Source organism: Salvelinus alpinus, chromosome 39, assembly GCF_045679555.1.
Source record: "Salvelinus alpinus chromosome 39, SLU_Salpinus.1, whole genome shotgun sequence".
Classification (NCBI taxonomy): domain Eukaryota; kingdom Metazoa; phylum Chordata; class Actinopteri; order Salmoniformes; family Salmonidae; genus Salvelinus; species Salvelinus alpinus.
Window position 1 is genome coordinate 3,259,942 of NC_092124.1, and position 66,155 is coordinate 3,326,096.

Below are 66,155 nucleotides of genomic sequence, written 5' to 3' on the forward strand. Positions count from 1 at the left end.
CGACAGAAGGCCCCTCCAGGCTGATCCTCATCAGGTCTTCGGTGGTGGAGACCCCAAGGCAGCTTCTTGTCGAATTATTAATCCGGTTCTGCGCAGAGAAGCCTCGCTCACACTGGGCTAAAGTGCTTTGTCCACTCATCTCTGCTCTCCTGCGCCTGACTTCCACACACCAGCTACACTCACCCCTTGACATCTACCTTGTAATCGTGCCAGTAGGGGTCCTTAGTCAACATGGTCTCCCACAGGCCACTGTAGGACTTGTCCTTGAAATTGTGTCTGACCAGGATGTTCAGCCCCTGCCACTCATCCTGGATTGCAGCCATGTTGCACCCTGATCTGCAGGATTAAACAGAGCAAGTGAGTTTGCAAATATGCAAACATAACATTGTCTCATATGGCAATGCAGGGTCAAATAAATTGTTACCTCTCTAGAGGCTCCTTGAAATGGCTCATCAGGTATGCCACACCATCATCACCAAAGGTGAGAAGGCTGGCCTGGTCTTCTGGCCATATGTCGCACATGGAGGCGGCCATCCTTCAGGAAACCACCAAACCTGGCTTTGAGATCATCCACGCCGATGTTGATGGCCGCCTCCATGTGCGACTTCAGCTGGGGATTGGTGAGGTCCGTGAAGCCTTTCAGATTCCCCTTCAGTGTTATTCCCTTCAACAGAAATAACGCACACACAAACAGAGACACATACTTCCGGCGCCGAACAGGATGGCTGCCTCGCTTCGCGTTCCTTGGAAAATATGCAGTATTTTGTTTTTCTATGTGTTATTTCTTACATTGGTACCCCGGGTGATCTTAAGTTTCATTACATACAGCCGGGAGGAACTACTGAATATACGATTAACGTCAACTAACCACCCTTCCTACCAGGAATATGACTTTCCCGAAACGGATCCAGTGTCTTGCCTTCCACCCAATACAATGGACCTGATCCCAGCCGGCGAAGCTACACTACGCCGAAAAAGGGGAAAACGTAGCGGTCTCCTGGTCAGGCTTCGGAGACGAGCACATCGCGCTCCACTCCCTAGCATACTACTCGCCAATGTCCAGTCTCTTGAGAATAAGGTCGATGAAATCCGAGCACGGGTAACATTCGAGAGAGACATCAGGGATTGCAACGTGCTCTGCTTCACGGAAACATGGCTAACTGAAAAGACGCTAACGGAGTCGGTGCAGCCAGCTGGTTTCTTCACGCATCGCGCAGACAGAAACATACATCTTTCTGGTAAGAAGAGGGGCGGGGGGGTATGCCTCATGATTAACAAGACGTGGTGTGACCATCATAACAACACTCAGGAACTAAAGTCATTCTGTTCACCTGATCTAGAACTCCTCACAATCAAATGTAGACCGCATTATCTACCAAGGGAATTCACTTCGGTCATAATCACAGCCGTATATATTCCCCCCCAAGCAGACACATCGATGGCCCTGAACGAACTCTATCTGACTCTCTGTAAACTGGAAACCACACACCCTGAGGCTGCATTCATCGTAGCTGGGGATTTTAACAAGGCTAATCTAAAAACAAAACTCCCTAAATTCTATCAGCACATCGATTGTCCGACCAGGGCTGGCAGAACTCTGGACCATTGTTATACTAACTTCCGCGACGCATATAAGGCCCTCCCCCGCCCTCCTTTCGGAAAAGCTGACCACGACTCCATTTTGTTGATTCCAGCCTACAAACAGAAATTAAAACTACAAGCTCCCGCGCTCAGGTCTGTTCAACGCTGGTCCGACCAATCTGAATCCACGCTTCAAGACTGCTTTGATCACGCGGATTGGAATATGTTCCGCACGGCGTCCAACAACAACAATGATGAATATGCAGATTCGGTGAGCGAGTTCATTAGGAAGTGCATTGACGATGTCGTACCCAGAGCAACGATTAAAACATTCCCAAACCAGAAACCGTGGATTAACGGCAGCATTCGCGTGAAACTGAAAGCGCGAACCACTGCTTTTAACCAGGGCAAGGTGACCGGAAACATGACCGAATACACACAGTGTAGCTATTCTCTCCGCAAGGCTATCAAACAGGCTAAGTCCCAGTACAGAGACAAAATTGAATCGCAATTCAACAGCTCAGACACAAGGGGTATGTGGCAGGGTCTACAGTCTATCACGGATTACAAAAAGAAAAGCAGCCCCGTCGCGGATCAGGATGTCTTGCTCCCAGACAGGCTAAATACCTTTTTTGCCCGCTTTGAGGATAATACAGTGCCACTGACACGGCCCACTACCAAAACCTGCGGGCTCTCCTTCACTGCAGCCGAGGTGAGTAAAACATTTAAACGTGTTAACCCTCGCAAGGCTGCAGGCCCAGACGGCATTCCCAGCCGCGTCCTCAGAGCATGCGCAGACCAGCTGGCTGGTGTGTTTACGGACATATTCAATCAATCCTTAGCCCAGTCTGCTGTTCCCACATGCTTCAAGAGGGCCACCATTGTTCCTGTTCCCAAGAAAGCTAAGGTAACTGAGCTAAACGACTACCGCCCCGTAGCACTCACTTCCGTCATCATGAAGTGCTTTGAGAGACTAGTCAAGGACCATATCACCTCCACCCTACCGGACACCCTAGACCCACTCCAATTTGCTTACCGACCCAATAGGTCCACAGACGACGCAATCGCAACCACACTGCACACTGCCCTAACCCATCTGGACAAGAGGAATACCTATGTGAGAATGCTGTTCATCGACTACAGCTCAGCATTCAACACCATAGTACCCTCCAAACTCGTCATCAAGCTCGAGACCCTGGGCCTCGACCCCGCCCTGTGCAACTGGGTCCTGGACTTCCTGACGGGCCGCCCCCAGGTGGTGAGGGTAGGTAACAACATCTCCACCCCGCTGATCCTCAACACTGGGGCCCCACAAGGGTGCGTTCTGAGCCCTCTCCTGTACTCCCTGTTCACCCACGACTGCGTGGCCATGCACGCCTCCAACTCAATCATCAAGTTTGCGGACGACACTACAGTGGTAGGCTTGATTACCAACAACGACGAGACGGCCTACAGGGAGGAGGTGAGGGCCCTCGGAGTGTGGTGTCAGGAAAATAACCTCACACTCAACGTCAACAAAACAAAGGAGATGATTGTGGACTTCAGGAAACAGCAGAGGGAGCTCCCCCCTATCCACATCGACGGGTCAGTAGTGGAGAAGGTGGAAAGTTTTAAGTTCCTCGGTGTACACATCACGGACAAACTGAATTGGTCCACCCACACAGACAGCGTTGTGAAGAAGGCGCAGCAGCGCCTCTTCAACCTCAGGAGGCTGAAGAAATTCGGCTTGTCACCAAAAGCACTCACAAACTTCTACAGATGCACAATCGAGAGCATCCTGTCGGGCTGTATCACCGCCTGGTACGGCAACTGCTCCGCACACAACCGTAAGGCTCTCCAGAGGGTAGTGAGGTCGGCAGAACGCATCACCCGGGGCAAACTACCTGCCCTCCAGGACACCTACACCACCCGATGTCACAGGAAGGCCATAAAGATCATCAAGGACAACAACCACCCAAGCCACTACCTGTTCACCCCGCTATCATCCAGAAGGCGAGGTCAGTACAGGTGCATCCAAGCAGGGACCGAGAGACTGAAAAACAGCTTCTATCTCAAGGCCATCAGACTGTTAAACAGCCACCACTAACATTTAGCGGCCGCTGCCAACAAACTGACTCAGCTCCAGCCACCTTAAAAATGGGAATTGATGGAAATTATGTAAAAATGTACCACCAGCCACTTTAAACAATGCCACCTAATATAATGTTTACATACCCTACATTACACATCTCTTATGTATATGTATATACTGTACTCTATATCATCTACTGCATCTTGCCATCTTATGTAATACATGGACCACTAGCCACTTTAAACTATGCCACTTTATGTTTACATACCCTACAGTACTCATCTCATAGGTATATACCGTACTCTATACCATCTACTGCACCTTGCCTATGCCGTCTGTACCATCACTCATTCATATATCTTTATGTACATATTCTTTATCCCTTTACACTTGCGTGTATAAGGTAGTAGTTGCGGAATTGTTAGGTTAGATTACTTGTTGTTATTACTGCATTGTCGGAACTAGAAGCACAAGCATTTCGCTACACTCGCATTAACATCTGCTAACCATGTGTATGTGACTAATAAATTTGATTTGATTTGACATACACCAACACACAATGAAATGTCTGGCAATTTGCCTGTCTCCCATAAAACAAAATTAAAAACTTCTCCACTGCATTTCCCTCCTTATCCTCAAATTGTTCTATTGGGCAACGGATACATTGATTCTCACACTGAGAATCTGTCTTAATCATCGATTTTAATAATCGATTTCTCTTAGATCCTAACAAGCTCTCATCCTAACACACCTGGAATCTCCTCTCATCACCCTGCTGCTGAGCAAGCATGGTCTGGATCTTGTCCAGCATGCCTCCTGCCTTTGCCCTAAGCTTTAGTGCTTCCAGTCTGGTCACTGTCTTCCTCAACTCTGATGTGGCTTGGGGGAGGATCAGGTCATTCCTTTGCAGGGTGAGGCTAAGTGAGGATAGCTCCTCAAACATGTCTGAAAGAAAATGGCAGAATACACAAGAGTGCATTCTCCATTTCCCGCTTTTTCTGTTAAGTAGTAAGTAAATAAACTGTCACCTGTCAATTACTTGATTCTGAAAGTTAATTTGAGTCTTGAGCCTATTTTTTAAAACGAGTGTGGTATTACATTTCCTGTGTAAAACTGACCTTCTTTGCCCGCCCTTGAACTTCCGCTGGTGTTGATGCTATGGCCAGGTGCTCCATGTGCTAGAGAACAACGGAGTACTGGCCTTCGTCAGTGGCACGGTCCTTGTCTTGTCCATGCCGTAGGAACACTTTGAGGGCTCTGTGGACATGGGGGATCCAGCGAGTTCCCTTGACGCTAGACGGTGTGCAAATATCCACACCGAGCTCTTGCCTGAGTACATAGGGCTCTCGTTTGGATATTCCCGCTGAAGTGATACGTCTTCCATATCAGATTCAGAAGATCGTACACGACAGACACCTTTGGCTCCTTCTTCTGAATGGTCAGTATTGCCAGCTCTAGTCTGTGGAAGTCAGAACAGAATCTTCCTAACAATTCACCGTCTCCTTCCTCCCGTCTCTTGTGCAAACAGAAAACAATAATTCTGTGGTATTTACCATTCCAGCACTTAGCGTACGCACGCACACAGACACACACACAGTATTGTTCGACATTCTCTGCTAGCAAATAAAACAAAATCATAGGTTTGTAACTAATACATTCTCTATGTGGCATACAGTGGATTGGGATTATATGCCTCCCTGCCTCTCTCTGCAGGTGGTCAATCACTCCCCCACGGTGGCCCATGTTCACGGAGGCACCATCTGCCCCGAAGGAGATGCTCCTCTTCATCCATGACCCTCCATCCTCCTCTGGGCCAACAGCACGAAATGTGGCCTTGGTGGCATCCAAAACACCTCGAATGACAACACAAAAAAAACTATTATACAAAAGTACTTCTGACAAACTGAATAATGATTCAACTTTACACAAGAATAAAGCCTATAAAGAGGAACAACTTACCAATGGCATGAGAGTGCTCAAGGGTCTGTTGTCCGACCAGGAGATTGACTGGCTTCCCATCCTCCAGCAAGCGCACGTAGACAATCTCGCATTCGGTGTTGGATATATCAGTGTCTCCGTCTATTAGAACGGCAAGATACAGCTTCGCTGACAGGCTCTCTCTCATTATGTCAGCAATTTGACCGATCCATCTCCTCACATCTTACATCATTGTCGTATGTGGGATTAATTTCAACTACGTTTTTGTGGTGGAGTCTGATTTTTGACGAAAGGTTCTTCTTCTTTCGCAATGAAGTATGTGATGTTTATCTTTATTTTCAGCTGCCTCCTCTTCTCCTCCTCCTCAGACAGCAGCACTTGCCTCCTCAAGGATGCTGACACCGTGCCTGATGGTTTCTCCTGTCTCAACAGGTACAGATCTCTGCACTGGATATGCTGCCGCGAGATGTTATGGTTCGCTACCCTATCTCTTTTCAGATGCGGGTTTCCTGACACGAAGAACGAGTTGCCCGCCTGTTTCTGCCCTCTACAATATTTGCAGAACATGACGTTGTTTTCGAACTCTAGCCAGGGAACATTTTGAGCCAATTCGCATTGAATCTATATATTCTCCCTCCACCGGCTACAGTGGACGTTGAAGTGACAGCAGGGGTCATGGTAGCTTCGCTAACGTTGTTCTCAGCATTTCTAACGTTAACCGCCAAGTCAACATTATCGAGTACCTAGAGACAACAGATGGAAAAACTGCTGGGACTACCATACACTTGAGTCCCATATACAGTACATAATATTATGCAGTAGATGGCAGTCATATCCTTTGTAAACTCTAGGCAAATAGAATCAAACTCTGGGCCTGTATTCATAAAGTGTCTCACAGTAGGAGTGCTGATCTGGGATCAGGTCGCTCTGTCTGTGTAATATTGTTTGTGATCTTAAAGGCAAAACTAATCCTAAATCAGCAGCCCTATCCTCGTCACCAAGCTTAGGACTCTGGGTCTGAACATCTCCCTCTGCAACTGGAACCTGGAGTTCCTGACAAGCCGACCCCAGGTGGTGAGGGTAGGCAACATCACCTTCACCACACTGATCCTTAACACAGGGGCCCCACAGAGGTGTGTGCTTAGTCCCCTCATGTATTTCCTGTTCACCCACAACTGTGTAGCAACACTCGACTACAAGACCATTATCTATTTCTTTAACGACACGACGGTGGTAAGCCTGATCTCAACTGCATCGCAGTTGCTAGCTGTGCCACTAGAGATCCTGGTTGGAGTACAGGATCTGTCGCAGCCGGCCGGGGCCCGGGAGACCAGTGGGAAGGCGCACAATTGGTCCAGCATCGTCCGGGTTAGGGGAGGGTTTGGCCGGCAGGGATGTCCTTGTCACATCGCGCTCTAGCGACTCCTGTGGCGGGCCGGTCGCATGCACGCTGACACGGTCGCCAGGTGTACGGTGCTTCCTCCGACACATTGGTGTGGCTGGCTTCTGGGTTAAGCGGGCATTGTGTCAAGAAGCAGTGCAGCTTGGTTGGGTCGTGTTTCGGAGGACGCATGGCTCTCAACCTTCGCCTCTCCCGAGTCCGTATGGGAGTTGCAGTGATGAGACAAGATTGGATACCACAAAATGAGGAGAAAAGGGGGTAAAAGAAAATAAAAACTCTCCCTCAAAGTCAGCAAGGCCAAGGAGCTGATCGTAGACTACAGGAAACAGAGGGCGAGCACCCCCCCATCCACATCGACCGGGCGTCAGTGGGGCAGGAAGACAGCTTCAAGTTCGTCGGTGTCTAAATAACTAAAGACTTAAAATTGTCCAAACACACACGCACAGTCATGAAAAAGGCAAGACACCCCTCAGGAGGTTGAGAAAGTTTGGTATGGGCCCTCAAATCCCGAAAAGGTTATACAGCTGTACCACTGAGAGCATATTGACTAGCTGCATCACTACTTGGTATGGCAATAGCACGGCCCTCAATCACATGGCGCAACAGAGGGATGTGCGGACAGCCCAGTACATCACTGCCATCCAGGACCTCTATATCAGGAGGTGTGAAAAGAAGGCCCAGAAAATCGTCAAAGACCCCAACCACCCAAGCCATAGACTATTTTCTCTGTTGCCCCACGGCAAGAAGTGCAGTGCATCAAGTCTGACACCAACAGGCTCTTGAACAGCTTCTATCCCCAAACAATACGACTCACAGGGCCCTACACACACTGTCACTCCAACACACACACACACACACAAAGACTCACTCCATCATTTGCTCACTCACACATAATATGCACATACATTTATACTGGCTCCACACACCAACTCACATGTAAGCTGCTGCTACTCTGTTTATCTAATATCCTGTTGCCTAGTCACCTTACCCCTATACATCAGGGATGCAAACAGCTGAGGGCCCAAAAAGGTGACACTTTTTTATTTTTATTTTGCACTGAAACATGCAAAAAAATCCCTGCTAGGGGGAAATGCAGGTTTTAACTAATTAACCAACAAATAATATTATCTACAGTAACTTGCAAAAGTATTCATCCCCCTTGGTGTTTTACCTATTTTGTTGCATTACAACCTGTAATTTAAATGGATTTATATTTGGATTTCATGTAATGGACATACACAAAATAGTCCAAATTGGTGAAGTGAAATGGAAAAAATAACTTATTTCAAAAAATCTAAAAAATTCAAAACGGAAAAGTGGTGCGTACATATGTATTCACCGCCTTTGCTATGAAGCCCCTAAATAAGATCTGGTGTAACCAATTGCCTTCAGAAGTCACATAATTAGTTAAATAAAGTCCTCCTGTGTGCAATCTAAGTGTCACATGATCTGTCACATGATCTCAGTATATATACACCTGTTCTGAAAGGCCCCAGAGTCTGTAACACCACTAAGCAAGGGGCACCACCAAGCAAGCGGCACCATGAAGACCAAGGAGCTCTCCAAACAGGTCAGGGACAAAGTTGTGGAAAAGTACAGATCAGGGTTGAGTTATAAAAATTAAAAAAACTTTGAACATCCCACAGAGCACCATTAAATCCATTATTAAAAAATTGAACGAATATGGCACCACAACAAACCAAAATAGAGGGCGCTATTTTCACCTTGGGAAAAAATCGTGCCCAATTTAAACGGCCTCGTACTCTATTCTTGCTCGTACAATATGCATATTATTATTACTATTGGATAGAAAACACTCTCAAGTTTCTAAAACCGTTTGAATTATATCTGTGAGTAAAACAGAACTCATTTTGCAGCAAACTTCCTGTCAGAAAGAGAAAAATCTGAAATCGAGGCTCTGTTCCAAGGCCTCCCTATAAATTTGCTTGAAATCTATTAGTATACATGCACTTCATACGCCTTCCACTAGATGTCAATAGGCTGTGAGAGGTGAAATGGGGTTTCTAGGTATATCTATGGTCAAAAGAGAGAGCTTGGAATGACATGACCCCAAATTCCTTTGTTCAGGAAGGCGCAGAAAGGTCATCAGTATTGCTTCTGAAAAGCATTCGTTATAGACATCTAATATCTCCGGCTTTTTATTTGATAAATGTGATAATATCATCGTAAAGTATGTTTTTTCAATATAGTTTTATCAGATTATTGAATTTTTTTCGGGAGTTTTGGCGTGTTCCGTTCTCTGCGTTTGTTCACGATGGACAGCTTCGCGCCACTTGGCTAGTTTTGCTTGCTAATTCGAGAGGGAAAAAGGACATTCTAAAACCAAACAACGATTGTTCTGGACAAAGGACCCATTGTGCAAGATTCTGATGGAAGCTCAACAAAAGTAGGACCCATTTATGATGTTATTTCATATTTCTGTCGAAAATGTTTACTATTAGTTTCCGCCCAGATTTTGGGCGCTCTCTCGCTATAACGTAAGCTGCATGTCGTACTAAAGTTATTTTTAGAATTCTAACACGGCGATTGCATTAAAAACTTGTGTATCTATCATTTGCTGTACAACAAGTATTTTTTAGTAACGTTTATGATTAGTTATTTGGTCAGAATAGGTGAGTGTCAGAAATATATCCGGAGATTCTGGAAAATAGTTGCTACATTTTCACAATGTATAACCACGGATTTCAGCTCTAAATATGCACATTTTCGAACAAACCATATATGTATTGTGTAATATGATGTTATAGGACTGTCATCTGATGAAGTTTATGAAGGTTAGTGAAATAATTAATATCTTTTGCTGGTTTTGTCGCTATCGCAACTGTTGCCTTGAATCAATGCTGTTGTGTGGTTGGCTATTATAGTAAGCTAATATAATGCTATATTGTGTTTCGCTGTAAAACGCTTAAAAAATCTGAAATATTGGCTGGATTCACAAGATGTTTGTCTTTCATTTGCTGTACACCATGTATTTTTCATAAATGTTTTATGATGAGTATTTAGGTATTTCACGTTGGTCTCTATAATTACTCTGGAATTTCGCGCTCTGCCTTTTCAGTGGAATGTGGGAGGAGTTCCGCTAGCGGAACCCTGGGGCTAGACAGGTTAATCAGAGAGGCAACAATGAGAACAAAGTTAACCCTGAAGCAGCTGCAAAGCTCCACAGCGGAGATTGGAGTATCTGTCCATAGGACCACTTTAAGCCGTACACTCCACAGAGCTGGGCTTTACGGAAGAGAGGCCAGAAAAAAAGCCATTGTTTAAAGAAAAAAATAAGCAAACACGTTTTGTGTTCGCCAAAAGGCATGTGGGAGACTCCCCAAACATATGGAAGAAGGTACTCTGGTCAGATGAGACAAAAAAATTGCTTTTTGTCCATCAAGGAAAATGCTATGTCTGGCGCAAACCCAAAATCTCTCATCACCCAGAGAACACCATCCCCACAGTGAAGCATGGTTGTGGCAGCATCATGCTGTGGGGATGTTTTTCATCGGCAGGGACCGGGAAACTGGTCAGAATTGAAGGAATGATGGATTGCACTAAATACAGGGATATTCTTGAGGGAAACCTGTTTCAGTCTTCCAGAGATTTGAGACTGCGACAGAGGTTCACCTTCCAGCAGGACAATGACCCTAAGCATACTGCTAAAGCAACACTCGAGTGGTTTAAGGGAAAACATTTAAATGTCTTGGAATGGCCTAGTCAAAGCCCAGACCTCAATCCAATTGAGAATCTGTGGTATGACTTAAAGATTGCTGTACACCAGCAGAACCCATCCTACTTGAAGGAGCTGGAGCAGTTTTGCCTTGAAGAATGGGCAACAATCCCAGTGGCTAGATGTGCCAAGCTTATAGAGACATACCCCAAGAGACTTGCAGCTGTAATTGCTGCAAAATATGGCTCTACAATGTAATTGACTTATTGGGGTGAATAGTCTTGTTTGTTTCACAATAAAAAAGATTTTGCATCTTCAAAGTGGTAGGCATGTTGTGTAAATCAAATGATTACAACCCCCCCCCCCAAAAAAAACATTTTAATTCCAGGTTGTAAGAAAACAAAATAGGAAAAATGGCAAGGGGAGTGAATATTTTCGCAAGGAACTGTACATGACCAGTCTCTGTGTGTAAAATGAAAAGTGGTTCATGTGAACCAAAATCACAGCTAAAAAAATGTAAAGAAAGCACTCCAATGTTATTTGTTGCCTAGACTATACTTCAAATGAGAAAGAACAATACAGTACACTAATATTGCAGTTAGCCATGACAGCCTTTATAATAGAACGCTTGTGACCACACACATCTAAATATTACACTTGGGGGGAAAAACATCTTAAAGTAGAAATAGAATGAAACAAACATGCATTCTATTTTTGATCTATTATAGTGACCACTATAGACATCGATCAAGTGCACCAGGCTACATGTGTGCAAAAACAACGTTCACTGAGGAAAAAATGTAATAATCCCCCCCCACTCACACACAAGTGTTACTGTCAAGTTCACACAAATGCAGTATCTTTGTGCTACACTGCACATCATTACATTGTACACTTTCTGCCTGTGGACATCTACTCTACAATGTGCCAGCAGAGCATGATACCCTGGTCACATGAACATGGTTAGCAGATGTTAATGCGAGTGTAGCGAAATGCTTGTGCTTCTAGTTCCGACCGTGCAATAATATCTAACAAGTAATCTAACAATTTCACAACAACTACCTTATACACACAAGTGTAAAGGAATGAATAAGAATATGTACATATAAATATATGGAAGAGCGATGGCCGAACGGCTTAGGCAAGATGTAGTAGATGGTATAGAGTACAGTATATACATATGAGATGAGTAATGTAGGGTATGTAAACATTTATATAAAGTGGCAGTGTTTAAAGTGACTAGTGATACATTTATTACATCCAATTTTATATTATTAAAGTGGCTAGAGATTTGAGTCAGTATGTTGGCAGCAGCCACACAATGTTAGTGGTGGCTGTTTAACAGTCTGATGGCTTTGAGATAAAAGTTATTTTTCAGTCTCTCGGTCCCAGCTTTGATGCACCTGTACTGACCTCGCCTTCTGGATGATAGCGGGGTGAACAGGCAGTGGCTCGGGTGGATGTTGTCCTTGATGATCTTTTTGGCCTTCCTGTGACATCGGGTGGTGTAGGTGTCCTGGAGGGCAGGTAGTTTGCCCCCGGTGATGCGTTGTGCAGACCTCACTACCCTCTGGAGAGCCTTACGGTTGTGAGCGGAGCAGTTGCCGTACCAGGCGGTGATACAGCCCGACAGGATGCTCTCGATTGTGCATCTGTAAAAGTTTCTGAGTGTTTTTGGTGACAAGCCAAATTTCTTCAGCCTCCTGAGGTTGAGGAGGCGCTGTTGCACCTTCTTCACCACGCTGTCTGTGTGGGTGGACCATTTCAGTTTGTCCGTGATGTGTACGCCGAGGAACTTAAAACTTTCCACCTTCTCCACTACTATCCCGTCGATGTGGGTAGGGGGGTGCTCCCTCTGCTGTTTCCTGAAGTCCACGATCATATCCTTTGTTTTGTTGACGTTGAGTGTGAGGTTATTTTCCTGACACCACACTCCGAGGGCCCTCACCTCCTCCCTGTAGGACGTCTCGTTGTTGTTGGTAATCAAGCCTATCACTGTAGTGTCGTCTGCAAACTTGATGATTGAGTTGGAAGCGTGCATGAACACGCAGTCATGGGTGAACAGGGAGTACAGGAGAGGGCTGAGAACACACCCTTGTGGGGCCCCAGTGTTGTGGATCAGCGGGGTGGAGATGTTGTTTCCTACCCTCACCACCTGAGACCCAGGGCCTCGACCCCGCATTCTTACATGGGTATTCCTCTAGTCCAGGTGGGTTAGGGCAGTGTGCAGTGCGATTGCGCCGTCTGTGGACCTATTGGGGCGGTAAGCAAATTGGAGTGGGTCGAGGGTGTCAGGTAAGGTGGAGGTGATATGATCCTTGAAGTCTCTCAAAGCACTTCATGATGATGGAAGTGAGTGCTACGGGGCGCTAGTCGTTTAGCTCAGTTACCGTAGCTTTCTTGGGAACAGGAACAATGGTGGCCCTCTTGAAGCATGTGGGAACAGCAGACTGGGATAGGGATTGATTGAATATGTGCATAAACACACCAGCCAGCTGGTCTGCGCATGCTCTGAGGACTCGCTAGGGATGTCATCTGGGCCGGCAGCCTTGCGAGGGTTAACACGTTTAAATGTTTTACTCAAGTTGGCTGCTGTGAAGGAGAGCCTGCAGGTTTTGGTGGCGGGCTGTGTCAATGGCATTGTACTGCTCCAGCTACACTTGTTTAAGAACAAGCAACGCCTCATTTTCACCTAATTCTCTCATTTTGACAATTAACCACATCTAAAATACTGTAGAGGAAAAACATTAGTTCACAGATAGTAGTTCGTTCGCTAGCTAACTGTAACGGATGTGAAATGGCTAGCTAGTTAGCGGGTACGCGCTAATAGCATTTCAATCGGTTACGTCACTTGCTCTGAGACCTGAAGTTGGGTTTCCCCTTGCTCTGCAAGGGCCGCGGCTATTGTGGAGCGATGGGTAACGACGCTTCGTGGGTGTCAGTTGTTGATGTGTGCAGAGGGTCCCTGGTTCGCGCCCGTGTCGGGGCGAGGGGACGGTCTAAAGTTATACTGTTACATTGATGCTGTTGACCCGGATCACTGGTTGCTGCGGAAAAGGAGGAGGTTGAAAGGGGGGTGAGTGTAACGGATGTGAAATGGCTAGCTAGTTAGCGGGTACGCGCTAATAGCATTTCAATCGGTTACGTCACTTGCTCTGAGACCTGAAGTAGGGTTTCCCCTTGCTCTGCAAGGGCCGCGGCCTTTGTGGAGCGATGGGTAACGACGCTTCGTGGGTGATTGTTGTTGATGTGTGCAGAGGGTCCCTGGTTCGAGCCCGGGTATGGGCGAGGGGACGTACTAAAGTTATACTGTTACATAACCATAACTAGTAAACATTTCATTATGCCAGGGTACAGTAAGCAACTAACGCGTTATAACTTGAGGAACGGCAAGGAGTCGTCGCGAATTGGTTAGGTTACCTACGTTAGCACATCTGTTGTAACGTTAGCTGTCTGACTTTATTAGCCAGGCAGTTTTCACACCATAAACTCAATTATTTGATCAATTAAATTGGCCAACGCTCATCATTTCTCTGGCTAGCTAACAAATCATTCGAACCAGCTAGCAAGATACTTAACAACGCGAACATTACCGGGTACACCACACTTTCTCCCTCACCTCAAACTTTCCAATAGCCAGTTGTTTTTCGGTTAAAGCTAATGAAGTACGCTTCATCACCTTCTCACCTACCCCTTCGTTATCGTTCAGGGGACGGTCTGCTGTACATGAACCGACAAATTGCCTTTCCCCTCTCCCGCTGTATTTCCAGAGCTGATGCTGTAACTACTGTAGCAAATTGGTTGTCTTCTCCCTCGGCAGTAGCGTCCTCCATTCTGTTGTTATGTATGTGAACTGATTGGCTGAGCCGTGGATACAGCCAGTATTGCTCCAAACGTGCATCACTCGTTTGCATACAGCCAGTAGTCATCCAACGCCGAATAGGTAATAACGCCGAAAGGTAACTAGTTTACATCCCTACTACATATCTACCTCAACCTCCATCACTCCAGTATCCATGCACATGTAAATATGGTATTGGAACTGACTTTTTAAAAATATATCCTGTATATGGTATGCTTACTTACTTGTGTCTTTCATATTTCTCGTGTGCTTTTTTTCTTGTAAAACGTTGTCATTGATTATTGTAATGTTGAGTTTTGAGTTTGAAAGGCATTTCGCTGTACTTGTGCATGTGCCATTGAAACTTGAAACTATTCTGAGACGCTCGATACATATGGCCACAGATCAGTCCTGTTGGAAGGAACTGAACCAATTTTGTTGCATTGCATCCCTCAGATCTAGTTCTGCTAATTGAGACAATATGTCTTTGCAACTGTACATACCTGATGTAGCACGCACAACACGTTGTTTCAGTTCACCCACAAGGAAAGAACAAACACACATGATAACATATCTGAGAGGTGGGGAGACTTGACTGCGGCTCCATTGCCATCTGCTACCTTGGCACAGTTACACAGTGTGCTTCAGTGTCCTCGTCTATGATTGGTTGAGATAAGGAACATAGTGTAAACGTCTGCCAATGTCGGTCCTAGACTGGTATTACATTTACAATTTACAATTAAACATGACCATTTCTCACATTAATATACAAGTTTATTAATTCTTGCCATTATTTTTTGTTTGTTTTTCAATAACATGACATTAAATACAGAAGGCACTTACAAAAAACAGTTCAATTATAGACATGTTATTATATAACTATTAACTTATCAATGACTTTTTTTTTTTAAACGTACAGATTGATGAAGGACCAGAGATGACGGCACCCTTTGCCTTTTTACAGTACATCTCATATAAGTGGTAAAATCTACCGCGCAATACAGTAAAAACAGTATTCATCATAATCATCGTTATAATTGTTAATGCCCCTATTATGCTTTTACATGTATAACTTAATCTAAAAAACTTAAAATATAGAAAGCATAAAACAAGTTGTTTATTTTTTTATCACTAGTCAGTGGTTCATTTGTCATTTTTACATGTTAGGCTTTATGGTTTCTTTGTGCAAGTCCTGGTACATCTCTGTAAGACGAGTGGCCTCTCTCTGTCCCGACAGCAATGCACCATGGGTAGTGGAATAGTATTTCCGGTGGGTGGCTTCCCCAGCGAATAACACCTGTAGAGGCTGAAAGGGTAACGAGGAAAGGAAGGGTGAGGAGAGAGGTTGGAAAAAGGAGAGGATAGAGAAGAGATATGATATACAGAAGAATAGAATAGAGAAGGAGATAGGTGGATAGAGGAGAGGGCAGAGATATGATATACAGAAGAATAGAATAGAGAAGGAGATAGGTGGATAGAGGGCAGAGATAGAGAAGAGAGGCGAGAGAAAAAAAAGACAAGATCTAAACAAACCAGTGAATGTCGGCATGACCCAACATATGACATGTGTACTCTATTACTGCCTCCGAGCCATGGGCTGCATCCCAAATGGCCCTCTATACTCTACATAGCACACTACCTTTGACTAGAGCTCTATGGTCCCTGGGCAAAATTTGTGCACTATATAGGGAATAGTGAGCCATTTAGACACAGCCATGGGGAGCTATTTTAGGCTCTAGACAGAGTGTATCTGTCTATATGTAATAAGGCTGCGTGTGACGATCTGTCGCTCTTTTGACGGTAGGGGGATTTCTCAAAGGCCACACTGCTCATTTAGCAGTCTTTAAATGGCCACACACACACAGTAGACACGCGCACGCACACACAGAACCACACACACACACACACACACTAAGATAAGGACACATGCATCAAGTTTCAGGGGCTACGCTGCTGGCCAAGACCCATGATTCATAATCGATCCAACACTAACTGCCATGTCCCTTACTGCCTTATTAGGTGACAGTGATGACACAGGCACTTTGACAACATGCTACGAGTTCCTCCGGTGGCTGTAAACAAGCATCACGCCTCCAAAGACCAATGAAAGTAAAGACATTCTCAATACACTGTCATTAACATGCTGTTCCACAAACAACACTTAGTCATTGGGGAAGGCTTTTCACACTGTAACCCACCGTGGTTGACACATTGCTCCTTGTCACAGCACCTTGGCTAATCAGAGTCATGATCAGTACGGAGAAAATGTTTGGAAACTGAGTGAAACGAGGAGGCACTACCTGAACTTGTCCAATAAAGTTTCCATTCCATTGTACAATGTTTTAAAACGTCTTGCTACGGTGTGCCCTAATTAACACGACTCAGCTGATATACACTACATCCAGTCTGGGTTCAAATACATGCATATTTAACTATGTGTTATTTACAATACTTATTTTCTGTTCGAGTATTTTCAAATAATGTGGCCAAATCAACTTCTTCTATTTGAAGTATTTTTAAGTATTTTCAAATAACTTCCTATGAAATATACAAAACCATTTTCAAACAGCCCTAGGACCAAACAGACCTGGGTTAAAATGCATGGAGTATTTCAAATTTAAAGAAACGTCCTCTCACTGTCAACTGCGTTTATTTTCAGCAAACTTAACATGTGTAAATATTTGTATGAACATAACAAGATTCAACAACTGAGACATAAACTGAACAAGTTCCACAGACATGTGACTAACAGAAATTGAATAATGTGTCCCTGAACAAAGGGGGTGTCAAAATCAAAAGTTAGTCAGTATCTGGTGTGGCCACCAGCTGCATTAAGTACTGCAGTGCATCTCCTCCTCATAGACTGCACCAGATTTGCCAGTTCTTGCTGTGAGATGTTACCCCACTATTCCACCAAGGCACCTGCAAGTTCCCGGACATTTCTGGGGGGAATGGCCCCAGCCCTCACCTTCCGATCCAACAGGTGCCAGGCGTGCTCAATGGGATTGAGATCCGGGCTCTTCGCTGGCCATGGCAGAACACTGACATTCCTGTCTTGCAGGAAATCACGCACAGAACGAGCAGTATGGCTGGTGGCATTGTCATGCTGGAGGGTCATATCAGGATGAGCCTGAAGGAAGGGTACCACATGAGGGAGGAGGATGTCTTCCCTGGAACACACAGCGTTGAGATTGCTTGCAATGACAACAAGCTCAGTGCGATGATGCTGTGACACATCGTCCCAGACCATGATGGACCCTCCACCTCCAAATCAATGTACAGGCCTCGGTGTAACGCTCATTCCTTCGACGATAAACGCAAATCTGACCATCACCCCTGGTGAGACAAAACCCTGACTCATCAGTGAAGAGCACTTTTTGCTAGTCCTGTCTGGTCCAGCGACGGTGGGTTTGTGCCCATAGGCGACGTTGTTGCCGGTGATGTCTGGTGAGGACCTGCCTTACAACAGGCCTACAAGCCCTCAGTCCAGCCTCTCTCAGCCTATTGCGGACAGTTTGAGCACTGGAGGGAGGGATTGTGCATTCCTGATGTAACTCTGGCAGTTGTTGTGGCCATCCTGTACCTGTCCCGCAGGTGTGATGGTCGGATGTACCTATCCTGTGCAGGTGTTGTTAAATGTGGTCTGCCACTGCGAGGACGATCAACTGTCCCATCTTTATTCTGGTGTCAGTAGAAAGGCCTCTTTAGTGTCCTAAGTTTTCATAACTGTGACCTTAATTTCCTACCGTCTGTAAGCTGTTGGTGTCAGAACGACCGTTCCACAAGTGCATGTTCATGAATTGTTTATGGGTCATTGAACAAGCATGGGAAACACTGTTTAAACCCTTTACAATGAAGATCTGTGAAGTTATTCTGATTTTTACAAATTATCTTTGATAGACAGGGTCCTGAAAACGGGACGTTTCTTTTTTTTTGCCGAGTTTAGTATTTTCAAATACAAGCCAATACTTTCCAAGTGTACTTCCAAATGCATTCCAAAACACTTACTTTGAAATGTCTTGAGAAAGTAATTGAAATACCATAAATAGTATTTGAACCCAAGTCTGCATCCAGATCCAGATGTGGTTCTTACCGGAGCCTTGGTGCTCTTGGTGTAAGGCAGGGGCATGGCTAGCTTCTCCACGTCACCCCCACTGGAGCCCACCCGGGTGAAGGAGTAGGAGCCCCGGATGTAAGGGTTACTGCCCCACGACGAGCGCAGGATCCGCCTCGGCTTCGGAATGTTGGGGTTCCCTAAAGGAGGGAGAGAAAGGAACGGTGAGGTGGATGGTGAGGACGGTCAGTCCAATATAAACCCTTTGGATAGACACGGAAACATCAACATCCACGCACACCAACACACGCTCTCTCTCACGCAGTCATGCGCGCGCAAACACACACGCACAAACACAGGCACACCCTCTTTTACAACTCTTCCGCAGGTGGAAATTATCCATTGAAAGCTTCCTAAGGTAATGGCGATGCATGGTGAGTGATCCTCAACCAATCTCCCATAGGTGATCCTCCAACACATCCAATCCAATCTCCTGTATCGGTACTATTAAGCTACGGTCCCTCTGAGGCCATACACACTCACACACTCTAGTCTGTCTGTGATGAATCTGCTTCGTAGGGGATTAAACCGCACTGACCTACATCAGGGGAGTGTGTCAGTCACTTCCTATGGAAGTAAACAATGTGAGGGCAGGAAGCGAGTATTGCTCAGAGCGGAAGGCAGGGTTTGGGGTTTATTGTGTCCGTTGGCTTGGCTGTATAGGGAGGAGTAACTGCAGCGAGGTGTGTATGTGTTTGTGTGTGTGTCCAGGAAAGCCTCTGACGTCATCATTAAGTGATGGTAACCGGGTCGGAGACATACGCTAAGCTTAGACGTGACTCTACTATGACCTATTTGTCAGCTAACTGGCTTGACCAGAGGATAACTTAGTCCTTGAAGGAGGACAACAGTCACTTACTGTCTGCCATAATACCGAGCTTTGTCCACCCATGAGGTGGGACGCATCCCAAATGGCAACCTATTCCCTAGTGCAAGGCCCATCAGACTCTGGTCAAAAGTAGTGGACTCTGCCTGTTTCATTACATTGGTGTCAGAAGTGATCGGACCTTGCATCCACGACAGTGCGTGTGCTTGGCCGGTGAGCGCGTTCCTGTAAGACGTAGAGTCGCAAGCTAGCGCGAGGGCGCGCTCTTTGAAAGGAGGGAGTAGTGTAACAACCCTGGGTTTATAAGCACGGAAATCGACTCTTCTGTTCGAGCATGCTTTTGCGGCACAGTCGATAGCGCGCCGGACTTCGGGCTAGAAGGTCGAGGGTTCGAGACCTGCTCCTTGCTCTTTCATGACACTAATGTAACGGTGACCCTGTCAAAAGTATTTTATGTTCATTCCACAGACACACACCTTTATCTAAACTATTTAAACCAGGACAGCGTTCTTATATCTCTTTTAACCTATTTCCTTTGTCAATATGAAACAGACTGAAGCTATACAGGCTCATCTCTATCAATAGTCATTATTTTCTTCCCGGTGTAGGGCATCCCAAGAACGACTGTGTGGGTCTTGTCTACACTATCATTTACAGTGTTTTCAAGGGAGCAGAACCTTAATATGGCCTTAACGTAAGAGAGCAATATTTCCCGTCTCATGTAGAGACATGTCGAATCGAACAATTGATTTTCTGTCAGGTTTTCTTTTTAAAAAAGGCAGATGAGCCTCGACGAAAGTTACAGCCAATTTCAATTTGCTGCGTCTCTCTGTCATCGTTACTCTTAATAGGGGGCTGTTCGTGGGTGAAAGAGAGAAATGAACAACTTGATCAAGTCGAGCAGCTATGGCATTGACTCACTCATCTCTTCTGTGAGAATATTGGGTCATTCATAAAGTGTGTCTGGGACGCAGACACACAGGCAACTCCTCTACCAACTTCTGTAGGGATCAGCATTTCTTCATCCAATCCTTATTCCACCTATAACGAGCACAGTGACTAAAAATGACCCTGGACCAGTTATTAAGGGATGTACAAGTGTTCAACACCTCCACTCAGACATCTGACTGATTCAGCATCAGCCCCCCAAACCCCCTTCTGGGAAAGGCCATACCTCAAGGCGCGGAATGATGTCACATGATGATGTCATTTCCTGTATCTAATGTATACCTAGAGGCCCACTAGGGCTGAATACGTGGAATTACTCTTCAGTGCGTCACCATGACTCACTGGGAGCACAGTAGTGATGCACCCATTCAGCCCTCAAGGTTACAGTGTGCTCGTAACAGTGCGTGTGATGGGTGTAACAGTATTCCTGCCCTATACTGATGAGTTGAAGCACAGAGCTTGATTCATACTCAGGCCATCATCAGCATTCCCTCACTATCTCAGCGAGTTATTTAGGTCAGTGGTCCTCACTCCATCAAGAACATATGATTTGATTAATCAACCAAGACCTTGAGTAGCTGAAATCTAGTGTTAGTGCAAGACTTGTGCAAAAGCTGCGGTTCGATTCAGAAAACTCTGATTGTTACTGCATATCACACACACAATGTCAACTGACCTATGTCAATGTCACAATGACAAACACACAGACATGCACACTGACCTGTGAAGCGTCGCAGCAGCTTTGTGCAGGTCTCGGCCACCGTCTCGTCGTCGCAGCGCTCCATGAGCAGTGCCTCCTGGCCACAGATCCAGCCGCTCAGCATGTGGCCGTAGCGCTCGGGCGGGTACAGCACGTCAAACGAGCAGATCTTACGGTACCACAGCTCCTCGGGGTAGACCGGCTGCTCCAGCTGCGCCTCGTCCTCCCACACAAACTGGATGCTGTTGCACTCGGGGCTCCAGAAGGGATCGGCGAACTCCAGGAAAATCTTGTCAGTGGTGCTGATGCCGAGCTTCTCGATGGCGAGGACTTTGTCCTCGGGCAGCGAGGGTGAGAAGAGCGCCTCATGGCGGTTCTTGAGGACGCCGAGCGAGGCGGTTACGATCACGTGGTCGGCGGGGAGCGACTCGAGGTCCTCGCACTCTACGCTGACGGGGTACGCGTGACCCGGATTGGGGTTGGGCTCACCATGGCAACGCCGGTCGTCGTTATGGTCGCCGTCGTCGTGCCGATTGTTGTTGTCGCCATGGGCGATCTCCTCCTGTTGCTGGGCGGAGTAGTTCCAGTGGACGCAGCGGACGGGTTTCCCCAGGCGCATCATGCGGGACGGAATGTCCTGCGCCAAGAGGTCCACGATCTTCATGAAGCCTCCCGGGATGACGTGGTGGGCCCCGGGGATCTCCGTCCACTCGCCGAACTCACTCAGCGAGACCTCATCCATGCTGGGGGACGAGCTCTCACAACTCTCCACCTTGGGAACGACACACATTCAAACAAACAAAGTCAGTTTGACTCCAGATCAAATTGAGCTCCTTTATCAGCTGCTCTCACAACTCTCCGCCTCTTTCCATCACTCAATCAACTCAATCAGAGAATCAGTCAAATGTATTTGAGCTCTTTTTAATATCCCAGCCTAGAAGCCCAGAGAGCAAGCAGCAGAACAGTTGAAAAACTCCTTGGATGGAAGAAACCTAAAGAGGAAGCAGACACTGGCTTTACCCGTATAGAAACACAGGCAAATAAGTCAATGTTCAATTCTGGTCAAATGTATCTACTTTGTTTCAAGTAGATTTTCTTTCAGTTACTCTTTGATTGGCTAAAACTCCTTATTGAATTGAGGCCAAATGAACCTCCTCTATCAAAGTGCTACTTAGTCCAAGTTGAATGACCTATTTATTGGCCATTACGCCTTATTAAACTTTCGTTGGGATATCGTTTTATGGCTCAAGTCTATGAACCCAATCGTTTGTTTACCTAACTGGAGTGACATTAGGATGTCATCTGTAGCCTCAACAATAGAGCCTAACGTTTCCCTGAGGAAAAGTTTTAATCGTGGCCTTAGCTGCCACTAAAGGAAACTTTTGACATCAGGGGATACATCCTAAGTGTCACATTATTCCCTAGATAGTGCATAGGGTTTTGGTCAATGGTAATATGGTGCCATTTGGGATGTAGCCCAAATGTGCCGGCGGACCAGGAAATTAATTTAATAAATATACAAACATAATAAGGCTTGCAATAGCTACATTTCCTGAGGTAAATTGTTGGATGCCCTGCTGTACCACAGTTGGCTCAAGGTGTAATAAAAAGGGCGTCCATTTTGTTGTCCGCTGTGTTTCTATTTCATTAGCAAACTGACTTTTAAGTGATCAACACTAATTTGAATCCAATGAGTCATTGGGTATAATTACAAGGAGCAAGGATCACCGATGGAGCAATAACATTAACAAGCTAATTAAGCTATTGCTAACATAAACAAGATAATGTAGCTATAGCTAACAGCAATGCCAACATTAGCATTTGGCGATGTAAGTCAGAGTTTTACATTTGATTTCCTGATCTGCTTGTTCAGTTGAGTCAGAAAACATGCCGTAAACTCTTGTATTGTGTGAAACTAAACATAGCAGGAGCATCACACGTGCTACTTCAGTCATTTATCAGCGTATAAAGAACTGTTTAGAATCAGAACAGTGAGAGAGGCCATAGACGTGCACCAATTCTCTCCAGAGATGAGTGATTCAGAATACAGCACTGTAGAAAGATTCCGTGGCGATTTTTTAAAACGTTTTTTCTTGCAACACAGAGCAAACTTACATACCGAGAAGGAAACCATTATTTGCTCTAGCTTATTGGATTTGCATGTTTGTCTAGGCTTATCACTGCATTCCAACCATATAGCTCTAGCATCTTGTATAGTCTCTTAGAAGGACCCCCCACCCTCCACAAACACACACACACACACCTTGAGGTACTGCTGGAGCATGGACAGCTTGAGTCTCTTGGTGCTCTCCGAGTCGTCGGGGTCCAGCATGATCTTCTTGCGCACCACGTCCCTCGTGAACACTCCAACGCTGTTCTGGCTTTCAGCACACACAGGCTTCCCACTCTGGAAAAACTCCTGAGTCAGCTCGTACACCTAGGGAGGAGAGGGGTAGAGGGGAGAGAAATGTGAGTTTGATGGCCATGGTATAAGCAGTAATGAATGTGCAGAGGATCTGCATCCCAAATGGCACCCTATTCCCTTTATAGGGCACTACTTTTGACCGTGGCAAATAGGGCTCTGGTCGAAAAGGTTTGTTGCCAGGGTTTGTCTGGGTGCCAGTCTGTTTTCATTCTGGTTCTACACTGGACAACCCAGAGTTTCATAGACAGGCAGTATTTTGCTACCACCTTATCCAACAGCCAAGCAATCCAAAATAGCGTAGAGTGTTCCTTCTACTGTGGCTATAACGGAGTCTGAACATTCAGAATCTACTGGGGTGCTTCTAAAACTTTAAAGGGGCAATCTGTAAGGTGATCGCTTTGTGATGGCTTTGTTTGTAAGTCGCTCTGGATAAGAGCGTCTGCTAAATGACTTAAATGTAAATGTTTGAATGCCAAATTTGCCCTTGAAAGGGTGCAGCCAGGAGAGAATGTATAACATCATTTAACACCTTGGCATGGCTACATGGGAGGGTGGAACTTAGAACATTATTCAACAACGGATCGTTTTGAATTTTTCAACACTTTCTTCCGAGGTCCGTGACTTCTACAGTACAGGATATATAGCAACATGCATGACAGAGCTTCTTTATCCAAAGCACACACCTCTTTTAGAAGGAACTGCCCGCTCATTGCACAATAGGGGGAGCATCATTGTGTAGGAGAGGTCACACAGTGAAGGGGGTAGCACTATATCTATTGGTATTTACATGTCATTTACTAGGAAATTATGTTGTTTTAATGAATACTTTCTGGTACTTAGTTCCAACAATTCAACACAATTGGCAATGACCTGGTACCAATTGGTGCCCGTTTTAAAAACAAACAAGTCATTCATAGATTATTACTGTGCACCATTTCACATGTAATTTCTCAGTAAATACCTGGGATGACGCCAAATGGTAGCCTATTCCATATTTAGTGCACTACTTTTGACACATAGGGCTCTGGTCAAAAGTAGTGCAGTATAGGCAATATGGTGCCCTTTGGGATGCAGCCCTAGCCGTTTCTGTGCCGTGAAATAAAGTGCAACGGTGAAGGTGTCTTATTTAAATAAGTTAAACAGTGAGCTGAAAAAAAAAGAGGCAGGAGGGAACTGGAGCTGAGCCGTCAGTCAGTCACGAGACTGGTGATCGCCCGGGGGCCATTCCTAGGGAGTGCCGGGTTACAACAGTTAGACACCACTGGCACTGGGAAATAAGATCTATGGTAGGCTACCGCAAAGTAGCCGAAAGGCGCCCGTCTATTCAATAGCCTGTGGGTTTTCTGCCCAAGTATGAGGGTGATGGGGGTAGGCTAACACAGAATATCTTTGGTTGACACAGCACCAAACCTAAAAAAATTGTGTTTTTCAAGGACGCTATTCAAGGACCCAAAGTCACGGTTGATACAGTATTGTCACGGATCCCCCCCCCCCCCGGTACTGCTGCTCATTCCGTTCACCAGCTCCGGAGGTCTACGTTGCGGCCTTCTAGGCATCACCGAACTGGATCATTACCACCAACCCCGGACTGTCTTGTCTCATTAAGCACACCTGGTTCCCATTCCCCCTGATTAGTATGTGTATATATGTGCCCTCTGTTCCCCATTGTCCTTGTCAATCATTGTCCTAGGTCCGTTGGTCTTGTGAGTACCTATGCTCGGTTTTATTTCTGTTTTTTCATTATTATTTAGAGGTTTACACATCGCTCTTTTGTTTTGGGTAGAGAATTTAAAAACCCTATTACTTATTCCTGCGCATGTCTCCCATCCTTATGCAACGTGATAAGTATAAATACATGTGTCATGTAGGGGTGTGAACGTTTAAACGTTAAAAGTTTAAATAAAATTGGGATATTTAACTTTAACTATGAAACAGAAAGCATGTTTTGGAACGTGGCAACAGCTTTTTTTTATAACAACAACAAAACAAAAATTTAGCAGACACTCTTATCCAGAGCAATTAGGGTTAAGTTTCATGCTCGAGGGCACAGACAGATTTTTCACCTCAGGGATTCGAACTAGCAACCTCTCAGTTACTGGCCCAACCTCTTAACCGCTAGGCTCCCTGCCGCCCTTTACACTTAGATAGTGGCTATCTAGAACCTAAAAAGGGTTTTTCACCTGTCCCCATAGGATAACCCTTTGAAGAACCCTTTTTGGTTCCAGGTAGAACCCTTTTGGGTTCCATGTAGAACCGTTTCCACAGAGGAAAAGGGTTGCCCGTAGAACTAAAAGGGTGTTCTTATGGGGACAGCTGAAGAACTCTTTTGGAACCTTTTTTTCTAAGAGTGTAGCCTAAACATCCTTATAAGCGCCAAGTGTGCTTGATAAATAGTGAAAATCAGCACAAAAGCAATGAATGGCATTATAATGAATAAGCGCCGATATGACAATAGTAAAAAATAGTAAATTATTGTCAGGTCTTGCTTACATGGTGTGTGTCTTAACGCAATTGCATCAGTTGGAGCATGTCCATGTCACTTAAACAACGAAAGCTGGTGAGCGCGTTACTGATGTTGTTTTTTGCTTGAGGGCCTGCTCTCTCAGTGATTAAATTTTGTGCTGATAATTGTCCCGTAGCATTATCACTGGCTTGTTCTATCCAAACGGTGCAGTCCCTTCCTCTCTCCTGTCTCACCGTTTCATTTGGTGGTGGCTCGGGCACCTGCTCAGTGCGCACCGTTCAAGCTTTGTGCTTAGGCAACTCAGACAGTGGGAAGAAATGAATCATGACATCTCTGATGATTATTCTTCTGATTCTGAGCCTCAGCCTGAACGTACTGTACACCGCCGAGGACTAAGCACAAAAAAGCTAGAACGGTGAGCACTGAGCAGGTGTCCGAGCAACCACCAAATGAAACGGTGTGGATATATAGAAACAAAGTGGCGCCAACAGAGAGGGCTGCCTCGCTTCTAGTCCTTAGGAAACTTCGCAGTATTTTGCTTTTTTATGTATTATTTCTTACATTGTTTGCCCAGAAAATCTTAAGTGTTATTACATACAGCCGGGAAGAACAATTACATATCAGAGGAGCGTCAACTTACCAGCACTTCGACCAGAAATATGACTTTCCCGAAGTGGATCCTTTGTCCGAACTACCCAAGGCATTTTGACCTAATTCCAGAGGCTGACTCAAAACAATGCCGCCACAGAAGAGGTAGACGGAGCGGTCTTCTGGTCATACTTCGAAGGCGCGCAGAACATCCACCGCTTCTGAGTATATTACTCACTGAGTATATTACTCACATGTCCAGTCTCTAGATAACAAGGTAAATGAAATTAGGGCAAGGGTTGCTATCCAGAGAGACATCAGGGATTGTACCATACTCTCTCGTGATATGCTGTCGGAGTCGATACAGCCACCTGGATTCTTTGTATGTCGCGCCGACAAGAATAAACATATCTCAGGGAAGATGGGTGGGGTTGTATATTTCATGATTAACAACTCATGGTGTAATTTTTCTACTTTTTATTTAACTAGGCAAGTCGGTTAAGAACAAATTCTTATTGACAAAGACGGCCTACCCCGGCCAAATGCGGACGGCACTGGGCCAATTGTGCGCCGCCCTATGGGACTCACAATCACAGCCGGATGTGACTCAGCTTGGAATCAAACCAGAGACTGTAGTGATGCCTCTTGCACTGAGATGCAGTGCCTTAGACCGCTGCGCCACTCGGGAGCCCCCTAAACATAAAGGAATTCAAGTCCTTTTGTTCACCTGACTTAGAATTCCTCAATCAAACGCGGACCATATTATCTCCCAAGAGAATTCTCCTCGGTTAATGTCACAGCCGTGTATATCCCCCCCTCAAGCCGATACTACGACGGCCCTCAAGGAACTTCTCTGGACTTTATGCAAACTGGAAACCATATATCCTGAGGATGCATTTATTGTAGCTGGGGATTGTAACAAAGCAAATTTGAGAACAAGGCTACCTAAATTATATCAGCATATTGACTGTAGTACGCATGCTGGCATAACTCAGGATCACTGCTACTCTAACTTCCGCAATGCATACAAGGCCCTCCCCTGCCCTCCTTTTGGCAAATCTGACCACGACTCCATTTTGCTCCTCCCTTCCTATAGACAGAAACTCAAACAGGATGTACCCGTGTTAAGAACTATTCAACGCTGGTCTGACCAATCGGAATCCACGCTTCAAGATTGTTTGATCACGCGGGCTGGGACATGTTCCAGGTAGCCTTAAAGAATAATATTGACATATACGCTGATTCAGTGAGTGAGTTTATAAGGAAGTGCAGTCAGAGCCAGACCAGCTGGCTGCTGTGTTTACAGACATATTCAATCTCTCCCTATCCCAGTCTGCTGTCCCCACATGCTTCAAGATGGCCACCATTGTTCCTGTACCAAAGAAAGCAAAGGTAACTGAACTAAATGACTACCGTCCCGTAGCACTCACTTCCGTCATCATGAAGTGCTTTGACAGGCTAGTCAAGGATCATATCACCTCCACCTTACCTGTCACCCTAGACCCACTTCAATTTGTTTACCGCCCCAATAGGTCCACAGACAATGCAATTGCCATAACACTGCCCTATCCCATCTGGACAAGAGGAATACCTATGTAAGAATGCTGTTCATTGACTATAGCTCAGCATTCAACACCATAGTACCCTCCAAGCTCATGATTAAGCTTGAGGCCCTGGATCTCAACCCCACCATTGCAATTGGGTCCTGGACTTTCTGACAGGCCGTCAACCTCAGGAGGCTAAATCATTTTTGTCACCTAAAACGCTCACAAACCTTTACAGAGATAGCCTGCAAAGTTCTGTCATACTTTCCAGGTCTATGCCCAAACAGTTCGAACTTCTAATTTTAAAAATTAATCTCTCCAGAAATAAGTCTCTCACTGTTGCCGCCTGCTACCGACCCCCCTCAGCTCCCAGCTGTGCCCTGGACACCATCTGTGAATTGATCGCTCCCCATCTAGCTTCAGAGTTTGTTCTGTTAGGTGACCTAAACTGGGATATGCTTAACACCCCGGCAGTCCTACAATCCAAGCTTGATGCCCTCAATCTCACACAAATCATCAAGGAACCCACCAGGTACAACCCTAAATCCGTAAACATGGGCACCCTAATAGACATTATCCTGACCAACCTGCCCTCCAAATACACCTCTGCTGTCTTCAATCAAGATCTCAGCGATCACTGCCTCATTGCCTGTATCCGCCACGGGTCCGCGGTCAAACGACCACCCCTCATCACTGTCAAACGCTCCCTAAAACACTTCTGCGAGCAGGCCTTTCTAATCGACCTGGCCCGGGTACCCTGGAAGGATATTGACCTCATCCCGTCAGTTGAGGATGCCTGGTCATTCTTTAAAAGTTACTTCCTCACCATATTAGACAAGCATGCTCCGTTCAAAAAATGCAGAACCAAGAACAGATATAGCCCTTGGTTCACTCCAGACCTGACTGCCCTCGACCAGCACAAAAACATCCTGTGGCGAACTGCAATAGCATCGAAGAGCCCCCGCGATATGCAACTGTTCAGGGAAGTCAGGAACCAATACACGCAGTCAGTCAGGAAAGCAAAGGCCAGCTTTTTCAAGCAGAAATTTGCATCCTGTAGCTCTAACTCCAAAAAGTTCTGGGATACTGTAAAGTCCATGGAGAACAAGAGCACCTCCTCCCAGCTGCCCACTGCACTGAGGCTAGGTAACACGGTCACCACCGATAAATCCGTGATAATCGAAGACTTCAACAAGCATTTCTCAATGGCTGGCCATGCCTTCCTCCTGGCGACTCCAACCTTGGCCAACAGCCCCGCCCCCCCCCGCTGCTACTCGCCCAAGCCTCCCCAGCTTCTCCTTTACCCAAATCCAGATAGCAGATGTTCTGAAAGAGCTGGAAAACCTGGACCCATACAAATCAGCTGGGCTTGACAATCTGGACCCCCTATTTCTGAAACTGTCCGCCGCCATTGTCGCACCACCTATTACCAGCCTGTTCAACCTCTCCTTCGTATCATCTGAGATCCCCAAGGATTGGAAAGCTGCCGCGGTCATCCCCCTCTTCAAAGGGGGAGACACCCTGGACCCAAACTGTTACAGACCTATATCCATCCTGCCCTGCCTATCTAAGGTCTTCGAAAGCCAAGTCAACAAACAGATCACTGACCATCTCGAATCCCACCGTACCTTCTCCGCTGTGCAATCCGGTTTCCGAGCCGGTCACGGGTGCACCTCAGCCACGCTCAAGGTACTAAACGATATCATAACCGCCATCGATAAAAGACATTACTGTGCAGCCGTCTTCATCGACCTGGCCAAGGCTTTCGACTCTGTCAATCACCATATTCTTATCGGCAGACTCAGTAGCCTCGGTTTTTCTAATGACTGCCTTGCCTGGTTCACCAACTACTTTGCAGACAGAGTTCAGTGTGTCAAATCGGAGGGCATGCTGTCCGGTCCTCTGGCAGTCTCTATGGGGGTACCACAGGGTTCAATTCTCGGGCCGACTCTTTTCTCTGTATACATCAATGATGTTGCTCTTGCTGCGGGCGATTCCCTGATCCACCTCTACGCAGACGACACCATTCTATATACTTCCGGCCCTTCCTTGGACACTGTGCTATCTAACCTCCAAACGAGCTTCAATGCCATACAACACTCCTTCCGTGGCCTCCAACTGCTCTTAAACGCTAGTAAAACAAAATGCATGCTTTTCAACCGTTCGCTGCCTGCACCCGCACGCCCGACTAGCATCACCACCCTGGACGGTTCCGACCTAGAATATGTGGACATCTATAAGTACCTAGGTGTCTGGCTAGACTGCAAACTCTCCTTCCAGACTCATATCAAACATCTCCAATCCAAAATCAAATCAAGAATCGGCTTTCTATTCCGCAACAAAGCCTCCTTCACTCACGCCGCCAAACTTACCCTAGTAAAACTGACTATCCTACCGATCCTCGACTTCGGCGATGTCATCTACAAAATAGCTTCCAATACTCTACTCAGCAAACTGGATGCAGTTTATCACAGTGCCATTCGTTTTGTTACTAAAGCACCTTATACGACCCACCACTGCGACCTGTATGCCCTAGTCGGCTGGCCCTCGCTACATGTTCGTCGTCAGACCCACTGGCTCCAGGTCATCTACAAGGCTATGCTAGGTAAAGTGCCGCCTTATCTCAGTTCACTGGTCACGATGGCTACACCCACCCGCAGCACGCGCTCCAGCAGGTGTATCTCACTGATCATCCCTAAAGCCAAAACCTCATTTGGACGCCTTTCCTTCCAGTTCTCTGCTGCCTGCGACTGGAACGAATTGCAAAAATCTCTGAAGTTGGAGACTTTTATCTCCCTCAACAACTTTAAAAATCTGCTATCCGAGCAGCTAACCGATCGCTGCAGCTGTACATAGTCCATCTGTAAACTACCCACCCAATTTACCTACCTCACCCCCCATACTGCTTTTATTTATTTACTTTTCTGCTCTTTTGCACTCCAGTATCTCTTCTTGCACATGATCATCTGATGATTTATCACTCCAGTGTTAATCTGCTAAATTGTTATTATTCGATTTATTGCCTACCTCATGCCTTTTGCACACATTGTATATAGATTCTCTTTTTTTTTCTTTTCTACCATGTTATTGACTTGTTTATTGTTTACTCCATGTGTAACTCTGTGTTGTCTGTTCACACTGCTATGCTTTATCTTGGCCAGGTCGCAGTTGCAAATGAGAACTTGTTCTCAACTAGCCTACCTGGTTAAATAAAGGTGAAATAAAAATTAAAAAAAACAGATGCACAATTGAGAGCATCCTGCCGCCTGGTACGGCAACTGCACCGCCCACAACCGCAAGGCTCTCCAGCGGGTGGTGCGGTCTGCACAACGCATCACCGGGGGCAAACTAACTGCCCTCCAGGACACCTACAGCACCCAATGTTACAGGAAGGCCAAAAAGATAATCAAGGACAACAACCACCCGAGCCACTGCCTGTTCACCCAGCCACCATCCAGAAGGAGAGTTCAGTACAGGTGCATCAAAACTGGGACCGAAAGACTGAAAAACAGATTCTCTCTCAAGGCCATCAGATTGTTAAACAGCCATCACTAACACAGAGAGTCTGCTGCCTACAGACAGACTTGAAATCATTGGCTACTTTAATAAATGGAGCTCTTGTCACTTTAATAATGCCACTTTAATAATGTTTACATATCTTGCATTACTCATCTCATCTCGTATTTTATACCATATATTGCATCTTGCCTATGCCGCTCTGTCATTGCTCATCCATATATGTATTCCTTTACTTACAGTAGATTTGTGTGTATTAGGTAGTTGTTGTGGAATTTGTTAGATTACATGTTAGATATTGCTGCACTGTCGGAACTAGAAGCACAAGCATTTCGCTACACTCGCTACACTTTGTGACCAAGTTCAGTTACCTATTTGCTCGATATCTAAGACGTGCTTTTAGATCCAGAAAATCAACAACTAAAAGGAAGAATTTTTCACTTCTCTCATTAACTTCTCAAACCCCAAACCCTGGTCTGCCGAGCGCGTTCTCGGAAGCCAGGCAATGTTGCGCCTCTGGGTTTAGAAACTCTGCGTTATTACCGTGTATCATTCCTGTTCGTACAGTGTGTTCTTAAAGGAATGGGCGCTGCTGTGGAGAACGCTGTGTTAAGGTGGACAATAGAGAAAGTGCTTCTGTATTCAAGTGCCTTGAAATAGTTCCAGTTCCATAAGCGTTCCGAACAACCGAAGTCACCACGAGCTCGATTACACCTCTTTCTGGCCCACCCAATGAGAATCCTTTAAAAAACTGACTGGTACGTGTTCTCTATTGGTGCTTGCAACACTTATGGAACGGAACTATTGCGAGAATTACTCAGGAACACAGACAAAGGGAAGTGTGTAGAAAGCGCCCCCCCTTTCCTCTGCACTGTGTCTAATTACACAGATCTGAATGGTAGTGGGGGGGGGGAAGCCAATGTTGTGTGAGTAACACAACGCTCTGAGGTAGCTGAACAGGGAATGACACGCTTCACTGGACCATGGTGAGTTTCCCTGCACACCTGTATTAAACACACCTTTGCATACGAGCCACTGTGTACGTAAAGTATCTACATTCAGTCACGGGTGGCTCCCTTCATGTGCACACATCAGTGGTAATCTGGACACACACACACACACATCACACCTCCCACACACCGCTCTACCCTCACCTCATTGTAGAGGTCACTGAACTCCTCGACCAGGTCCTTGGGGATCCTGGTACCGCTGTTGGTCTGGTAGTGGGCCACGCCGTTCTTGGTGTACAGGCTGATGCGGCCCACGCTGCGCTCGCCGTCCGTGGTGTGCTCCAGCAGCCCATTGTCCTCTGCCAGGTGGTACACCGGGTTCCCGTTAGCGCCATGGATCCAGGTGGCTCCGAGCTCCAAAGTCGTTTGTCCTGGAACAGATAGAGGAGAATAAGATGAAGAAGAATGTAGTCCTCTCTTTAGCTCAGTTGGTAGAGCATGGTGTTTGCAATGCTCGGATAGTGGGTTCGATTCCTGGGACCATACATACAAAAGTAAGCTTTGGCAAAAATAATCTGCTAAATGGCATATAAATATATAATAGACTTAGTCTCTGTCCCAATATGAAGCAATGTTTTGGCATAGCAAGTAGTGGAGATATTGGGACAGGCCTAGGCTCTGGTGCAATATATAGGGAAAGAACTTGATTGTGTCAGTTCATTTGGGCATAAGTTGAATGGAATTTGAATTTAATTAAATAAAACAGAGAAATGAGAACAGGAAGTTGTTTTAATTGAATGGAAATGAAAGGAACTGCAATTAGAGGGAGTCAATTCAATGAATGTGACTGCAGTCTACAGGACATTTTGAAGAGGCCACAACCACCTACTCGAGATACTTGTTATTGAAACGACTTCATAGAGAATGAGGAACAGGAATAAATATATACTTTTTAAAATATTGAATTAAAGCCATGTGTGGCAATGGGAGTAATCTTCTAACTTGTTCACCTCAAAAGGGGATTTCGCAGGACTAAACACACATCCATCCGAGAGATAAAGACAAATTCCCCAATCACATTTCACATTCTGAATTGGGAAACGCTTAATTGGGCTTTGCAAAGCACACATTCTGATCCAGTGTTATTTTGGGAAGGCTTTTAGCATTAGCACTGATAGCGTAGCCCCATAGAGAATAGACGGGGGCACTTTTTTGACAGCTAGATGTGAGTGCGGGGGGGAAACAACCTGATGATTACACACACAGACATGTCGAATATCTCTGTAAGTGAGGTTTGGACCTTTCAGCTTACCGAAAATGTAAAGTATTTAAGAAACAAAACACCCCATTGAGTCATAACCCATGAAATTCCAAGGTCTGGTTTAGCATAATTTCCAACGTGTTGTTTCCTCACTCACTCTGTGTGTTTGTACAGTAAGGTTCACAGCATCATTTCTTACCGTGCTGAATGCTTTGAACTCTCCCTCCGACGCGGTCTGACGCCTCTAGGACTGTGACATCCGTGAAGCCGCTTTCCAGGAGGCTCTTGGTAGCTGCGAGACCGGCCAAGCCCGCGCCGATCACTACTATTCGAGGCTGTCGACGAGTGCGTAGGTCTCTACTAAGGGGGTCATCAGTGCTGTCTGAAGATATTTCACAACTTTGCATGCCGTCCAAGCTCCTCTTCTAGGGGGTCTGAGGGGGAAGCAGAAACAGAGAAGCCAGTAGTTAAAAACAAGGAGAGCCTTGGGTGGTCCAAAGCGCTGACTTTGGAACCAATACCGCTGCCAGCACGGGTTCGAATCGGACTCCTTGCTCTCTCATTCTTCCTCACTGTCCTTTCCAATAAACATGAATGGAATGGGACCGCACACAAAAAAATGAAAACAAGCAAGTCAGTTTCCCTCAGGCAAGATGAGGACAGAAAGTATCTTTTCACACGGGGGAAAATAGCATCGTTGCGTATCAGTGGGTACTCGATTGAGTGTTTTCAGTTCAAAGTAAAGGCCTCCGGACAAAGGAATGTACACAAACCCTCTTTCAGATCAAATACCCGTTATGACATCAATCCATTCCGGAAATAGAATTTCATCACGCTTTCCTAAGTATGCATACTTTGAGTGTGAAAGGGGAACAGGTTCATCGCGTTATTAAAACAGGTTTTGCTATTTTGTGACCTAGTGTGGCCTAGCTGTCTAAGCCACTGTCTCTGGAAAACACACATATCCTAGACCTTTCTATCTACCCTAGACCTTAAAACACCTTACCGTTACATGGCTAACAAGTAGCTGTGCTGTGTAGTGGGGGCGTATTATATTTAAGCAATAAGGCCCGAGGAGGTGTAGTATATGGCCAATATACCATGGCTAAGGGCTGTTCTTATGCACGACGCAATGGGCCTGTATATTAGCCATATACCACAAACCCCCGAGGTGCCTTATTGCTATTATAAAAACTGGTTACCAACGTAATTAGAGCAGTAAAAAATAAATGTTTTGCCATACCCGTGGTATACAGTCTTGAACCACTCAGTTTATCATAACGTACAGACAACTGTGTCTGAGGAAACAAATGCAAAAGGGAGCATATTTAAAGCGCATCTCGCTGATCCCATTATACTAATCTAATAGTCTCAAAACAAAACGCTAAGCAACACCAAATGAACGAGGCCCATTCGGATCCTTAATTGACTGTTTTGGTGGCGACAGGGTATTGCAGGGTTGAAATGTCGAGGTGAAGCGAAACACGTTTTTCCTCACAGACTTCCTTCCACCTCTCTCATTGATGTAGTGTGTGTATACGCAAGTGAGCTGAAGTGCTGTACCCCCAGCACCTTGCCAAATGGAAAATACGCACATTTGACACAAAGCAGGCAGCGGAAGAAAGGACACAGGAGAAGAAGAGAGAGAAAGAAAGAGGGGAAGGGGGAGGTGGTAAGAGTCGGATGGAAAGGAAAAAGATGAAGAGGGGATGGAAGGATCAGGGAGGAAAATGCATTTATGAAGCAGACTAAACAGAGTAGTAACATGGTCCATTTTCCCCATCTTTCAATTGTTGCATCCCTGAGAGCACCCCCCCCCCCCCCCCCCCCCCCCAGAGGTGAGACCATATGCTACCTTCAGTTCCTACATGTGACGCTCTCCACTCCCCTCTCCCCCACAAAACCTCCCCGCTCTGTCACCATGGCAACGCTGCCGCACATGGAAATGCTGTGGTACCATACTGAGAAACGTCTCGCACTCACACAAGAAAAAGGCGGTTTCTCCGGGAATCAGGGTCAAGTGGTCAAACCGGTTCAGTGAGTCCGTGAGTCCGGTTACCCGTCTATTTAGAACTGCAGCTCCGAAGCCAAAACAACAAACCAATTTGAGTACACTTACTACCACCCAGACCAAAATGTGGATTATAAACTGGTGCGGTTTCAGCCTTGAATGCTGATTGGCTGAAAGCTGTGGTATATCAGACCGTATACAATGGGTATGACAAAACTTTTTTTTTTTATTGCTTTAATTACGTTGGTAACCAGTTTATCATAGCAATAAGGCACCTCGGGTGTTTGTGGTATATTGCCAATATACCACGGCTAAGGGCTGTAACTAGGCACTCCGCGTTGCCATAGTATAATGGCCATATACCACACCCTCTCGGGCCTTATTGCTTAATCATATCACATGCGGTGTAGAGACTCTGGGAACTAACTGTCTCTTTACACTATGTGCCATGGGCAATGTGCCATGGGTAATGTGCCATGGGTAAGACGTCTCTTCGAAACCGGTTTCAAACTAGCCGTGTGTAATAAGGCTTGAATAGAGTACACAGTGGGTGTGTTTACACAGGCATTTTTTCACAAATTTGTCTTTTGACTAATCAGATCAGCTCTGAAAAAGATCTGATGTAAAAAGATCTGATGTGATTGGTCGAAAGACCAATTAGTGGGAAAAATATCAGAATTGGGCTGCCTGTGTAAACGGAGCCTAAATATCTCAGGAGAGTTAGACACCAACATTACAGGCACCAACTGCAGTGTGGATCATATTCAAAATGCTGTACAGACTATGGGAACTAATATAGTTCACAGTATGTCGCAGAAAGGTTAGATACATTTCAAGCACAAGCAGCAGTGATTGCAACACTAGAAGTACAGAACCTTCTTCCCAGCTGTGTTCACCTTTAACCTCACAGCTGTCTGCATCACAAGACTGAGAGTGTTGAGTAGTGGGAAATTATAATAGTAGCGGGCTGAGAAGGAAGCAAAACATGTCAGGACAAGTCCTAGCTGGCTAGACCATTCAATGATTCTGTGTGCGTCCCAAATGGCACCATATTACCTATATAGTGCACTACGTAGGGAATAGGGTTCCATTTGGGATGTATCCTCTTTCTGCATCTGTTTCATAGCACTTTACAAAGGTCAAAAGTAGTGTAATACATAGGGAATAGGGTGTCATTTGGGATGTGTTCTCTGTCTGCATCGATTTCTTCACATTCATTGTCTGTGATGCCTTAACTGGAATATTCACACGATCCTGAAAAGTGCTGATCATATCTCAATTAACTCTATCAACAAAGTTGTGGTATTTGTCACAGATGACGAAAAAAAAACATAATGCTGTGAAATGACTTATTATTTCAGAATGGATTCTCATTTGGCATAGCAATGGCGGTTTCTAAGTATATAGGCCATGTTTAGGAACAGAGGAATAGTCTTGTGGCCTTGAGGCATGGAACGAATAGCCAACCGAGCAGCAAGGGGGGGGGGGGGGGGGCCTCATCAGCAAGAATTGAGTGGCTACACACACATACTGTAATATCCCTCTGTTTGAGCAGGCTAAACTAGCTAGCTGCATTAGCTAGCTATGTAAGTGAATCTCTCCCCTCCTCCCTCATTTTGGAATAAATGTATTTGTTCAAAACTGTCTTTTTCTCTCTTTGAGTCAACGACTCACCAAATGTTATGCACTGTAGTGCTAGCTAGCTGTAGCTGATGCTTTCAGAAAATAGATTCATTCTCTGATCCTTTGATGGGGTGGAAAACATGTCAGTTCATGCTGCAAGAGCTCTGATAGGTTGGAAGATGTCTTCCGGAAGTTGTCATAATTACCGTGTAAGTCTATTGGAGGGGGTGAGAACCATGAGCCTCCTATGTTTTGTATTGAAGTCAATGTACCCAGAGGAGGCCCGAAGCTAGCTGTCCTCCGGCTACAACATGGTGCTACCCTACAGAGTGCTGTTGAGGCTACTGTAGACCTTCATTGCAAAACACTGTTTTAATAAATTATTTGGTGACGTGTATATATTTAGTTCAGTTTTATCTAAAAAGTTTCACTGTTTTAATGAAATTCACTGAGGATGGTCCTCCCCTTCCTCCTCTGAGGAGCCTCCACTGGTACACACACAAACACACACACAAATAATACTCCCGATAATGACGATCCTAATTATGACAACATTCATCCATTTCTTTGGGCTAATAGGCATCCCCGGGTCACCTCAGAACTGAAACGATGGTGGAGTTGTGCCTGCGGGCTGAGGAAACAATTAAAATGTATTTTTACTGCTCATGATTGTCTTTTTCAATCCTTCCTTCTGTCACATATTAATCTATTTGAAATGTTGACACACACCAACACTTATGCTTTTCTCATTTGTAGTGCAGCTTGTTTCATGGACAAAAAAAAAATACAAAAATAAGTTGTTTAAATGTAATTGAAATGAGAGGTAATGGGGGATGAAATGGACCTCTTGCTAAGTTCAGGCAGACACATGTAAGATAAGCCACGAGCACACCGTGGGCCTCTGTGAGGATACAGCGGGGTGTGATGTCTCAGTGACCTTATTGTAGGTCACTGAGACATTTCCTGTTGACCCGGGAGGAGGACCCACAGTGGCACTCACCCAAGGCCGATAAAGTAAAGGCGTCCGCACGCTTCCCAGCCGAAACAGCTCAGAAGAGTTTGTGCATATATTATGACGACATTGTGACATTTTTCTTCGTTTTTGACACGGCATTTTGTCTAGAGGCCAGCCAGAGTTTGGAGCTGAAGTCTACGCCCCCGTCCGTCGGTGATCGGTCAACAGTAGGGATTCTTCAATAAAGTCTTTGTCGTCATTCAACGAGAGACGACTCATTTTGATGCACATCTTTTCATTGATAACTACGGCATCAAACATCTTAGTTTGGAGCTGAAGTCTACGCCCCCGTCCGTCGGTGATCGGTCAATAAAGTCTTTGTCGTCATTCAACGAGAGACGACTCATTTTCATTGATAACTACGGTATCAAACATCTTAGTTAGATAAGAAGAAAAAAATTGGCCACTAAGATCTCCTGATTAACTCGGACTATTCTGAGGAAGTGTATACTGGCTAAAGACGCCTCAAAATTAACAAACACTACTATTTCCGCTTTTTTCTACATTTTTTCAAATAACCAACTCATCATCATGCTTTGATTACTTGATACAGCTGTGTAGTCCTAGGGCAAAAACCAAAATGTCCACCCAGGAAAGGGCCCTGGGTTAGGCTGTCATTTGGCCATCAAAATGGTGAGATACCGACAGTCTTAAAATAATGACAAGATGTGGATATCTTTTTTGTTATTAGTGTTAAGGCAGAGTCCTCAATCGGTGTTAGGGCCCCTTCTCATCAAGTGAGAGGAAATAGAAGGAAAACGATTAAGCAAACAACGTTTCCCTTTGTTCCTTCCCCATACCCACAACACAAGGTGACACGTCTAAACAAGCAAAGTACCCATACTCATCCTTAAGACTACAGGCACTCTACAGAGGCATAGCGGTTCAGAGGTCGCTGGTTCAAAACCCTGAGGCGGAAAGGTGGAAAAATCTGCAGTTCTGCCCTTGAGCAAGGCAGTTAACCCCCAACAACAACTGCTCCCTTGAGTGCCGTGGACATTGATTAAGCCAGCCCCCCCCCCCCCGCACCTCTGATTCAGAGAGGTGGGCTTAAATACGGAAGACACATTTCAGTTGAATGCATTCAGTGTGCAACCGACTAGGTATCCCCTTTCCCAGAGGCTAGAAGGGCCTGTGACTATGTAATAAATGGGACACAGAGAGTCCCAAATAGCGCACTACTTAGGGCCCTGGTCAAAAGTAGTGCACTGTATTGGGAATAGGGTGCCATTTGGGACAAACTGTTAGTGGGCCCTGGATTCCATCAGTGATTCTGAAGAAAGATTACAATCAGAAAGGAAGGCAATGACAGAAAAGCCTGCTCGTGATATATGCTTCTCCAAAGCTGTATTCCTGCATCCACATTTACTTGGGAAGCAATTTGTGATCCGTATGCAAGCACTACCATAAATCACTGTGTAAAAATGGCATAACACGCACACTCAGCCTTACTTTCTGAATCACAGGAGAGCAAAAAGATATTGAACGTCCCAGAACAGTGTATTTACAGTGTTGCATATACAGTAAAGCAGCCTACTGTAGTTCTATTACAGTAATACTATGATTTTACTACAAAACAGCTGTATGATTTGCAGAGAGAGGATCACAGAATGGGGTTGCTGTTTCCCAGGTCACATACACTCTCTGTCACACACACACACACGTGTGCATGTACACACCCACACACACACCTCTCTCTCTCTCTCTCCTTGGACCTAGACATAGAGCCGCTGTGATTCTATTATCCCTGGCTGGTTAACGCACTCGCCACATGTCACCACTCCTCTCTCACCCGTCATGCCGCAGCATGCAGATTAAGGGGGGCTGGACCCGGGGTGGGGAACTCTACAACGTGTGACCTAGAAAATGAGCAACCTAGCCTACATTTGACTGACGTCGCTCGAGTTCTCTTTCCCGGGGCAGGCCAGGGCATAAAAGGGACTGTAAGGTTAAAAAATAAGTCTGCCCGTCATTTGTTGAGTTGTAAAGGCCACCACAACACCCTTTTCCTTCCCAAATACCAGCCTTCCTAAAACACACACACACACCATTCCTCCATCCATCTCCTCATCTGCACTTCAGTCCACTCCACAGCTGCTTTCATGCCATATCCGACAACCCTGGAACATCTCTGGTCTGGATCAAACCCCTAGTGTGCACTACAGTGCTTGCTAGCGTGGCAACATGACATCTCACTTCCTCAAAACCTCAGACATCAAAAAGGACAAGAGCACTCTAGCCTTAGGGGCCCGGGCCCCGTGCCAGACAGGCCCCAGAAATTCCACACCTCTCTCCCAGCTCCGGTGTTCCAGAGCTGGGATGCTAGGGCTAGGGGACGGCCTCTGGCTGGCAGTGCTAGAACTGCTGCTTGGGTGTCATCCATTCTGGAGCCGTATAAACAGGAGTGTGGTGCTCCTAGGACTAGAGTGGCAATGCCAAAGGTAAGCAGCAGTTAAACGGGTACCGCCCGCCAGGGGAACAGGTTGGAATGCGCTCCTTCACAGCAGTATTCATTAGTGTACACCATACCAAAACACTTTGCAACCGAAAACTAAAATGAGTGTTTCTTATTGGACAAATTCAGATTAGTCCCCTCCCGATTTCAGTCTGTTTTCTTACATTTGGTGCCTAGTGAAGACCCAGGTTGCAATAAACTCATTCACAAGCAAAAAGGGCAGGGTCAGGAAGGGAAGGGAGATTATCAAGTCAGGTGGTGCACAATGGACAGTAGTGCCTTTTGAAAAGGTTGAAAACAAAGAGCGGTAATTCTGAATGGTGAAGATATGTGGATACCCCTGACAGCATTGAGTCCAGACAGATCATATTATTTACCTTACGTAATGATAATACTTCACTTGATTTCTAGAACAAGGGTATTACACCTTCAGGCAATGTGCATATGCTGGTAATTATTCATGCATAAACTAGTGGAATTTCGCAAGAACAGATGTAGTTATTTTTTTCCATCTATTTTCTTATTCGTTGGGTTACAGATAAGGGGCTGGGATTTAATCGAATTACAATAACAATGTAAAACAAGTCAATTGAATTAAATTATATTCCATTCCATTAATATTCAATTCATAAAAAATTAAGAGGGATAAATAATACAGGCAAGATAGAGACGGAAAGAGAGAGAAAATGTAATTGAAATGATCTCAAGTTCATTTTGCTGACCACAGAGAAAGTAGCCTTGAGTTCCAGACAGGCTATGCACGGCTATGTGTATCTCATCCTCTGCCACGTAATAGTCAAAGTGGCAACAGACCACAGTTGGAAACAAAGAAGAACGACTAGTTATTTTCCTGTGAGATATCCTGACTCACTGTAACCATTCAATGGGGAGAAATATCTAGTCAAATCGGAATAGAAAATACAATAGAATACACATTTTACACAGAATGGAACTTAGGCTATAGCCATAATGTTTTGAAGATCTAAACGCATAATTTTACAACGCGATGTGAATAATCGAATTACGATCATTTGCGTTATATTTTATTGGCCTAATACAGCGGCACATAATTCAACATTTGGCATAAATACACTTGCCTACAACAAGTACACACCGTAGCCTACTGACATCTGCAGCTCGGCTGTTTACTTCTTTGCTGTCCACAATGTTGATGAATATTATAACCTGCGACAAATGGCGATGTTTTACCTTCTAGGAAACAAGCTTGATTTCAGGAGGCGCTCATTACCTGACTCCGTTAGTCTTCAGTTTTAAACGTGAGAATTCTCCTCTTTTCCTTTGTGTTTTCCTCGTACCCGGCTCCGCTTTGTATTTATATGTGCCTATAAACCAGAAGCAGCCAGTTCCCTGTTGCCGCTGCCTCCCTGCTTAAAGGAGCAGTGCAAAAACGTGATTAAATTTTTTCTTGTTATGGTATTTCCGCGCTATGAGATCACAATAACATTCTGAAATTGGGGAAATTATGATAATGCGCATTTAGTTTAAGAGCTTTTGGAGAGAAAAAAAAACGGCTAAAAATTCAACCTGTTCAGGTGGGATGGCGTTTTGGTCCTTGTTATTTGGGATCCTTAGGACTTCCCTTCCCCCATTGAAGTTGATATTTACAATGGTTACGGTAAGGGTTAAGGTGGTTATGGTTATGGTATGGGTTAAGGTTAAGGTTAGGGTACGGATGTCCCAAGGATCCCGGATAGCACTGATCATGGAGTTTTTGGCCTAGACCATGACATCACAACCTGATTATTCTGACCAATCACCAGTCATCTTTTATTTGTATAATATGTATCCTCTTACTCTGAAGTGGAATTATGCTCTAGACTTGTCCAGACAATCCTATCCGCCAATCAGGGCTGTGTATGTAAATATATTTGCAACTGCATCAACACACTCACACGATCAGACTGAGCATTTCAATGGCAATTGAAATATATTTGGAGTTATTTTCGTAAAAATAAACACACACAGTGATTTATTAGACTGATGATTAAAAAAAGAGAGTGATGATTAAAAAAAATACAATAAAAAAGACTGCATTGGGGCTTCATTAATATGAGCAACCCTGACTTGTCCATAGAAGACCAGCCCAACCAACAGTGCCCGAGGTGAGTGCCCACAATGCCTAACTGAGAAAGGATCCTTTGAGACACCACGAATTGTAATTGTACATTGGCCAACAGCTGAGCTATTCACGTGCCAGACTCTAGGGGAAAGTGTTCAAGAGAAAAGGAGAAAAAAGACAGGAGAAAAGGTCATTTTATAGAAGGCCTACAGTACATGAACTCTGCAGGTGCTGGTTTACGATGTGAAAATGTTCAACTAAAGTGTGTCACTCAAACTACAACCAGGGCTAGAGTTCCAAAATGCAAAAATTCCCTAAAATTCCCAATTCCCTAAAATTCCCCCCAAAAATCCTGGTTGGAAGAATCCTGGAATAAGGAAGGAATTAAATTAAATTAAATAAAAACAAATCAAATTTTACTAGTCGCATACAGATGTTTGCAGATGTTTGCAGAAGACACCTCCTCTTTTCATGACATAGACTGACCAGGTGAATCCAGGTGAAAGCTATGATCCCTTATTGATGTCACTTGTTAAATCCACTTCAATCAGTGTAGACGAAGGGGAGGAGACAGGTTAAAGAAATATTTTTAAGCCTTGGGGGGTGCAACACAATATTAGGAAGGTGTTCCTAATGTTTGGTATACTCAGTGTATATATATATATATATATATACCGGCCAGTTTATTAGGTACACCCACCGGGTCGGACCCCCCTTTGTCTCCAGAAAAGCCTGAATTCTTCGGGGCATGGATTCTACAAGTCGGAAACGTTCCACAGGGATGATAGTCCATGCTGACGCGATGGTATCATCCAGTTGCTGCAGATTGGATGGCGGTACACCACCACCACCAGCCTGTACTGTTGACACCAGGCAGGATGGGTCCATGTCGCTTAGGTCACTTCTTTTGCCAATTCTAACGTTCAATCAAACAGTAACTGAATGCCTCATTGCCCGTCTGCCTGTTTTATATAAAAATCTACAGCAACGTGACTCACCATCTGTAGGATCAATCCATTTCCGTGAAACAGGGTGGTGTACCTAATAAACTACATGGCTCAAAGTATGTAGACATCTGCTCGTCGAACATCTCATTCCAAAATCATGGGCATTAATATGGAGTTATTCCTCCTTTTGCTGCTATAACAGCATCCACTCTTCTGGGAAGGCTTTCCACTAGATGTTGGAACATTGCTGCAGGGACTTGCTTTCATTCAGGCACATGAGCATTAGTGAGGTCGGGCACTGATGTTGGGCGATTAGGCCTGGCTCGCAGTCGGCATTCCAATTCATCCCAAAGGTGTTTGATGGGGTTAAGGTCAGGGCTCTGTGCAGGCCAGTTAAGTTCTTCCACACCGATCTCAACAAATCATTTCTGTATGGACCTCACTTTGTGCATGGGGAAAATGTCATGCTGAAACAGGAAAAGGCCTTCCCCAAACTGTTGCAACAAAGTTGGAAGCACAGAATCGTCTAGAATGTAAATGTCTGCTGTAAAGTTAAGATTTCCCTTCACTGGAACTAAGGGGCCTAGCCCAAACCATGAAAAACAGCCCTAGACCATTATTCCTCCACCACCAAACTTTACAGTTGGCACTATACATTCGGGAAGGTGGTGTTGTCCTGGCATCTGCCAAACCCAAGATCAACACTGCAGAGAACGCATTTCTACTGCTCCAGAGTCCAATGGAGATGAGCTTTACACCACTCCAGACAACGCTTGGCATTGCTCATGGTGATCTTAGGCTTGTGAAACTCCCGCCAAACAGTTATTGTGCTAACGTTGCTTCTAGAGGCAGTTTGGAACTCAGTAGTAAGTGTTGCAACTGAGGACAGATGATTTTTACACGGCGGTCCCATTTTGTGAGCTTGTGTAGCCTACCACTTCGCAGCTGAGCTGTTTTTGCTTGCGGGTATGATCTTTGTTCCTCTGTAAATTTCTCACTCATCATTATTCACGATTCATTCATGATTATACTGTATGTAATCATGGTAGCATCCACGTTAACGTAAAAGTGTTCAGAAACATATTCTATTCTTATTTCCAATAAAAGTGACTCCAAAATACTTACTACACCTTCAATTGGGAGGACTAGATACAGTACATACAGTGCTTTCATTTCTAAACGGTAAAACAGATATGTATGAAAATACTCTCAAATAAAGGGTACCCTCAAATACCCTCAAATAGAGGTGACATTCTGTACTGTCGCCTCATATAGAACATTTTCTCTCAAATCCAAAATGCTTGAGTATAGGCTAGGGACAAATTACGTTTTAGCTTCACGCTCCAAATAAGTACAGTACATAGGGGGAGTGTACATCTCTGTCTGTTTTTTTAGTGCTCCAACACCTGTTTAAAATGAGGGGCCTTTGTGTTACAGGGTCTTCTACATGAGCATCACTGGAAACCAGTCCTTTTGTGTTCACAACTTTCCACGGAAACCCCTCAGGCAGTAGGGGAGTTGTTTGTTTTGGTGTGCCCTGTGCATACTGACCCTTTAACAACGTGTTTCCTCTGTAGGTTCCTGGAAACAGCCCTTAGCTGTGGTATATTGGCCATATACCACAAACCCTCAAGGTGCCTTATTGCTATATAAAACGGATTACCAACATATTAAACCAATGAACTACATATTTTGATTTCAATATAGTCAATTCAGGCGGAAACCTGACATTCCTATTCCACTGTTTTCTTATAGAGAAGCATTGTAGAAAATGTGGACTTAGATTTTCTGATTACTTCTTGAATTTACTTAATTAAAAAGGAATTGTCCTCAACCCTGATAATAATAACCCAATGCTTTTGAAGATTTCCTAAAATGACAACTATTGTAGCACTGTGTCCTGTTGAAATACTGCATGTGTTCTCAATTTGTTCAGCATTCATCATGGCCTAAATAGTTGATTTGTGGTGTGTGTGTGTGTGTGTGTGTGTGTGTGTGTGTGTGTGTGTGTGTGTGTGTGTGTGTGTGTGTGTGTGTGTGTGTGTGTGTGTGTGTGTGTGTACATGTTTAACTATACTTTTACCAACTGGGGGACCTTTTGTTAGTCCCAGCAAGGTCAAATGCTATTTCTAGAATGTTTAGGGTTAAGGTAGAATTAGGGTTAGGTTTGGGGTTATGTTTAGGGTTAGGGTGTGTGTGCGTGTGTACATGTGTGAGAATGAGAAGAAAACTCCCCTTTGAGGCCTTCAGGCAGTAGGGGACGGGCCCTGTGCTAATAGACACTTTAACATTTCTAAAGGCCCCTTCTTCTAATTGTTTTGTCTGCAGGTCTTAGCGCATAAATCAACAGGGAGACTTGGGGGGAAACTCAAATCAGAGGGTGAACTTCCATGGAGACGTCATCAGCATTTGTCTGAGAATTAGCCAATAATCAGTGGGTTTCATCCAACAGGTCCCTCAGGTCGACTCCCATCCTGCCCTGGTTTTGTCCCTTTGTTCAGAGTTTATCATAGAATGGAGACATATTTATTTAAAGGGGTAGTATTCATCACAGGTATGACAGTTGAGTTCCGTTGTGTTCGTATTGAAAAGAAGCACATGCAGACAGGCTGACTGTGAGCAGAGAATGTTTTATTTTTTTATTTTGGAAAGCAGATTTTGAACATTGAAAACTATAACGGGACTTGAGAAGTGTCAGTCATTCACGTGCTATATCACTCTCTTTTCCTCTTTCTTCCTTTCTTTTCCTCTTTCTTCCTCTTCTTCAATCTGTTTCCCTCTCTTGATTTCTCTCTCATCATGGCCTCTGATTATGGCGAAGGTTCAGCCTCAGAGCAGAAGCTAACTACACTTCTCCTACAGATTTTTGGTCTTGTTACTTGTGATCTATTGTCATTCTGTGTTCATCTGTTCGTGGTTCTGCGCAAACGGCAGAGACCAGAACGTAGGCGTGGAAACAGTCCACCGTCACCCACAGAAATAGCTCATAGGAGCCAAAAAATGCCGATCTAGAAGCTTAATATGCAATTGTGCTCGATAACGTCAATTTGTGCAGCTTGTAACAAACGACGATCGCTGTTAGACAAGAACATTGAAATGTCTGGGGTGAAAATGAATGATTTGAACCTGTTTTGTTCTTCTCGGATGACATTCGTCAGAACACTGGATGCGTTCAGAGGGACAATTTAATTTCAAAAGGGTACAATCTGTGAGAATTGAATACTTCTTCAAAATGTAATGTGACAGCCAAGTGTGCTATTATCAAACGAGACGATTCGTTTCTGAAGAAAATAATTTACGCCATTTTCTAACAAAGGCTTCAATAGAAAATCATATTATTGAAAATTGTCTCGGTACAGGTTGGCGGATGCCATTTTTATTTCTATGGGGTTTTTCGCAAGGGGCTGAAGGTGGACTGTACTATCCCCTTGTCTGTGTACCAATAGACCAAAAGAAATTAACCAGAAATAACATTCACACAATGTGGTCCGAAATGACAGATGCCGTTTCTTGAACAAAATCTGCACAAAAGCCCTGTGTCGGAACACTTAACCCCATGTATGGCTCCGTTTGAGTGGTTGGCCACTGAGTTTTCTTAAAAGAGTGTATACATGCACTGGGTTTTGTAAAGGTCAAGTGTGTTTCATGGGGTAGTATAGGAGGGAAGGGAACAACATGATGACCACATGACAAGTCTCCTGTAGATCTGGAAGAAGAAAGGGGTAGTGGGCAGTGGTGACAGGGGGCACAGATTGTCAAACAAGGCTGACAGAGGAGAGTCCAAAAGCTGTGGTTTTGAACACACACACACACACACACACACACACACACACACACACACACACACACACACACACACACACACACACACACACACACACACACACACACACACACACACACACACACACACACACACACACACACACACACACACACACACACACACACACACACACACACACACACACACACACCAGCAAAATCTAAACTCTATATAAATCCTATGGTTTATTCAGGGTCATGTGATGAAAGCAGACTCTCTGGTCAGGCTTCAGAAGGAAACAAAAAGATTTGCTTGTACATTCCAGACATTCAGACTTTCACACAGCTTTCATTTTCATGCCTGTACTTATGCCCCAAACATAGCTGAGTATAATCATAGCTCAAGTGTCCTATTTATAGCCATAAACCATGCCCGTTTTAAAATACCCTTCTTTCACATCAGCAAAACTTGAATGATTTCTATATCATTACCCACCCTTGTGCTATAATGCTGATAAAATTTGTAGATAGGAACTATACCACACTTAAGTTGTCATTCCTTTAACCTGTATAATTGACTTAAATGACATTTTTGGAGCCAAAGATATCCTGAAATATCAAAATTCTCACAGCATTTAAATAAAAATAGAAGACATACCATTTATCAGAAGTATGTTTTCCAAAGCAAACTACAGTCATGTGTGCATACATTTTACGTATGTGCATACATTTTACGTATGTGCATACATTTTACGTATGGGCAAAACACTACCCTGGTGTTACAAGAGCCATGCTCTTCCAACTGAGCTACAAAGGACCGTTGAAACTCTTCCATTTTCTGTGGTAAATCTTTCTGTTAAAGAGTCAATATGCGATTGCAAGTACATTTTTGACTTTTCATATTCATGTTACAGTATATAACCAGTGACACCAAGTCCAGGGGGGAAAAAACATATGGAGCTGTTGCTTATCTCTTGACAGTACTTGTAGATTATGGCAGAATAGGAAGATAGCAGGATAACGACATGCGAGTAACTAGGACATCATGTTCCTGCGTTCAAATAGTGAAGCTACAGTGAAGGAAAATGTAGCGGTTCCATCACGCCACATCAGCAGGAAAGCACATTGTCATGTCTACATTTTTCCATGGTCTGTTTAAAGGGACACTTCATCACTTTCTAACCTCATTACCTCAGGCACCAAACCAGTGGCTACCTATTTATATACAGTCTATAGTTCAAGTTGTACGTGTCACATGCACAAAGACAGTGAAATGCTTAACTTGCAAGTCCTACCCAACAGTGCAGTATTCAACATCAAAAAAGTATAATTAATAAGAATAAATAAATACAAAAACATGAGAGAAAATCAATAAGGAAGGAAGCTACATTATATACAGGGTCAGTGCCAGTACCAAATTTACAATGTGCAGGGATGCTGGAGTATGTATATACTGTATGTACATGTGGGCATAGATTAGGAGAAAGTGACTGGTAGCAGGATAAATAATAATAATAACAACAATAATAATAATAGTAAAGAGTATGGCAGCAGCATAAGTGGTGGGTGGGTGGGTGTGTGCGTGGTGGTGAGTGGGTGTATGTAAATGTATGTGTGTGTGTGTGTTAAATCAAAATCAAAAGTTATTTGTCACATACACGTGTATAGCAGATGTCATTGCGGGTGTAGCGAAATGCTTTGTGTTTCTAGCTCCGACAGTGCAGTAATATCTAACAAGTAACATCTAACGGTTTCACAACAATACACACCACACAATACACACAAATCTAAAGTAAAGGAATGGCATTAAGTAAATATAAATATTTGGACGAGCAATCTCAGAGCAGCATAGACTAAGATACAGTAGAATAGGATATAATACAGTATATACATATGAGATGAGTAATGCAAAATATGTAAACATTAAAAAACCGACTTGCGTTTCATTATTAAAGTGGACAGTGGTTTCAAGTCTATGTATATAGGGCAGAAGCCTCTAATGTGGCTATTTAACAGTCTGATGGGCCTTGAGATAGAAGCTAGTGTGAGTGTGAGTGTGTGTGCAAGAGTGTCAGTGTAGGCAGATATGCATGTAAACAGGCCTGAAATGTGACTGGTAGCAGGAATATATATATATATAATTATGGTAATATGCTAATGGTATTAACAGGAGTAACAGTGACCAGTAGTAGGATAAATAGATATATACTAATGGTAATCACAATCAATTATCAATGAACAGCAGCATAGTGGCAGTAATACATCTAATCAATAATCATTTTAGCAGCAGCGTAGATGTGTGGGGGAGCAGTAGTTGTTAGCCATTCAACAGTCATATGGCCAGGGGATAGAAGCTGTTTGGGAGTCTGTTGATCTGAGCCTTGATGCACTGGTACCGCCTGCCTGTAGGGAGCATGGAGAACAGTCCATGTCTCGGTGGCTGGAGTCTTTGGCAATTTTTGGGGCCTTTCTCAGACACCGCCTGGCATGTACGTCCTGGATGGCTGGGAGCTCACATCCAGTGATGCATTGGGCCGTCTGCACCACCCTCTGTAGGGTGGTGCAGTTGCCATACAAGACAGTGAATATGCTCTTGATGGTGCAGCTGTAAAGGTTCTGAAGGATGAGGGGCCATGCCAAATCGTTTCAGCCTCCTGAGGGAGAAGAGGCACTGCCGTGCCTTCTTCACTACTGTGCTTGTGTGAGAGGACCTAGTGGACACTGAGGAACCGTGTGGACACTGCAGCCCCGTCTATGTGGATGGGGGTGTGTACCCACCCCTGTTTCCTGTAGTCCACGATCAACTCCTTGGTATTGCTGACGTTGAAGGAGAGGTTGTTGACTTGGCACCACACTGCCAGGTCTCTGACCTCTTCCCTGTAGGCTGTCTCATCGCCATTGGTGATCTGGCCTACCACCGTAGTGTCGTCAGAAAACTTGATGATTGAGTTGGAGTCGTGCGTGGCCACACAGTCATGGGAGTACAGGGAGTACAGGAAGGAGCTAAGTACACACCCCTGGGGGGCTCCCGTGTTGAAGGTCTGTATGACGGAGGTGCTGTTGCATACTCTTACCACCTGGGGCAGTCAGGAAGTCCAGGATCCAGTTACAGAGCAAGGTGTTCAGTCCCAGGGTCCCGAGCTTGGTGACGAGCTTGGAGGTCATTAGTGTTGAACTCTAAGCTGTAGTTGATGAACAGCATTCTCACATAGGTGAGTAATCACTATTAATGCAATCAGCAGTTTGACATGAGATGGAGCCTGGGTATCCTAGTCTCATTTAAGATCAGCTAAAATAGTAAGGGACCCAGTGCAGAGCCTTGGGGGACTCCCAGCTAAAATAGTAAGGGACTACGTATAGAGCTTTGGAGTATTCCCACAGCAATATTCAAACCATTAGAAACATCCTGTGACCATTATTTTATTGAAGCAGTTACGCAATTAACTGGCGAATCATCTCCTTCGTCTTTTCTCCTTCCTATTTCCTTCCTCTTGCACCAAATGCTTCCTTGCTGTCTTCATTATTGTACACAGGATGCATGTCTGGTCCGTGGAAGTGGGGCTAGCCGGTGTTACGTGATTGGCACGTGAATTTGCATGCGTTCACTGAATAAATAGGAACAGAGAGAGAGGATTCCTGGCTTGGGATTGGTCGAGCCGTTGATTCAGTATAATGGCCTCTCTGTTTGTGTCTCCAGTTGGGTATATAGACGACGCATTGTGTGTCGGGCCCGGTTTGGATACACACTGTGTTCTCTCCATCCTTTTCAAATGCTCACGCAACACACAAAAGACTGAAAGAAAGTGCCTTTTCATGGGTGGGGTGGAGGAAGGGGGGGTTGGTTGGACCACGCACAGGAACTTGGTGGAAGACGAGTTAGTCAGCCGGCTACAACTGGATTTTACACGCCCCATCGAGCGATTCTCCAGCACCAACCGATGTGAATCCTGGGCATTTTTCCAACTCCATCAGGGCGCATGGAAGGATGGAAATGAACCAGACGTAGAGCCAGTGTTTGATGGCTGTTTGTTATTGTGTAATCAGCATTGGTTGACAGGCAGGAAGGGCCTTTTTAGAGTGTGATCCCCGTACCAGGGAACATCAGTGTACGTCCCAAATGGCACTCTATTCACTCTATGGTGCACTACTTTTGACCAATGCCCATATGGGGTCCTTTATACTGCAGAATAACGTTTTGCAGTACAAAGGACTTGCATTATGGTTTATCATTGATGAACAGATCAATATCAACAAAACCATGTATGATGTGTAACTATTTGTCATTATAAAGTGTTTTTCATGGTTGCAAAGTTGAGGGATACAAGAGTCATCGCAATTCAAAAATGATTCAGACACTTGAGGGCAGAGTTATCATTGACTATTCTGTAGGCTTTGATGACAAGCCGTCAAAAGGCAGTACAATACAGTAAGAACGACAAAAGTAGGTCAAAAATAATGACAGATAATAACAGAGGAACAAAGACTTACTTTAGATCTGCTTGCCTGATACAATTTGTTGCGCAAATCTCCCATTGACGATGAACAGGCTGGCATATCTCAAAATTCCAACTGGAATAGAAAAGCACAAACCAAAGCTATTCTATTTCAGTCTAAAATTCAATTGTCTCTTAAACGCAGTGAGCAAAGCTGGTTGAAATGACAGTACAACCAGTTGTATAACCAGTTGTATAACCAGTTGTAATCTGGTTATAATAATGTAACTTCAACCTGTTCTGCACCCTGGAATTGTTCTAACAAACATGAGGAGGTTTAAACATTCTAATATTTCCCTTTTATGAAGAAAAATGTCTTATTAAGTTTGTGTTACGTTATGTTATGAGGAAGAGGGTACAGTTAGTATTCTCCATTCTCTCTTACAACAACTTGGACATAAGATTTTATTCACTAGAACTCCAAGCCATCATTTGCTGAAGTTGGTTCCGAAATGCAACGGCCACAAATTGACACTGCTTGCATTCCAAATGGCACCCAATTTACCAATAGTGCACTTCTTTTGACCAGGACCCTATTGACCCTGGTCAAATGTAGTGCACTACATAGGGAATAGTGCCATTTGGGATACAAACCCTGTGATGTTGACGGTCAGCTCATTGCCAACATAAGACAGACCAGAGGCAAAGTTCACCTCATGGTAATAAAATTGTGTGTGTGTGTGTGTGTGTGTGTGTGTGTGTGTGTGTGTGTGTGTGTGTGTGTGTGTGTGTGTGTGTGTGTGTGTGTGTGTGTGTGTGTGTGTGTGTGCGTGTGTGACTCACATAACATAGGACAAAACTGAAAAAATGTGTTCTTCACAATAAAATGACAGATCTTAATAAATATTGTTTTTCAAAAAAACTTTTTTTTTTAAAGTTAGTTTTATTATGAATTTTTCGGATGTTACATTAATTACTAAAATGTCATCACATAAGAGGACAAAACAGAAAAAACCCAGCCAAGTTTACATATCTATTGTGGTAAGATGTGGTAAATTCCCACCTCCCACTTGGTTATGAACAAACCATAACATTGCTAACCATCCACTGTAGAGCCCTAACCATCCACTGTGTGCGCGTGTGTGTGTGTGTGTGTGGGCGGGCAGGCGGGCGTGCGTGTGTGTGGATGGCTTTAACTTGGATTAAAACGAGAACAAATAAAGGAAGCCCAGCCAATTCAGGCACAGCTGTAACACACACACAGCTGTGCCAAGCTGCTACAGATTGGCGAGGTAAGAGACAATCACTTCAAACATCCCTACAGTAGCTCAGCAGTAAGGGACTGTACATTCCACAAAATGTACTTTTAACAAGGAAATGCATTCCAGGTGACTACCGCATTCTCTCATTCTGGTTGAGAGAATGCCAAGAGTGTGCAAAGCTCTCATCAAGGTAAAGGATGGCTACTTTGAAGAATCTCAAATATATTTTGATTTGTTTAACACTTTTTTGGTTACTACATTATTCCATGTGTGTTATTTTATAGTGTTGATGTCTTCACTATTATTCTACAATGTAGAAAATAGTTAAAAGAAAGAAAAAACCTTGAATGAGTAGGTGTGTATAAACTTTTGACTGGTACTGTATATATATATATATATTTAATTTTCACCCACTTTTTGTGATTACGATCTTGTCTCATCGCTGCAAGTCCCCAACGGCCTCAGGAGAGGCGAAGGTAGTGTCATGCTTCCTCCACTCGCTTAACCCGGATGCCAGCCACACCAATGTGTCAGAGAAAACACCGTTCAACTGATGACCCAAGTCAGCCTGTAGGCACCCTGCCCACCACAAGGAGCAGCGATGAGCCAAGTAAAGCCCCCCCGGCCAAACCCTCCCCTAACCCAGACGACGCTGGGCCAATTGTGCACCGTCCTATGAGACTCCCGGTCACGGCCAGTAATGACAGCCTGGGATCGAACTCCAGGCTGTAGTGACGCCGCACTACAATGCAGTGCCTTAGACCGCTGCGCCACTCGGGAGGCAATAAACTATATTTTTAACCGAACCTCCATGAACACTTGGGGAAAAAAACAAGTGACCCTCTCCTATACCCAAAATAATAATTAAAACATAAAGTGTATAGCAGAGAACATGCCTACGTTTACCCTCACTCCTAGGACAGACCAGAGCTTTAGATATGCAGTTTTAGAAACGGTTCTTCATTTTGTAATGACGGTAGCCAGAAAGATGTGGATTCGCAGACCACCGCAGACAATGGTAGGGGTGAATGATGGCAGGCCTGTGTGGAAAATGGCATGTTTGTACAAAGGTATAAAGGTCTACTGTAGCTCTGATTGGCTATAGTGCACCGGTCTGTGTAGACTCCGGTCCTGGACAAGACAGATGTTATTATTCGGGTTTTATTTACTGCAGTGTCTATTAAATTGTCCAAGTGAACGTCCACTTTCCAACTCTATATCGCTATAGAATTTTCACAAATGCCTTAGTATAGGCATTTCCCAAACATTCTAAGAATTTATGAAAACGTGAAAATAACCATGTCTAGGTGGATAACACGCTTAAGGTAAGACCCAGATGCAGACAGCGTTGATGAAACAAAAGTGTCTTCCTAACAACAGGGGCAGGCAAACAACAGGTCAAGGCTTGCAGGGGTCAATAATCCGGAGAAGGTATAAAGGGTCCAGAACGGCAGGCAGTCTCAGGGTCAGTGCAGGCAGAACGGTCAAAACCGGGAAGGACTAGAAAACAGGAGCAGGAAAACAGGGAGGAGCAGGGGAAAACGCTGCTAGGTATGAATGAACAAAACAAACTGGCAACAGACAAACAGAGAACACAGGTATAAATACACTGGGGATAATGGGTGAAGATGGGCGACACCTGGAGGGGGGTGAAGACAAGCACATAGACAGGTGGAACAGATCAGGGTGTGACAGTGGTCGCTGTCAGAATTGTCTTTTTTAAGCGTCATATTCTTCCTGGGGGTGTATATAAACAGATTTTAATAAGATTTCATGTTGCTAAAATGCTGTCAGTTCCACTTTAAAAGCAACAATATTTCAAACACAAGTTATTATCAAAGAGATGGCTAACAACAGCAAGTGCACCGCAATAAAAAAAACACAGTTCGACTCACCAGATGATGATAATTTGAGACTTAACTTCCCGTTGAAAGTTATTCTTGAAAAGGGAGAAGCTAACAAATTAGCAACATTCATTTCATGCAATTCTACGTCATTTTACATGACTGGAAACAAGCAGAATCTTTTGAAATACCACAACAGAGCATGACAACGAAAGAGCACATGCTGCAGCACCGGAGACGTTTTGATTTCTATATAGGCTATATGTTAAAAAATGGGATAGTCTAAGTTTGGAACAGTGCTAAAGTTGTCTATCAACTGTAAAAATGAAGCGCAACAGAACCAGTTACAACTGAATCTGTATCTGATCAGCCGCATATCATCAGTTAGGCCTATAACCAAAGACGGGCCAAACCCGTGTTTTCTAACAGTGATTTCAAAGGCACTGTATAGCCTAATAAGGCATTTTTCGCTTCATTCCTATTTAATTCAAAGTCTTTATTTTCTACAGCCTAAATGCGAAATTTATAGGCATGTTGTTAAAGTGCCGTTGTTGATGAATTGTTGAAATGCTGAGCCAGCCTTTTTAAATAATTCATTTTTGTTCCTCCTTAGGCCATCTGGCTTGCTCTTGACTGATTTAGAGTTAGCATGTTGAAATGTCTAACATTTTTTGTTTCCCCCGGCTATAGGATGTTGTAGCGCAGCCTCTGAATGTCATCGAGACAAACCAAAGATACCACATATGCATCAGAGTCATGTCCTTCATGCTTATTTCTAACGTAAAGCACTGCAGACTAAAGCGTTGTTATAGATCACTTTATATAATCAAGTCCATTTCACGCCTATGCATTGACGTGTAGTACAGTGTAGCTTAGTTTTACATACACCATCCCAGCAGCTGCAAAAACTTTGGAAGGAAGTACATTTTCTTAGAAATGTGCACTGTGCTTCTCTGAGCATGCTCTTCATATGGCTTAGACCTATAGCCTACAGTATAGACTATGAATCATTTTATTGAAACCACACTAGGCGGACTTGATATTGCGCGCCCTGCAGAGAATCAGGGCATCATCGGGCACACGTCAAGATACTATAAGTAGTAACTACATCTGAAACCCAGAACAATATGACATTTCAGAACAAATTACATGACCCTCCCCTGGACTAAATTGAAAAATACTAAACCCTCCCCCTAACTTTAGTGAAAAAGCATGACCCTCATTTTCCCTTGGGTAACAATTGTGTACATTTCGACCGCTCCCAAAGTGGTGCCAACCAGATTGCCCTTGAAGTGCTGCCATAAACTCTTATTACAGGTTAGACGGGACAGGTTAGACGGGACAGGTTAGATGGGACAGGTTAGACGGGACAGGTTAGACGGGACAGGTTAGACGGGACAGGTTAGACGGGACAGGTTAGACGGTACAGGTTCATTGTGAGGACACTTCAGCCCGTACAAACGGGCATAGATTTGTCATAGCCATTAAGTTGTCTGAAGTACAGTCGGCAACCTAACCCTAGAATATTGTTTTCATGCTCTCCGTCTCCCCCTCCCCCGCTCCTTGTCTACACTCACTCATACCACCAGTTGCGCAATTCTCTTGGTCAGAAGTCACTCTCTCTGTTGTCGTGGTGGGGTACACAGAATGGCGTGAAGCCCGTATAACGCCTAAACCTGTCCCCACAATACAGACTGCGCCCCAAATCGCACTCTATTCCCTATACAGTGCACTTAGGGTTGCAAAATTCCAGTAACTTTCCCAAATTTGCCATGTTTTTCAGAAAGGTTAGAGGTGTCCTGGATTTCCGACTGATTGCACCATTCTTCCAACCAGGTTTTTTTGCAATTGAATTTTGCAACTAAGTGTACTAATGTTGCTCTATAGGGAATAGGGCCCATATGACTCAGATCAAATGTAGTGCACTATGTAGAGAATAATTGGAGCGCAAACACAATGTGACGTCTCACAACCGCCCTGAAAGAGCATAAGGTGCAGACTAGTAAACTGCCTTGCTTGCAGATGGGAACCTAACGGATTAAACGTATGTTGTTGAGGCTGGGGGGAAAAATGAAGGGTACTTTTTATACCCCTCCTCTCCTCTCCCTATTGTATATCAACAATTCCTCATGTACTCCAAAATATCTCAGTTGGGAGTTTATCCAGTTTAATTGAATTACTGCATGTATAGGCCTACATACATTTGAATAATGTTATTTCTTAAGAGCGCATCGAGGTCAAGTGCACTACTTGTGATCAGAGCCCTATGGGCCCTGGTTGAAAGTCATGCACTGTATAAGGAATAGGGTGCCATTTGGAACGTATCCTATAGTCACTGAATGTATTATGGTAGGGTTCCAACTGACAGCCCCAAGTCTTCTGAGCAGACAAATACAAACATCTATATATATTTTTGTTGTTTAAAATTAGACTGTAAACACCAGCTCCAAATGATTTTCACTTTGGAAATCTGTTCCAAAGTATTCCCACGCATAATATGTGATCGCATGCAAGTGTAGGCAAGGTTTGAAGTTATTATGTTTTAGTCAAATATTATCTGTTTGGGCTTCTTGCGGTCAATTTTTTATTATGTTCCGGCCCCTAAACAAGCCGCTCAAGAAAAAAAATCTCAACCCACCTCTGAATCTAGTTGATGATCCCTGTATTATGGTATTGCAGGTGTAATGATGTACACAGAGTCGGGAAGCAAGTTCAGGGAGTGAACACATTTAATAAATGAACAAAAACAGTGCACCAAGATGAAACAGAAACAATGACAACTGGGGAAGAAACAATAAGGAGTGACATAAAGGGCAGGTAATCAAGGAGGTGATGGAGTCCAGGTGTGTCATTATGCTCGTAATGCTGGTGACAGGTGTGCGCCATAACGATCAGCCTGGTGACCTAGAGGCCGGAGGGGGAGCATACGTGACAGTACCCCCTCCCCGGCACGTTCGGCTCTGGTCGCCAACCAAAGGGATGATCCAGGGGATCCGGAGCAGACCGGTCGCCTCCGCTGAGGCCCAGTAACCTGACAAATCGGTTGCCTCGGTCGAGGCACGGTAGCCTGTCGAGCCCGCTGAGGCACGGTAGCCTGTCGAGCCCGCTGAGGCACGGGAGCCTGTCGAGCCCGCTGAGGCACGGGAGCCTGTCGAGCCCGCTGAGGCACGGGAGCCCGTCAAGCCCGCTGAGGCACGGGAGCCTGTCGAGCCCGCTGAGGCACGGAAACCCGTCGAGCCCGCTGAGGCACGGAAACCCGTTGAGCCCGCTGAGGCACGGAAACCCGTTGAGCCCGCTGAGGCACGGAAACCCGTCGAGCCCGCTGAGGCACGGAAACCCGTCGAGCCCGCTGAGGCACGGGAGCCCGTCGAGCCCGCTGAGGCACGGGAGCCCGTCGAGCCCGCTGAGGCAGAGGAACCCGACAAACTAGCTGAGGCCTCCCAGGTAGCTCCGTCTCCGACACCCGGACCTGACATCACATCCAACGCAAGCAAACAAAAACAATCCCTGATGCTTCCCTTTGTTGAGTCGTCATTCTGTAACGATGTACGCTGAGACGGGAAGCAAGTTCAGGGAGTGAATACATTCAATAAATGAATGAACAAAACAAGAAACGCAAACAGAGCACCGACATGAAACAGCAACAATGACGACTGGGGAAGAACCCAAAATGAGTGACATATAAAGGGCAGGTAATCAAGGAGGTGATGGAATTCAGGTGAGTGTCATTATGCGCGTAACGCTGGGGACAGGTGTGCGCCATAACTAGCAGCCTGGTGACCTAGAGGCCAGAGAGGTGCGCACGTGACACCAGTACACTAAAATCCCACAACACTGTATTATACCGCAGTGTTTCACCGTGTCTAAGGGGATTCATTTGGATCTGGTCTACATTGAAATTTTTTGGGTGGATTACAATGGATTTATATCAAAGTATACTGTCATTAAGGTGTTTCTGCTGTGTTCTGAGTTCTAGTATGTTCTACTGAGCTTATCAAACAACTTGTCTCACAGGGTGTTGACTGTGTGAATCTTGAGGGGTCAAATGAGAATGCATGAGAGAGAGAGCGAGCGAGAGAAAATTAGGTTGTGTGTGTGTGTGTGTGCATGGCTTCAAGTGTGATAAAGAAATCCATATATTCAGAGCAAGACTATATAAAATAATGAGAAAAAGAGAGAGAGAGAGAAAGCGCAGCACTTGAACAAGAGATCCCAGTAATTGGGTTGAATTCTAATAGCTGTGGCTTCCTCAATGAAAGATGGTTGTCTTTCTCATCATATCAGAACGGCCAATTACCAGACTTTGTATGCTTCCCTTTTCCTTATATAATACACTACATTTGACCAGAGCCCTATGAAATAGTGTGCCAAATGGGACTTAACCTTTCTCTCCATCTACACACAGATCACGTTTCCCAAACTCTAGTCCTAAAGTACATTCTCAATCTCAAATACACTGAACAGAAATATTAAAGTGTTGGTCCCATGTTTCATTAGCTGAAAGTAAAAATCCCTGACATTTTACATATGCACAAAAAGCTTATTTCTCTCAAATGTTGTGCACAAATTTGTTTACATCCCTGTTAGTGAGCATTTTCCTTTGACAAAATAATCCATCAGGTGTGGCATATCAAGAAGCTGATTAAACAGCATGATCATTACACAGGTGCACTTTTTGCTGCGGACAATAATAGGTCAATTTAAAATGAGCAGTTTTGTCATAACACAATGCCACAGCTGTATGACAGGTGTTTTTGTTCGTCCTCTCGTGTACTTTTGTATTTTTCTTCTTTTTTGTATATATTTCAATTTTATTTTCACTCTTTTCCATTTTAATTCCATTTTAATTCCATTATACCTTCCGGTAACCTGCCTCACCCAATGTGATACGGAATCGCTATTATTTTAAATTTTAGAACACAATCAAGAACCACCAGAAGCTAACAAGCTAATTAGCTACAAGCTATTTAGTCATTGTTAGCCACTGCTAGCGGCTTTTACCTTCTGCACAGATACCAGCCCTGTTTTTAGCCTGGATAATACTCGCCAATCTACCAGTATTGGAATATCTCTCCACTACAACGCCGGATTCCTGCCGTAATCCCTGGACCACTACTTCTGATCTTCACAGCTAGCTAGTGGCTAACGACCCTGCCACGAAGCTAGCACCAGTTAGCTGTGAGCCAGGCGCATTTCCCGGCTGGCAAACTAAATTCTACAATACCTCTTTCGCCATCTGGCTTGGATCCTCTGTCGACACGTCGCCCCGCCGCACCACCACGACTGGTCTGCCGACGAATACTCCATCCGCTGTGCCTTCAACCGGCCTCCGTCGGAGCAGACGCTCCTACTAGCCCCGGGCTACTAACTTTAAACGCCATGTCGCCCGCGTGCTAGCGTAGTGGCGACAACTCCGCGGCTTCCCTGTTCCATCTACTGCTGCCCCCTCGACACTATGATCACTTGGCTACATAGCTGATGCCTGCTGGACTGTCCATTAATTCACGGTACTCCATTCTGTTTATTTTTTATCTGTCGGCCCCAGCCGCGAACTCAGGCTCTGGGTGTAGTTAATCCGACCCTCTCTGCCTAGTCATCGCCATTTTAACGGCTGTTGTTGTGTTAGCTGATTAGCTGTTGCTGTCTCACCTGTTGTCTTAGCTAGCTCTCCCAATCAATACCTGCGATTACTTTATGCCTCGCTGTATGTCTCTCTCAAATGTCAATATGCCTTGTATACTGTTGTTCAGGTTAGTTATCATTGTTTTAGTTTACAATGGAGCCCCTAGTTCCACTCTTCATACCTCTGACACCTCCTTTGTCCCACCTCCCACACATGCGGTGACCTCACCCATTATAACTAGCATGTCCAGAGATACAATCTCTCTTATCATCACCCGGTGCCTGGGCTTACCTCCGCTGTACCCGCACCCCACCATACCCCTGTCTGCACATTATGCCCTGAATCTATTCTACCACGCCCAGAAATCTGCTCCTTTTATTCTTTGTCCCCAACGCTCTAGGCGACCAGTTTTGATAGCCTTTAGCCGCACCCTCAACCTACTCCTCCTCTGTTCCTCGGGTGATGTGGAGGTAAACCCAGGCCCTGCATGTCCCCAGGCACCCTCATTTGTTGACTTCTGTGATCGAAAAAGCCTTGGTTTCATGCATGTCAACATCAGAAGCCTCCTCCCTAAGTTTGTTTTACTCACTGCTTTAGCACACTCTGCCAACCCTGATGTCATTGCCGTGTCTGAATCCTGGCTTAGGAAGGCCACCAAAAATTCTGAGATTTCCATACCCAACTATAACATTTTCCGTCAAGATAGAACTGCCAACGGTGGACGAGTTGCAATCTACTGCAGAGATAGCCTGCAAAGTAATGTCATACTTTCCATACCCAAACAGTTCGAACTTCTAATTTTTAAAATTAATCTCTCCAGAAATAATTCTCTCACTGTTGCCGCCTGCTACCGACCCCCCTCAGCTCCCAGCTGTGCCCTGGACACCATTTGTGAATTGATCGCCTCCCATCTAGCTTCAGAGTTTGTTCTGTTAGGTGACCTAAACTGGGATATTCTTAACACCCCGGCAGTCCTACAATCTAAACTAGATGCCCTCAATCTCACACAAATCATCAAGGAACCCACCAGGTACAACCCTAAATCCGTAAACACGGGCACCCTCATAGACATTATCCTGACCAACTTGCCCTCCAAATACACCTCTGCTGTCTTCAATCAGGATCTCAGCGATCACTGCCTCATTGCCTGTATCCGCTACGGGTCCGCGGTCAAACGACCACCCCTCATCACTGTCAAACGCTCCCTAAAACACTTCTGCGAGCAGGCCTTTCTAATTGACCTGGCCCGGGTATCCTGGAAGGATATTGACCTCATCCCATCAGTTGAGGATGCCTGGTCATTCTTTAAAAATAACTTCCTCACCATCTTAGATAAGCATGCCCCGTTCAAAAAATGCAGAACTAAGAACAGATATAGTTCTGGGACACTGTAAAGTCCATGGAGAACAAGAGCACCTCCTCCCAGCTGCCCACTGAACTGAGGCTAGGTAACACGGTCACCACCGATAAATCCATGATAATCGAAAACTTCAACAAGCATTTCTCAACGGCTGGCCATGCCTTCCACCTGGCTACTCCAACCTCGGCCAACAGCTCCGCCCCCCCGCAGCTACTCGCCCAAGCCTCCCCAGCTTCTCCTTCACCCAAATCCAGATAGCAGATGTTCTGAAAGAGCTGCAAAATCTGGACCCGTACAAATCAGCTGGGCTAGACAATCTGGACCCTTTTGCACACACTGTATACAGACTTTCTTTTTTTTCTACTGTGTCATTGACTTGTTTATTGTGTTATTGGCTTGTTTATTGTTTATTCCATGTGTAACTCTCTGTTGTTGTCTGTGTCACACTGCTTTGCTTTATCTTGGCCAGGTCGCAGTTGTAAATGAGAACTCGTTCTCAACTAGCCTACCTGGTTAAATAAAGGTGAAATAAAAAAAATAATAAAAAAATTAATCGTAGAGGATATGACGGCCTAGTTCCACTGATGCTGTAACCAACTGTAATTGAGTATCCGAACGACATGCATTGTGCATCTCAACCAATGGATAGTAAACTGCTGTCTCTGGAATGGATTGTACAGAGGAAAGATAGCTGTGGGAGGCTTTGTGTGTGCCCCAAATGACCCCCTATTCCCTATATAGCGGACTACATTTGACCAGGGCCCATAGGGCTCCGGTCAAAAGCAGTGCACTATATAGGAAATAGGGTGCAATTTGGGACACATTCCCGTGGGAGGCACTTATCATTAGATAATTATGTAGTGGCAGGCTATAACTGCGGTCATAAAAAAGTGTTTAATCTTAAGTGCTTTACAAGCATATTAATTGTTAGATTTGGATGTTCCTTATTAAGTTTCATAAGACTTCAATTACATGTAGCAGCCATATTGAAAAGGAATATTTAAAAACATACTGATTACATTGAGACCAAAAGGCTTTTTAGCTACCTCTGGGACTCTCGGCCTCTGAGACACGTGATCTTATGCAACACAAGTGTGAGGAGAATGTGTTTTGTTTGCTCAGTATCCAGCTGATGTTACAATACTCCATGAAGCAATGAAACTCTCTCACCCTTCACCCTGAGGTATATACAAAATCCAACTTGATCTGCCTGTAAAATCACATGTATGTCTCGCTGTGTTTGTCTCTTTGTCCACTCAGCACTTTCAGTCTGCTTTGCCCTACCAGACTACACTTCTCCTTTCAATATCCTACAATGAAATCAGTTGTATTTTTTAGTCTAATTTAATTTATTTTCTTCCTAAATAGTTTTTGTATTTTTATTCTTCTAGGTTTCCGTTTTCCCCTGCCCTCTAAATCACACCTTTTTTTTTTACAGAAAAACAACTCAATTGGATGTTCTAATTCCACAACATTGCTTAAACCACATCAGGAGACCGCTTTTGAGGTCTTGGAAAAAATCTGAGACATTTTTATTTTTGGGTGTAGTTACCCTTCAACTCCAGTCTGCACCTAGGAAGAGGCTGCTGATTAGCAAAGTTTTTGTAGCGCACATGTGATGGAAAAGAGTTTGCAAAACAAATACCCACAGGATTGATGAATATAATCATGATGTCATTCTACCAGGTAAGCATAGGCTACTTTGTAATTAACATTTCATTGAGAAGGTTTTTGGGAAAGCCTTTCCATCTACCAGAAGATTTGTCATTAGCATCGTGGCTAACGGCTACACAAAGTGGTAGCTGTGCGCACCGAACGTACACAGAGCGGTTATTTCTCATTACCTCTTCAGAAAGTTGCAGGAAATATGAATCACTGATGCATTCTGTTCATGTCTTATGATAAACGTTCAATACATTGAGTTGATTCCCTACTATGTTCAATACATTCTTGAATATTGTAGAATTCCGTTTTATTGTCTGAATTCCGTAATTCTGTATGGCGTTCTCCATAATCACAGATTTTATAGGGCCCTACATGACACTCTCAGGCTCTGAATCATCTGTTTATGTCCTTATGTCAAGGTATTGTTTTGGTCATTTCAATGGAGAGAACACACTAATTGATGATGGTGTGATTAATACATTGAGACTGGACAAATGGAGAGAGAACATTGCCTTCTACAGAAAAGTGAGGTAGCTTTTTAGCTCCATTGGAAAGGTTAGCCCATCTATTAGTTTGGACAGGAAATTGAACAAAACTGGCAAACCGGTTCAATGTCACTAATGTCAGTAAGGCACAAAAATGGTACAGTGATAATTTAGGCCATATTAGTAATGTAAAAATAAAGACACTGGATCTAGTGGGATTCTCCCTATTCTCATGTTGTTCTCTATCCAAAAGTGAGCTCTTGTAGTTCCTGATCGTGATTTCCCACAGGGGTAAAGGTTATCTGCCGCTGTCAGAGCCCTATAAATTACAGCAGTCTCAGTCCCTGTTGTGTCTCTGGGGTGTCTATAGTCTGCATCTGGCTGGTACCCTGGGTGTGTCTCTCTGTCCCCGCCCAGGTCAGTGAGTTATGCAGCACGGGTGGCCCACCGCCCCTCTCCCTGTTCCCTTACCCATGCCCGCTATTCTTAGCCTCTGTCAAAGGCAGGGACTGTAATAACAAACCCGGGTTCGTGTCCTGTCAGTGGACCTGGAAGGGGAAGAAGAACTTCAAAACGTCAGGAGGACCTTCCCATTACAAACAATCCCGACTGTCGTTCGTCCGGTGATCCGATGGTGAAGAAGTGACTGAGGGTGAAGGGGGGGGATGGGAGGAGGTGGAGATGACCCGCTGACCTGTCGCAGGGGTTAATTACACTTTGTCATCCAGGAAATGGATGCGCGAGCGACGCCCTGATAGCATGGTGGTCCACTCCCCAGCTGTCCAGGATCCCTGCTTCCCTGCTTCCCTGTCCCTGAGCACGTTCACACACACCACTTTATTAACCCATTATTCCATTATCTCAACCATCAGGGATCTATTTGGGGTTTCTGGGGATTGGTGTTTGGTGTTTGGTGTTTGGCAGATAGAAATATTATGCAGACCAAACATCTCTTTCTGACATGTAGATTCAAGGATTTCATGTCAGCTCTATTAATGCATTTCTATCTGTAACGTTTCACAACGTCTGCCTACTGAACATGCTCTCAGTGGGTTGGCTTTCCACGTTCATTTTCAAGTCACTTTTTTACAGAGCTCTATACATTCAATCAAAGCTGGTATCTAGTTCTCCAAGGTGAGCGAAAGAATAAGCCGCTGCGTGGCTTTGATCCAGAGGGTTTCGAAAACGGATGTTGTAAATCCGATTTTCAATGGAGAGGTGGGGAAACCCTGTTCCACTGCAAAATTAGCAGACCTGATCATCAGTCGGAATACTTCATCGCCGAGAGTCTGCCTGAAACAATTTGTGCACGCACAACAAAACAAGCAAGCCAATATTCCAATAAGAAGAGAGGAAGGATTTTTCCTCCAGTTTCCAGAAGCCAAGAAGGGATTCTGGGAGTGTGAATCATAAAAGAGGGAATTCTTAATGGCGTCCTAAATCCTCAAGGATGGTTTTGAATTTCAACTGATAGCAGTTGGAGAAAACAACCATTCCGCTTTACATTGCATGTACAGGAAATCCAAGGCTCCATCTGGTTTGTGTATAGCCTAGGCTCTCTCCTGTCTGGCTGTCTGGCTCCACATAGCCTACAGTACCAGCATCTATGTGTTTGTCATCTGAGACCCACCCTTGCCACCAGACCTGTGTTCAAATACTATTTGAAGTCATTTACTTGATCTGTGCTTGATTAAGCTTGCCTGACTTCATAGACCAATAGAATAGCGTTGCTGTTTGATGAA

General features: G+C 44.6%; 1 protein-coding gene across 2 annotated transcripts; it reads right to left on the minus strand.

The window, feature by feature from the left end:
• Positions 1–15,261: 15,261 nt before the first annotated feature.
• Positions 15,262–42,324, minus strand: LOC139566645 (spermine oxidase-like). Of its 2 annotated transcripts, none has more exons than XM_071387894.1 (7): positions 42,199–42,324; positions 34,045–34,279; positions 32,789–33,015; positions 23,361–23,534; positions 21,119–21,869; positions 18,603–18,763; positions 15,262–15,815 (listed from the first exon to the last, which is right to left on the minus strand). In XM_071387894.1, exons 2-7 carry the CDS (start codon positions 34,250–34,252, stop codon positions 15,666–15,668), a joined length of 1,671 nt encoding a protein of 556 aa, XP_071243995.1. In that variant the 5' UTR covers positions 34,253–34,279; positions 42,199–42,324; the 3' UTR covers positions 15,262–15,665. The 2 variants fall into 2 exon arrangements, with proteins under 2 accessions (XP_071243995.1, XP_071243996.1); XM_071387895.1 differs by having other exon boundaries at positions 42,064–42,259.
• Between the last annotated feature and the right edge of the window lie 23,831 nt (positions 42,325–66,155).

Excerpts from the sequence above, each read along its gene's own strand:
- LOC139566645 (XM_071387894.1), bottom strand. The coding sequence starts at position 34,252 with ATGCAAAGTTGTGAAATATCTTCAGACAGCACTGATGACCCCCTTAGT. Across the intron at positions 33,016-34,044 it reads AGTTCAAAGCATTCAGCACG|GACAAACGACTTTGGAGCTC; the intron begins GTAAGAAATGAT and ends TATCTGTTCCAG. Across the intron at positions 23,535-32,788 it reads TCAGTGACCTCTACAATGAG|GTGTACGAGCTGACTCAGGA; the intron begins GTGAGGGTAGAG and ends TCTCCTCCCTAG.